The sequence below is a fragment of the Amaranthus tricolor genome, chromosome 1, assembly GCF_026212465.1.
Source record: "Amaranthus tricolor cultivar Red isolate AtriRed21 chromosome 1, ASM2621246v1, whole genome shotgun sequence".
Taxonomy (NCBI): Eukaryota; Viridiplantae; Streptophyta; class Magnoliopsida; order Caryophyllales; family Amaranthaceae; genus Amaranthus; species Amaranthus tricolor.
In genome coordinates this window covers 2,814,689-2,886,777 of record NC_080047.1, presented here as the reverse complement: position 1 = coordinate 2,886,777, position 72,089 = coordinate 2,814,689, and the positions used below count along the sequence as shown (strand labels likewise).

The window sequence follows — 72,089 nt, the reverse complement described above, 5'->3', positions numbered from 1 at the left end:
ATTCCCAAATTTTATCAATACTTGTTAACAAACACCATGTTTCTCAATCATTTTTTCGAATATTAACTAATATTATAGTATAACACATATTTTGAAATTTCGGCTATCAACTTACATTTATTGTTAAAATGATAAGATATAAAACATATTTAGGAAAACCTTTTAGACGTTCTAAGATTAATATTATCCATTATATATATTACCTATTATTAATGCTTGTAAAATAATTAATTTAACTAAAAATTTAAACTAATGGTTAAAACTCATAATATTACTTATACTATATCACAACCCTTTGATCAAATAAGAGCTTATTAAACTAGAAATGTAAATTCGTCGTAAGATTTGCTTATACATAAAAGACTTGAAATGACATAATTAACAAAAAGATAAATGAGAATCAAACTCATAACTAGTCTTCTACTATTATGTCTAAAGAATTAACTAATGTTTAAGCCAGAGAAAGTCTTTTATGGACTTGTTCCACATTATTTTAGGGTGCACTAATTTTAAAAAACATTAAAAATAGCAAGTATTTGCATTTGACAAGTACAACTAAATATTAATTTAATACTCGCTATTATTAGGAGGACCCTAAGCTAATGGGTAAAATCCTATAATACGTTATGTAATTAATGAATAGTACTCAAACAATAACTAATCTTAATGTAAACGGAAGAGGGAGAAAGATGATGCTTTTTTAAATGAGAAAATAGAAGAGGATCTCCAATAAATCAAATCAGAAAGAAAATAAGAGAATGAACTGTAAATCTGCAATAGTACATTCTATACCCACCCAGCTATCAATACAGAAAAAAGTGAATGAAAAAAAGATAAACAGAGGGTAAAATATAGTTGGATCCCATTAATTATACTAATATTTATACTCTTAATGAATTACTTCACTGTAAAAGAACACTTGCTTTCTACATTGTTTAAGAAAGAAAAATGCAGGGAAAAGGTTGTTTCGTCAAGAAAAAGCCATTACTTTTTATGTTACGCACGCCTTACTTAATTTATGTTAAATCAGCATAAAGAATCATACAAACAATTGACTTACTCTATTCCTCCCCGTACTAATGCTCCTAAGATTTTTGGATAAAATTCCGTGGCAAAGCAAATTAAATTAAAAAATAAGACAAAAATAAATTGAATAATATTTAAAAGAGCGTGAGTTAAAAAAAATAAAAATATAACAAATTTAATTACACTAATAAAAAATTTAAAAAATTTAGTGAGAGATGTTGAGTATTTACTCTTTATTATTCTTATATTTGATACTCCCTCCCGTTCAATTTACTTATCCTATTTGGTTTGGGTATAAATATTAAGAATATGAGGAGACCATCTAAAATAGTAGACTAATGTGTAATATTGAGTGTTTTTAATATTAAAAATTGAAGGGGATCACCTAAAATAGTAGACTCATATATAATATTAGATATTTTTAATATTAAGAAAATAAGAAAACCACCTATAAATATAGGTCTTAAAATAAAAATAAGACAAATAAAGTTAAATTACCTAAATAAAAAAATGGTACAACTAAAAATATCGGTACGAAATAAACGCAGAAAAGCAAAAGACATGGAATTTTCTTACAACTTTACCTACATGTATTGGTCATTGTATCTATGACATTGTCTATTGTTGTGTCATTTTCATCGATTGGCTAATGTTTGTATAACCGGAATTGACACATTTGACATTATATGGTTGTTCTAGTACAAAACTTATTATGTTAGACTACTAATCATTAGCTTAACTTTTTGATCGATTATATTAAAAAATAAAGCAAATAATTATTTATGTTTTTTTGAATTTGTTACAGCGCGTATATAAAATAAAATCCAAAATAAAAATAATATATATTTAAACTGAGATAAAAATACTCAATTATCTAAAATAAAAATATATATTATCATTAATAAATTTACATATCAAAGATAAATTTAAGTTTGACCAATAGATATTAATTTAGGATGTTGAAAGACAAAAATATTGGGTAGATGAGAGTTTGTCTTACACAGTAACAGCATGTCCTCCAAATGTGTAAAGAATGTTTGTTGCCCCCGTGAAATATAAAACTAACTTGGTCGGCCCTGAGTGCTTCACACCTTCAACCTAATCACATTTTTAATCACATCAACTATTAATCACCATCTAATTAAAATAGCTAAATTATTGGGTAATTACTACCGAGTAAAAACACCCACTTCATCCACCAAGATTAATATTTAATATAACTTATAGTTATAAATTATACTCCCTCCGATCCTTTAATTTAGTCTCATTTCCTTGGGCACGTATATTAAGGATTGTGTGGGGTCCATGTAAAAGGTGGTAGTTGGGTATTTTTAAGTAAGGGTATTTAAGGGTTTACGGGGGTAAATTCGTAATTACGTGTGTGAACGAAGGGTATTTAAGTAAAAAAGGATTGCCAAAAATAGAAATGAGACTAATTCAAAGGTTTTGCCAAATAAGGAAATGGGACTAAATTAAAAGATCGGAGGAAAACTATCTAAATATAATCATAAAAATTTACAAAAATGTATAATAAAAAATATATATTAAAATGAATTAAACACAAATTCTATATATCTTTTAAAAACGTTAGTTAAATTTCTCTATCTTTAAAGTAAAATATTCTAAATGAGAAAAATATTATAAAACGAAGCGAAATCATTTTAAAACCCTAGTGGTTGTACTTGGAATTTACACATGTTTAGAGACTAAAACCGACATAAAAGTAAGAGCTAATTAAACTTATTAATTAATTAATTCAAGACTGTGATTAAGTGTGACATGTGATAGTACATCGGTTTTAGCCCTTGCATGGGTATTCCATGCACTTATTTTTCGGTGTAATTTCATCATTTCACCCCAAATTCACCAATTATCTCTTAAGTTAGGTATCCCATGCACTTATAATATTAAATCAATTTCAGAATCAATTTGATCATATTAATCCTAAATTTCAAAAATATCTTAGTATATATGGGATACTAATATATAATATAAAAGTGTCAATAAACCATAATAAAAAAAGCAAGAATTTTTAAATAAATTTATAAAATTAGAAAAATAACTTTATAATTTATTCTCAATAATTTATAATGAACTTGATGCATAAAAACGTTTATCTAAATTTTTTTTATAAATATTCAAAAGTTAATTTTAGGACGGAAAGCATAAATAGATGAGATGTGGTAGGGCTAATTTTAGTGCCTGAAAATTTGGGTATTGATGTTTCTTTGGGAATAATTAAACTGCCGATTAGCAAACTATTAGTTGCCTTCTTCAAAAAGCATTAATATGTTGTTAGTGCTACTAATGAAGCTCCTAATCAATGCAATTACTTTAAGACAAAGCACATGATTGGTCGGGTTACATATTTGTAACATCATTAGTTATGAAAAAGATCACATGTAAGGTTGCCTTAAGCTAGCTTTTCTAAGCTTATGGATTTTCTATTACTTTTAGTAAAGAATTAAAAGAATAAACATACCATTTTACTTTATAATACAACATAGATTATGAGTGCAACTAGCTAGATACCATATTGTAGCATAATAGATGGGAAAAGTATCATGATTACTATTAAATACTTGATTAAAGATCAAAATCGATCTTTTATGGGGAAGACTCATAATTATTTTTTTAAATAAGGCCTATAATTTAAAATGTCAGAAACGACACTGATATCAGTTTGTGCACAAATATTCCCAGGGGCTTGAGGTTAACGACTAGGAAAACCTCCCGTAATCTTAAAGGCACTCGAACATGTGAACTCTAGGATATAATTCAAGTAAAGCTCAACTAGAAGTGAAGCTAACCTTCAGGGTTTAATTTTGAATTATTAACATTGAGATACCGATAATGTTTATCATCAAAGATTAAGAATATAAAATAGCGTTTTTTGATTACAAGGATAAGGTTGCGTCATACCTGACCATGAAGAATGGAGGCAATGGTAAGATACCAAGCAGTATAAGTAGTCATAACTAAGCCAAGAAATGACCAAATTCTGTAATTGTGAAATGAAGGAATAAAGACAGTGGTAGCACAACATGCTCCAAAAATATAGGTCCAAGTTCTCTTGTCCAGATTATCATTTATATAGTATATATTGCTGCAAATAGTATTCAAATCAATATATATAATTAGAAAAATAAACTAAATAAATTAAATCAACACCTACTTCATGACAGAAATCATGACTAGATTAATAGTAATTATACTGTTTTAGATAGTAATTAGTACATTAATTATTTTAGCTAGATTCCATTAGGGAGGTAAAATCCAATATACTACATAGACTTTTTAGAGTACTAGATAGATTAGATACCTTGCACAAGCAATGAGTTGAATGACTGATCCAAACAGAAGAAATGTGCAATTAAATGCCAATCCAACATTTCTCCAATGTTTTCCTAGTAACCCATCTAGCACCTCAAACCACTGCATTAATTAATCACATTAAAACATTAAACACATCATCATTTTAATATAATATTTCCTCCCACTACAACATAACTTGCTCTTAGTGGGATATATTTAGCGACATATAATTTAAATGTCGCTACTTCAAATTTTTAATAGTATGTATAGAGGATTTAGTTACATTTATTAGACCTTTAACAGCATAATAAAAAATCATGCTAAAATTTTTTGCAACATAGGATCTAGTGACATTTCTCATGAATGTCACTATAGATAATAGTAACAATTACATATGTCAAGACCAAATAAAGTGCCGCTAAATCACTTTATAGTGGAATTTAAGATAAAACCAATAATTATTACACCAAAAATACAAATCAGTGTCGTTTTTTAAATTCCACTAAATTTAATATCGCGAAAAGTCAAAATTTGTTATAGAGTCCGTTTAAAATACTCTCACCCGATTGAGACATGTTTTGTCGAAGATGTTACTACGAGTACCAAGTAGAGTATTATAGAACAAACCTCGGTTATACATTAATAAAAAATTTCTAACAGTTTTGATAAAAGTGTAACAAACAAATGGAAATGATGAAAAAAGTGATAGATTAAATTAATTAAGAATTTAGGAAAATTGGTAATGATAAAATTACCTGAATGACATGATTCCTAAAATCAACCTTTTCTCTTTCCTTTCTAGTTCTATACTCGACATAGAGTATGCTAATTAGATAAGCAGTCCAACTTCCTAGTATACCATAGAAGAGTTGGAATATGATTCCTGATAACATCCCCAGCTGTGAGAATGAATATGGTAGTGTCAACAGCACTTGTGCAACCTGCTCATTACACCCAAAATACATAGGTTGATTGCTTAGCGATAGAGTATAAAATCAATCTTAAAATCTCAATCTTCGGCATAAACTTTTTTGTAAATGGTAATAATACGTCAAAGAAACCATTACAACCATAAACTTTAGAGTTTAGTTAGGGATGGTTAATTTATTGACTTCCAAATACAATTTTTGTGCTAATAATGAATATTTTGAAAGTGTCAAGAAACAAACTTAACCAAAAGATTAAATTGATGATGAAAATCCCACGAATATATATATACTTTCTCTATTCTGAAATATTTGCTGCATTACAATTATTAACATTATTTATCGTTCAAACTTAATTTATGCAATACGTCTAATGTGTAAGAACAAATATACTTCCTTTGTTATGAAATCTTGTTTAAATCGACTAATAACATACTTTTATAATATTAATTTTTTATAATTTTATATGTGCATAGTTCAATATATTAATAATCAAATAACACATTAAATTGCATAAAAAGTTAAACGTAATGAAACAGAGGAATTCCCTTCACATTAGAACTCTTTGGACTAGAATACTAAATGTAACATATAACCTTCTCATATTTGACTCTAAACATTCACTTAAAAAACACATAGATTTAAACATGTAATCTTCACCTACCACTACAATGAGCTCTAATACTACCATATCAAGTGATATATTCAAATAAAAACTTAGCTTATAGATATATAGTGGGGAAAAATTACCTGATTGGAGGCACAACTAAACCAAGCATCATAAGTAGAGCCACCATGCCAAAGAAGATTAGAGAGAGCAGTTTTGAAGGTAGTAGGCTTAGATTCATCTTTCTCCATTTCCATGTAGTTGCCTATTATCACATTCTCAACTTCTTTCTCCTTGTCCGAATTAACACCCATTTTCTATATATGTTTACACTTTACTTTTTGTTGTGTAAAATTATTGTCTCTCTTTTCTCCCCAAATTTGTTGTAATTCCCCCCTTTAATCTTCCCCTTGTAACTTGTGGGTTTGTAGAATAAAGAGAGAATGCTGGGGATGTGTTTGGTTATTAAGATGAAAGTTGTGTGGAGTTAAGGATCTTTTGTTTATAATGTAAGGTATTTATACAAGACATTCGCCTTATTAAAAGGTGTAAGTTTTGTCTTTGCTAAAACATTTTGGGAATCTTTTATTAAATTAAAAGAAAAAGAAAAACACTTCAAATTATTAATTTTTTTATTAATAAAGATTTATCTTTTTTTTTTTGAGGATTAATAAAGAATTATCTAATTCATACTTCTATTGGTAGTTCTCTTTTTAAGTTTGCTATAATTTTTATTTTTGTGTCTTCTCAATTTTCATGGATCAAAATACTTTGTTCATTGTGATTAGGTCTGTAAAACATATCAGGTCGTAATGTGTTCGGATTCGAGGTCATAAACAACTTGTGACATACTTGTCACATTATATTATTCGTCTTTAAAGTTTATTTCATATATTCAAGTTAATATGCGAGAAAAAAAAATTATATAGTCAAGTGATATTTTATTTTAATCGTTTAATTACATATTTTTATAGTATTAACCTTATATAATATTTTATAAAATGTTTTTTATAATTTTTAGTCAAGTATGATTCAAGATATAAATAATTAAATAATACATTATTGAATTGTACAAAAAGTGAAATATAACATATACTCTATGATTGAAAGAAATTTATTTACTATCTATATAACTTAAGTCTTATCTCTTATTCTTCCGACATCTATTTTATATAATATATCTACCCAATTTCTTAAGCAGTAAACTGAAAATCTTTCAACAAAAAAGTAGTAAACTTAAGAAGAAATAAAATAAATTGTAGACATCAATTTAAATATACAAATCAATATATATACGCAAACTTGTTACTTGTAAACACGTTTATTTTACAATTGATAGTATAATATTTTGTTATTTAGTATAAGATACAAATTTATTTAGTTAAACACTCACTAAACAATTACACATCCAAATTCCAATTATGTTGAATTTAAAAAAGTGCTGTTAGCTTTGACTAGTACTACGGTCTTCGAGCTTGGTCGAATGATTTTAATTTTACTAATTTATTAACATATATAATTTCTTTAATTATTTTTGGATTGGATTTTCTATAATACTTTTTGTCTCATAGCATAAAATTTAAAAACATAATCATAGAGTGTAATGCCAAAATTTGGTTGATTAATTAAGCGTGAGTTGTTTTCCGCACGAGCGGGTCTCCCGCTTCCCGAAATTATGATTATGCTTCTCAATTTGCTTAAATTAAACATGTATATCTACCGTTATTATTGTACCCTCAAGTCTTTTTTTCTTTTATTATTTAAAAATTAATATTGTTCCCCCAAATTTCTAATGAAAATTGTACCCTCAAATTTGATTTTAAGGTAAATAAATGGTAATTGAGTCAGTTGCACCTCTTTATGTATTGACTAAAAATATGAATAGTTGGAGACGTTACATTTATATATTAAATTATTAATAATTTGTTTAATTGCCTTTTTTGCCCAAGTGTTTAGTTGTTTTACCCGTTCTCTTTTGTATATTTTTATACTCAATGTATTATTTTATTGTTTTAGCTCTAGTTTTGGCTAATGTTTTTTTCAGATAATTTACTCTTTAGATAACAATGTCACTCAAAATTCTCTCTATGCAAGCCTCTTTCGAGTGGGAACAAATATTTACCCTTCTCTCGCTCAAAAGAGAGAGATTAGATTAATAATGATGATAATATCACACTAAAATTTATAATTATAAAATAAAACAAATTCACTGAAAAATGAGTCGATGCTTAATTCATTAGTTTATTTGTGCTTGCTCTATAGAAATAAAAATTTGATATAAAGGGAAAAACAATTTAACATAGTATAGAATCAAAAGAAATCATAAGATCACAATGATCAACTCTAATTAAATTAATTTCTTAATGTTTAAATGAGACAAGATGATACGTTATAATGACATCATTAGATAGAATTAAAAATAACTAATTTAGAAAAGGTAAAAATTAAAAAAATAATTAAAAAGGATAATGATGAAGACCATAATAAAATGATAATAGTGGAAGCAAAGGGAACAATTTGACCAGTTGAAAAGGGTGCGGAAGAATTAGGGGAGACAAAAAATAATTTGAAAGAAGAAGAGAAAAGGAATGGAGTGAAGATGGAAAAATAATAAGAAAGGTAGACCAAATTATTGCACCAAAACGGGCGTGGTCGCTTTTTAGCTACATCAAACTTGCTTTTCTCACATGTCTTTTATGGGCTTTCACTGCCCTTTCCCATCACGGCCCAATACCCTTTATCACAATCATCTTCTATTATTCCTTCAACAGAAAAACAACTGTATATATTTAAATATAAATTCTTGTATGATATGGTTTTAGTATGATATGTGTTTTATATATGGGTTAAATAATTTAATAATATAAATTAGCATTATATAGACTTTTTATTTTAATATTGTCTTACATAAATACGGTCTCTCACAAAAGTAGCTTATATTCAAATAAATCTATATAAATTTAGTTTTTATTTTTGATTTTTCCACGCTTCTATTAAGGTAATAATCTCAGCACTTTCTTTAATTTTCATAGACATGTCTTCTCTTATTTATTGACTTTTAATCCTACCAACACAATATAGTGGTCTATATCAATTTCTTAATACTTATGTCAATTGTAAGTTGTCTTTATCTCTTTTCATTTTGTACCACGACCCATGGGCGATGGAATGAAATTTAAGGAGTTAAATTGAGTGCGTCAGTTATAGTCAATTTGCAAGAAAATAAGAGCGAGAAAATAGAGGGTAAAGATGTATTGTAATAAAATCTTATCTATTTTTTTTCTAAAAAAAAGTAATAAAATCTTATCTTGAAATATTTATGTTGTAAATTTATTGGAATTGACTAAAATAAAAATGAGTCAAATTGAGAGATACTGAGAAAGTAAGTGATAAGATTAAGAATTTTGTTGGATTGGTTTCTTAACATTTTATCTAAAGCCAATATGAATCTCAACCATCCTTTTTTTAAAGTGGAAAAATTCTCGCCAAGCACGAAGAGAACTTGTGTTGCATCCACATTCCGATTCTAAAAGCTCTTGTGTGAGAGACGCATTATTAGAGTATATAACAGTTTCAACCTTCAACTTAAGCTTTTTTGAGTTAATTTTTTCACAATTATTAATTTGTATAATATAGGATATTTATTTTGAAAATATATAATATTATTTTTTATATTTATTTTGAAAATATATAATATTATTTTTTAAAACAACTATCAATTCCATTCTTAATTATGTTGTTTGAATATTATTCATTTTCGTTGACCATACTTCTTGTATTAGAATGGAATCGGACCACCTTGCAAATTGCAAGAAGCTAAGGGTGAGAGAATTGCATCCACTTCATTATCTTGTACGAGAATGAGGAAACAATTCCATAAAATTAATAATTTTAAAAATTAAATAAAAAATTGGATGGATTAGATCGATGTGATATCATGGTCCCAAGTCCCAACTGATAATTCTATTCCGCTGTCTTTGAATTGTTATTTTCTAAGGAATCATCAAATCAATAAATCTGTATTTCATTTTATTGTTTTTTTATTTAAAAAAAAATCATACTGCACAAAGTGGATTCCTCTTCGTTAAAAGCATGTTTAATTTAATTGCTCATAAGTCAATAAGTTTAGTTTAGTTTAGCGTTCTTTATCTTAGTTTGTATATAATTTTTACTCTAATATTTTACTATTCTTTCGATTCAATTAAGAGAAAGTTTTGTATAGACTTGCATCAATCTTAAAAGTTTGAAAATAATCATTTAAAAATATATACTATTTAAAGATGGTGTACACTAAAATAGTGAGAATTAAATCCATATGAGAAATTTATTTCACTTTATTATATTGATATTTATTATTATATCAAGTATATTCCTAGAGAAAAAATTATAGATTTTACTTCATCTTATTTCCTTTTTTTATTGTTATTTTTTTTATTTACAAGGAATTTGTTTATTTATGTTTGTAGTAATATATACACGACCTTTTAGTTTCGTTGCAATATCTATTTGACTATTTCCTAAGAATTGTATTTTTAAGTAGTTGTTTGATTGACATTTTTTGCCAAATATGGAAAACAATTTATACAAGAGAATATATAGAAGGCCAATAAGATTAATAAATAACAACCAATTAATACTTAGTCATACTTGTTATAGTTGCGATTTCAAATTCAAAACCACTATAAATTATAACTCTATTGTTTTTTTTAATTTGCTACATAATATTTTTAAAAAATTCACATTAAAAAGTTATAGGGTAACAAATAATATAATAAATATTATTAATTATTATGGAGATATAGCTTGAAAAATATGAAATTATACGAGCTAAGTATTAGAAAAGCTTCTTTGGAGAATAAATAAAGTGAAGAAAATTACAAAAAGAATATAACACACTGCATACTGAAGTGGCAACAATTAAAGTGATGGAAGCAATCAGTGTTTGGCTCTTCTCACTAATTGCAAAAAAGAAAAAACAGTAGTGAAATTTAAGATACAACAATTGTCCAAAAAAGATGCTACATTTCTAACATTTCATATAGTTTAAGGCTCTTGTTTGGTTACTTCACTAAATTCTGTATCCCTTCAAATAAAAGTACTTTTAAGCATTTTGTACATTGACCATCTTGATAAATATTCACTTCCAAACAAGGAAGAATCTTGAAATTTCTTTGACCATTAATTATTTGAAAGAAAACTAACTTGAAGGATTTGAAAACAAAAAAAAAAAAAAAAAAAAAAAAAAAAAAAAAACTATTTTAATGTGATTTTAACTAGGAATGGTCATTTATATGTACATCACATGCATACACATGCTCCATGCCTTAGGAAGCAATATATGCATATCGCATATTTAATGTCTCTAAAAAATGTAAGCTAATTAAGCTTAGATTTTGTGATTTAAATATATTTTTTAACTTTTAAATTTATAACTTTAAAATTAAGTTTACATCAAATGAAGTTGAATCAGTATATTGGATATTCATAAATGATTAATTCAAAAGTTTTTCAATTAAATAGACTCAACAATCTAACCAGCAAATACGATTATAAACATCTCTAAATGCCATCCTTTGATTTGTGTTCAAAAATCAACGAAATTAAAAGTTTGAACTTATGAGTGTAGCTTCAAAATATGTTATACACTCTAACATTGTAACAATTAAATAAAACGGGACAAATTAAAATTTACTTTTGATGGTTGCAGACCAATTTTTGAATGACTCTTTCAGTCTCATTCAATGTATATCAATTTTCTTTTTGGAATGTCTTACTCATTTACCATTATTTTATTTGAAAATGGACATTATATTTTTTAATCTCAATCACACATTTAAACTCTTTTTTAATATCATCTACATAATAATCTATTTCTTCATTTAATATCACATTTTTACAACTTCTCATACTTTCCTTAAAAATACTATATTTATCTTTGATTCAATTCTATAAAAGGGAGTATTTTTGAAAAAAATAAAAATTGTGCTTGCAGAATACTGTTAATACTGAAAATGGGACCCGGACCTCAAACATTCTGAAATGCTGGTCATCGATCCTTAGACTATACTCCATATATGTCATGCTTAGCACTTAGCAGTAAGCTAGCAGAGTCTCAGCACACAACAGTCAGGAGTACTGTTTCAAATAGGAGGATGGTCTTCGAAGTGTAAGAGACCTCAACAATTTCCAACGGAAAAGCCGAACATAAACACAGGAATATTATGGAAATTGTGGCAACTTATCTAAAATCATACCGTCGCACATGATATAAGGGATACCTCATTCTTAATGAATATATCTTAATCTAGTGATCAATGCAATGACAAACGCAAGAAAGAAAAACATATTAAAAAAAAACATAGATATTTATCTTGACTCGCTAACAGTAGAGAAGAATACAAAATCCAAAATCGGTATGTAATATGAGTTTATTTAGGACCCCTACAAATAATAAGACTCTAGAATAAAGCAAAATCTAATTAGATTAAAATCGATTCTACCCAAATTTAAATAGATACAGAAAGCCATAATGTGAACACATAAAGATATAAATATTATCACAATTAAATTGAGTAAATCAAAAAAGTTTATATATAATTTAATAATTAATACATTGCAGATGTTAAAACTTGTTATTTAATTGTCAAAATTTGTATAAATGAATTTGCCAGATGTCCAAAAGCTTAGTAGCAAATAATCATATGTTGCAATTGACATTATATATATATCGACAAATATCATTGATTATGTTTCATGCATTGCGCTGAAAAATAAGCATGCCATGGAGGCGCCCACAGTTAATTCCATTGTTATTTTTTGGTCACAAATGAATTGATAAAAGCAGTTTGTAGTGTATCACGCTAAAGTTGCTCATAATGATCTACCAACACGTAAATCATGCAATGCAAGCACATATTAAGAGAAAGAACTGAACAATCTTTTTAGATGTTTGATCAATAGTCGATGAGAATCAATAACTAATTATATAATACTCTCTAATCATACTTAAAAAATTGCAGCAATAACAATTGATATAAATATTAACGAAAAAGACAATTGACTATAAAGGCATAAATTAAAATAGAAATATTACAAAGTTAGACAATTGACCAGTTTAATTAGCTTAATTTCAATGAAATTGTTAGAGTAAGAGCCGAATCAATCATTCATGAATGTGATGTTGACACCTAATAGTTTAATCCATGACATGCATTATTGAGGGAGATGATGAGGGCTAAGGGATTGGGGTTGCTTAATCATGGTGCCACAAAGAAGCGAAGAAAGGCGTACGATATGGCTGCTTGAACAAGCAGCATATGACAAACTCCGATAGCTTGAACGAGCAAAGAGGCCGCTCGTGTGAGCAGGTTTGGTCAGTTAGCATTTGACAATTCTTTCTCATTCCTAGTGCATGTTTTATTATCAAAGATTACTATTTTGATTTATCGATCTATATAAAAAACTTGCAAATTAGAAAATACATTTATCGTCGTGGCTTGTGGGAAAGTACTAGCAAGGAGCTAGAAAATGTTGTTGAACCGCCAGTCCCTTGCATGCAAGAAGCGAAGAAGAAACTAGTCTTTATATAGATGGTGACTGATTGATGAAAATCAAACTTATATCACAAACACCAAAAGCAAAGCCTTTAACTAGTAGGCCAACCTACAATTCTCCATATTTATATTTCTAATTATCTATCTATATATATCGTCCGACCACTAAATACTTTTGACTTACTTTTATTTCTCATATAATTAAATAATTAACTTGAGATTTAGAATATGATGAGGGTATGCTGACTAATAATCCATTTTGCAACTCCCTTAATTAGGATTACTCGTATGATGTTCCAACAACTTTAAAGCATAGATTTAATGTGAAACATTGTGTTCATATTCTAGTCATAATGATTGATGTCAAATTATGGCAAACAATTAATGAAGAAACATTTGGACTTTGGCAACATTTGACTTGTAAAATGATGATGAAGCTACTAAATATGTGGGTCATTTTTTTCTGTTTTTAAAAATATTTTTTGCTATTTTTTCATTCTCAGCTTTTTACTTGTTTTGATCATAATTTACTTCATGAATTGATGGGTGTCAGTTCCATTAACATTTGCCTACATTTGTTGGTGGCAACATTATGAGTACTCCTAAGTTTTTTGCTATGAACAATTCATCATATTTTATATTCTCTTTATGGGTTTCCATGTTGGTTGAATTTATTTTAGATCAAAACCACAATTTGTATTTTTAATTTTAGAATTGCATATCTGTAGTGTACTCTAAATAGATCCCATACACTATCATGATTTATTTATGAATGGCCACTTGAAAATAATCTTGTTGTATATATATTTTATATTTCTACTATACTTTTTGAAATACATGGTAAACAAGGATAACTTTTATTGAGATCTATCTTTAAACTAGTAAGTCTAAAGATATTTTATTAGATTCTCAAATAAAATGATAATATGGTGATATCATGTTTATTGGACTGACACAATATATAATTATAATGTTAAACTGATCATTTAAGACCTTAAAATGATCACTTATAATCTTAATAACGCCTTATATAACATTAAACTGATCATTTCAATTTTAAAGTTTACATTTACAACCTTAAAGTGATCAATTAGACTAACAACACTAATATATGAGATTGTCTCATAGTGCGAAAGTCTCATACAAAATTAAGATGATTTTATTATGAAACACATCCCATATATAGATTAAGTAGGACAACTAATATGAATTTCAAAAATATAAACTTATAAGATTAATGAAATTTGGATAGGGATTGACCTAAATCATGAACTGATATACGTCAAAAAAATTTAACCACTAATTTTGCGGTGCATGCAACAAAAAGTTGGACTGAATGATAAAATTTGTTATGGACTCGTTGTCATATGATTGTACTAACGTTAATTCAATAAACATAATAGTACCAGACGATAGTCGTATCAGTAATGGGCGTTTGGTCTAGTGGTATGATTCTCGCTTTGGGTGCGAGAGGTCCCGAGTTCGATTCTCGGAACGCCCCTTTTTTTTTTGTTAAGTTGATTTAGCTTGTTTGGTTTGTCGGCTTCCGAGTTTCTAAGCCCAAAGTCCTATAAATATAATCAGACATCCCATAGGCATTATACATGGGAGATTGATTTTTACTAATTATTTAATGAGTAGGTTTTACTATGATACGATTTCAATTGAATCAACTCAAACTATTTAAAAAATATATTTTTTTCTATACAAGTGTTAATTTATATGTCATTGTTTTTTTATGTTTTTTTTACTAACGAGCTTTCTGTATGAACCCATTTTACTGTTAGATGGTCTCATATAAGACTATCTGAAAAGCTTATTTGCTCTTATTATAGGGCAACTATTACTATTGCTCCACTATTGTTATTAATTTAAAGTCTATAGGTTTGAAATGAGTTTATAAATCAAATTTAGGTCTAAAATAAAATATTCCCTCTAACCCAGCTTATTTATCGCATATTTTGTTACAGTATCTATTGATTAATATTAATTTTTATAATTTGAAAATATGATAAATTAGAAATATTAAAGCTTAAATAAGTACAATAGTATGCATGTCAATCCAAACGAAACACATAAGAAAGGACAGAGGAAGTAGAACATAGGTCGAATTTGGAACGAATTTAACTATGGGCAGTCTGTGTTGGGCTAAGGTCCAGAAAAATATAACTTCAAAGTAGAACCAATTATTTTTTTTCAGCCCGTCTGTATAAGACCATCTCACGGTGAGACGACCTTATTATAAGAAGCTCATAATTTAAATGTTTTTATTATTAGACTAAACCCAAGTATGAGGCATGTCTTATGGTGAGACCATCTTATAAAAAATTTATGTATTTTTTTTTTTTAAAAATTATGACTTGACCCAAATCTATTTGGTCTTACAAAACAAGATATTACGCTTGAAAGGAGTCTAACAAAATCCTAAACAAACTGATATAATTTTATTTTGGGCTTAGACATGAGTAGGCATGTGCAACCGGCTGGATCCTTATCGGGGCTTCTGATTCAACCTTTTATTTTAAAAGTTGTATATGAAGGAGGGTTGAAAAGGGATTGGACTTAAAATTTAACTTATAAAAATTTATAGGTAAGGGTTGGATAAGGGTTTAAAAAGTATTGTAAAATGGGCCCCTGATCCAAACATTTCCTTTTCAAACTTTCCATGGTAAGGGTGGAGCTGGGTGAAGCTGCCATTGATACCTATGAAATTTGGGAAATTTTTTTTCCAATTTCAAAACCAGGGTGAAGATGCCATTGATAAGGACGTTGTGTAGCTGCTTGAGGTTGAAGAAGAAAGCTAAGGCGGCTGATTAGACTTGCGTTTTTTATTTAATTACCTTTGCATTAATACTGGTAACTGGACATGCTTTATTTATAAACTACTTTAATTGATGAAGAGTTGAAAACCACTAATTTGTCTAGCCTAACTTTTCAGAATTTTCTAATTAGTAGTTTTGGTTATTTAGTCCTAATATCTACTTTAAATAAACTATTTTGTCCTAATATCAATATCAATATCAATTTAGTGTCTGATATTTAGTGTTCACTAGTTGCTACTTGCATTGTCCAACATTTGTGTGATATTAAATTAAAAAAATTTAAGGTATAAGATAGACAGGTTTGGATCGGGTTGGGCCGGGTGTTATGGACCCAACCCATTTAAAGCTTGTTTTCAATTTTTGTAATGCTCGGCCCGACTTGGCACGTTGCACAGGCCTAGACATGAGCTTAATTATAATATAAATTCTCGTACAAGACCAACTTACCGTGAAATATATTCATACATTGTTATGTGACGGACCTATATAATCAATTAATTTTTATAGTTGATTAGTTAAAAATTATAAATGGTCACTTGAAGATTATAAATTTACTTTTTAAGATTTCTGTCTTAGATGATTACTTATAATCTTAAAGTGATTAATTAAAAAATAAGCTAATTATATAGGCTTAACACATGATGAGATGGTCACATATATAATTTGGTGAATTAGTTTGGATTGGAAAATAATTTAAAAGAAGATGAAAATGAAAAATTACGTCTGAACCTGGCCCTTGAGTTGATCAAGAATTTATGGACGGCCCATTTAATATACTGGATTGTTCGCCAATCTGTTTAGGAATATAACCAAAAAGATCAATCGGCCCAATTGTAGAAACAGGGATATTTTTTGTTAATCTAGTCTCTTGAGAGACCGTCTCTTTGAGAGATATATCTCAAGTCCAGCTCTTTAAAGATTAATACTTACATATTGTATTCTCAATGCCTACTTACATTATTCTTAATGCTTACTTGCCGTATCTTTAATGCTTACTTTCAATATCTTAAATGTTTACGTATATCATTCTTAATATCTACATATAATATTTTAAAAAATATATAATAAGCCGGTTCAATTTGAACCATCTGTTCTTTTGTAAGAAATGTGTGGGGCATACAGTTTCTACCCTGGGAAAAGATGGCAATAAAACCATGACAAAATGAGTAAAAAGCTTAAAAGCAAGTCTCAAGATCGAGGAAAGCAACCCGGCAAATTCAACAAAGTGAAGCCCTTTTTTCAACGCTTTGACCTTTTGTCTCATAAAATGGAGGGCTAGAAACCGATGAGAATTAAATTCAAAGTCTTATTAGAAAAGATTTAAGTATTTATTTTTCAATTGAAATATGATTTAATTTCGTCTCATAAATTAATCAGTAGAATGAGGCTTAATTGTTGGATTGTGTGGCTAATAGTTGTTGGTAAGTTTGAACATTTAAGAGGTATTAGTTGATAAACTAGTTGTTTAAGTTAGATGTTTAATTGAATTATTATAACATTATTTGGTAAATTTTAAATTATTTTTTGTTCGTTGTTTATTGTAGAAAAAATAGTTAAAAAAATCAAAACTCGATTAAAAAACTACTTTGCTTTTGAATTTGGCTTTAAGAAAATTTTTTCAATTGATTTTAAAGTCATATATTAAATATACTTTTTGACGTTTTGACAAATTAAAAATCAAGAAAATATAGCAAATAATAAAAGCTAGTTGTCAAACAATCTTTATGTTTTGCAGACAATAATTTCAATATATATTGAATTTAGCAATCTTATTCATTTATACTCCTTCCGTCAATTATAGTTCTAATTGTGATTTTGGAATTTTTCACCATTTTGCTTTAATTTGTATATATTTTTTAATCTATAGAATGAAACATGATAATATGAGATCTTGTTTGATTCGTCATAATATGTACTTTTTAATATTAATTTTTTTTTTATAATTTTTAGTTATGAATAATTAGAGATATTAAAGATTAAATTGTAAATTGATAAACATTAAAAGTAAACCTAATCAGTTTAGTTATAGAATTTTATTCTAAAAAAATTCCTAAGAAGTTACGTTTTAAATTTATTGTAAATTATATTTAATTGCATTGGATGGGTTTTTATATAATTGACTTTCAGTATATTATGTTTTCCACTAAAAAAAAATATTATGAAGTTGGGAAGAATACTAACCTAATGGGTAAATTACCCACCTAAGGGAATATTGAAAATATAAAAATTATATGTATTCATGGACTACATATTAAAATATATATGTATAATATAAATATTTATTAATTAATGATCTATTACCACCTTATATGGGTGAATTACCTAATGATTAGATGATTAGATGTAGGTAAGCTGAAGTTATTTGGTGCGGATGGTGCCTTGTGTTAATAATTAATGAACGAGAACAATCAAGAACATAAAATATCAAAGTAAGTAACATGAAATTATGTTGTATGTTCAAGTGGAGAAAGAATAAGGATCTTTAAAAGTTTTTTTATTCTTAATCCTCTTTATTTTCTTTTTGTTATGTGGTGCATAACAATTTATACTTCCACCGTTTCGGATTATTCACAATGTTTCGGATTATTCGCAATATTAATATGAAGAATATTACATTATTTATTCATCATTTTTAGTTTGTGATTAGTGTTTAATCTATAATAAGTTTTACATATTCAAGTGGAATCTCGTTTGATTCGTCTCAATACAAAGATTATTAATATCCAATTTTTATAATTTTTTATTATATATAAATTGAGATATTTAAAAATTAAATTAGTGTATTAAACTGCATGAAAAAGCAAACATTACAAGTAAATTGAAATAGAGGTAGTAGTTTGTCTAAAAGTTAATATCCTCTTTGTTCTAAAATTTGCTACAAAAATTAAATTTGAGTAAATAAAAAAAAATAAAAGCGAGTAACTTATATGTAAAGGTAAAGGACACTTTCAGTATCCCACACAAAGCAGCGTGTCCGGGTGGGTTTTTTTTCTGAAACGGACAAATCATAGTTGTTTCTCCTCAATGAGAGAGCAAAGAGGATGCGCTTTTTGAGTTATTTATGTGTCTTATTCATCCTAACTGTCTGATTTCTTTATTTACTCAAGTTATCCTAAATGTCTCATTTCTATTTTGGTTATGTTAATTTTACCAATTTAGCCTTATTCAACTTAATTTTTTTACACATTTACATCTACTAACCCCACTTTAACCCTATTAAAATTTAAAAACACTCTAGTTTTTTTTTTCATATGTGTTCCCATTTAACCACCTAAAAAATGGTGAAAAGTCAAATGGAACACATTAGGTGAATAGTAGAGAGGATATTATAATAACTTAAATATGTAATTAAATATTTAAAATAATACGAAATATAAAAAAAATGTATTAAATCTAATAAGACATACCAAAATAATAAAGTAACTCTAACAATTTACAATAGTTATAATAATATGGGTCCTGCTTCAGTTGTTTGTTAATTCAGTCGTTTCACAAGAAAATTTTTACGAGGAGCACTTAGGCTAAACATAATTATTGGTCGATCTTATTTTTAAAATTAAATGATGCATGATACTCATCCTTCTATTCTATCAAACTTGGTACAATTTCAATTTAGTCCGTTTTTTTTTAATGAAATTTGAAAAATTTTATTTTCACTAATGTTTTCTAAATTGGTTTCACATGAGACAGATTTTATACATAAGCTTAATACAATTTGTTAAATTATAGATTCTTTATTTCATGATCGTCTCACTAAATACAGTGTTCATAAGAAATTATTTTATTTTTGTCTTTATTTTTTAATTTTATCTTTTTAATCTATATATTTTTTTTCTAACTTTCCATAATATACACTTTAATATTAACCCTTAAAAAAATACGCAATTGTACATGTTGTAAACACCATGGAGCATATGGAGAGAAATATCGAGGTGTTTGTTTACTTGATTGTTTTGTTGTATATTAATTCAATTCTTTTGTTTGATCAGTTGATATTTTAATGTTTAGATTAAAAATACAATACAAAATTAAAATGATTAATTAATAATTTTAAAATCAAACACGATAAATACCGAATTGGTTGGAATATAACTCTTGGCAAATACAAAGAGACACAGCAAGAGAGGGAGTATAAGTTTGTTACTCCCTTTGTACTTATGAGAAAGTACTATATAAGTATTATATAACTCGTAATTATGAGAGCTTTTTGAGTTATATGATACAAATTCAAAATAAGAGACAACGGTGTATTTTTAAGGTGCGGTAAAAAGTGAATCTTTATTGTCTAGTTATATGAGATAAATATGTGAATGTTATAATAAATTAATAAGGCAAACGTGTAAATGAACGTTAATAAAACACTATATTGAGACCACAAACAGAATTGTAACATTTATAGTAGGACGAATTAAAAAAATCATAGCAATTCTGGAAGTGTGGAGTAGGATTTTTCTACGCTCATGCAATGATTTGGCATTTTGAGTTTTTTTAGCTCAAAAAATGAAACAAATCAGTATTTTTCACACAATATCCTATCTTATTAGACAATTTCTTTTAAGTTTCTTTATATGAATGCTAGTTGTAAGCAAGATAATCACTATTTTTCACGCATTTATATAGATTTGCAAATTAAACACTGACATTTTCAATGGGAAATAAGATTTTAAGTTTCTTTTACATAATTTAAAAAGAAAATTTATTTATATTATCTTTTAATAAAAATTTTCAGATTATAAAAATAATGATGTTTTTATTAAAATTTTTGAACGTCATATCATTATCTACCTACTTTTTAATAAGTAGGAGTAGCTTTTAAATATGTCAAAAAAATATGCTAAGCTGATTGTAAAATTTTAATCATTTAAAATAATACTCCCTCATATTCAACTTATGTGTCTCATTTCCTTTTATAGTTAAGTCACCTTAATTGTCCCATTTTTATTTTTGGTATGGGTTTTTGACTTTTATACCCTTAGTAGTTTTATCCTATTTTCAATTATACCTTCTATTACCCATACTAATTTTTCTCCCTTATATTAAAAACTCATAATACCACTCTCTTTTCTACCCTTAGGGTCCCACTTTTGACTCTCCTTAAAATCTGTGAAAAGTCAAATGAGACTCTTAAGCTGAATAGAAAGGAGTATAATTTATTAAATTAAATTGTCTTGTAATTTGACAAGGGACCAATAAGGTTATTATTGTATGATTATTGATCTGGTATAATGTCCTTCATTTTTTAGAGGAAGTTTTAGTAAATAAATAACAGTGATTTATAAAGTTTTTAAATCACTTTATATGATCGAATTTAATAAGGTGAGAGTTTTGTAATTTTAATTTACCTTTTTTATTTTGTTTATTTTTACTATTATTTTTTTTTTACAGATTAATTATGATTTTTCTATGGCACGTCTAAAATTACCCAACTCATGCATTATCACTGCTTGTTTTTCATCTTGTCTGTTGCAGAGGGTTACGAAATTTGGCACACAAATTTGGTACAACGGTCAAATTTGACAAAATTATTACAAAACGCGCACAATCAGTCTATTAAAGTGAGTATTATAATTATAAAGTGATTAATTGTGGGCTTGTGGCAATTAACTAATATATGTGCTCGTCTTATAGTGAGATGGTCTCATATAAGTTGAGTTGAAATTTAAAAAGCTATTTGCTAAATATCATTAATTCATCTTTTTTATTCTAATCTTACAAATAGGTTGAAATGTTTTGATTATTATACTATAAACAAATATTTGATGTGAATATAATATTGAATATTAATCTAAATAAATTTATGATGCAGAATGTTTTGTTTAATATTAAAATATTAAACAAATATTACTTAGATTATTTATTTGATATTTATTTGTTTAACACTGATGATTTTTGACAGCATAAAATAAATTAATATGGTTATTGTTTATTAAAATATTTCTTGGAATTTGTTGGATATTTTTATTCAATGAATCTTTCTTCTAAGTGTGTATAATACTATATTATAAAACCATTATCTTTTTTCTAGTGCTTGTGACATATGTTAATGAAAGAAAGTAAATGCATTTAGTATATATATATATAGAAGATCGAAGATAGAAGATAGAAGATAGATAGAACTATGAATAATATTCTTTTAAAAAAGTGATATATTTTAAAACGAGTAATTTTTGAATTGCAGCCTTAAAGTTTAACACTTTAGTGAATTACAATTTTAATGTTTTTTGTACGAATTACATCACCAAAGTATCAAACTAATTAATAGGTTCAGGCCAAAAACACTGGACTCCGCTCACTTAACTTAAAACTCCAACCACCATAATGGTCGCAATTTTGTGTTTTAGCTTGAACATGTAAAAATTTGACACTTTAATGGCTGTAATTTACAAAAAATAAATCTTAAGACTGTAATTCGCAAAAGTGCTAAATTTTAAGACTTTAATTCGCATATTATTCTTAAAAAAATATTAAAAATAATCTCAACTATTTCTCATTTCTTAAAGTAAAATCTAAATATTAGATTAATCAAAATATATTAAACCAATGGTACTATCTATCCATTTTGCACTAAATGATTTTTGATCCATTTGACTTGTCGTTACATTGTTAAAATATCAAATCTTTCTCATCCAACCTTTCTAACCAGAACTAATCTTGTAATTAATGCTGTGTAATTATTAATTGTTGAAAATATTGATTATGAGCTTCAGATAAATTATAGTAGAGAGATAAAATGAAAATAATATTCTAACATTCAAAACGAGGGAGGATTACACATAAAAAAAAAAAGAATCATGTAGGTAAATTGTAAATTTGTGACCCCTTTATAAAATGTATTAGACAAATAGTTATTTTAATCTAGAAATGTCTCTCAAAGCAAAAAGATAATTAATTATGTGTATTTTTTTTTGTGAAGTTCCTATTTGATAACAATCAATAGTAAAAATTAAAATAAAAATTAATAATTATTAAATTTAAAATATAAATTAGTAGATTTTTTTTTATGTTACTGAATCCTATATTATGAAAAATTAATTTTATTTTATTATAGTGTATATCCACATTTTAAATCAAAGTTGAAAAGTCAAGAAACTCCATTTATCATGCACCTATAAATCTTGGATCACAATATCACATACGAAAATGGAAGGCCATGGTGTGTGCAGTGTGTTAAGTACGTGCATACATAAATTCAAGTGGTGCCAAGATTCACATGCATGATGCATGTGAGATGTGACCACAACTTCGTCATTCTCCTATTATTGTTTGTACTAAGTACAAACTACAAAGTCTACTAGTACTAAACCTCTATTTTCACGTGAGTCTTTATTATCACAATTTATTCACAAATAAAAATTGAACATTAATGACTTAATTACTATTAATCCTAGAGTCCTAGGATTACTAATAATGGCCCATTATAGGTTGGAAAAAAAAAACACAAATAATGGTCCATTATTTCTACAATTTATTTAGTGATATTGCATGTGCATTATCCATATATATATATATATATATATATATATATATATATATATATATATATATATATATATATATATGCAAAATATAGTACATTTCACACAAATTTACACAACAAATCAATTTTATTACTACTGCTCTTTAGTACCAAGAGCCAAATTGACCATTTGTTGTTTTAGAATGGTTGTTGTGGAATATGTATTGTTAAGATTTTTGTAAAAAAAAGTTCAATGAAATTTGAAAACAGTAGATAAACGATATCTTTATTATATGATATTTACTCTATCTAAATTGCATTGAAGGAGGTAAGAGTATATATTGTTTATTTTCTTTTCTCATTAAAACCCTATTTTTGAAAAGTATTGGGCAGATGACTATAACTATAAATTATTAAGATATATTTCTTATTATATCTTTATAATATTAGCTAGCATTAAAATTTAAGAAAATTTAAATCTTTGTTAGAGCATCTCATTTAGCACTGAGCAAGACAAATAATTAATTTTATATTACTTTGCATAACAACACATTTACTACCTATACACATAATTCTATAGAATTAAGTTCTGAACATGTTCAATATGTTCAACCTTACAGAGCCCTCAAAAAATTAGGGGCCTCAAAATTAAATTACTTAATATATATTAGGTGTTTAAAGATACCAAATTGCTAGAAAATATATCATATTTAAAATTATACTGAGTCTTCATAAAATTTCTCAATTTTTACTCCGTCCGTACATATAGACCAGAAATTAATTAGTCCAATATCAAAACTACCGAAACATCTAAGATGACCTAACAATTTATAAGCATACAATGATAAATTAACAGCACACTAAATTCCATGCGTTAATCCAGTCCTTCTATACGCACTCTTAATTTTATTTTATAGAGCTAATCCTTTCCTCAAGAATTTTGAAATTTAGATTAAATTTCAAAAATTATTCATATCTTAATGTGATATGTATATAATTATGCTTTACAAGTGAAATTTCCAATTGTATATTTCATTTATATAGTAGAGTAACAAAATTTATGGGTATGAGTTATCGTTGTTTTTCCTTCTCCAGACTCTGACCTTAGTTTTCTATGAGCGAGATATACTGGATATGATGATGATGAGTAACAAAATTTACATTAGTTAATTTTATGTATTAATTAATGGAATTCTAAACAATTTTAATAATTAGGGTTAATAAATTCAAAAAACACAGGTGAACATAGCACTCTTTTTATTTTCAAATGTTATTACCATTCACTTTTTTATAGATTTCAATGCAAACTTTAAAATCAAATAATTTTAATTGTGAGTTAAGTATATTATTATAATAAGGGAATAGTATATTATTATAATAAGGTATCTTAATTTAAAGAATAAACCTATTGATGAGTTAGGTTTTTTAAATAAAATATTCCAGAGTTGAAATATTTAATAACAAAATTTCAACTTTAATTTTATGAATCACTTAATCAAATGACAAAAACTTTTCGGTAGACGAAACAGTTCGTTGAGCTAACTAATAAATGTAGCAGTAGTACATTTTGTGACTTGTGACTAGCGAGTGCCAAGTAGCCTATACAATTAGTACCCCTTCTATTTATTCTATTTAAGTTATTAGTTTTATTTAACTTTTAATAATATCATTAACCACTCTTAATTTATATTTTATTTTTAATTTATAAATTATAATATAATCAAGTGACATCTTACTTAATTCGTTTCAATACAAAATCTTTAATATCAACTTTCACAATTTTTAATTAAACACAATTAGAGATACTTTAAAAATTACTAGAATTATTTCATCGTTAAATGTGTTCGGTCAAATGGGACTATTAGAATGAAAAGAAGGGAGCAATAATTAGTGCAAATTTTAAATTACCGCAAGTGCACGATGTATGTGCAGCAATACGGGTCGAACTTATAAGTTAAGACAATAAGGGAAGCGAGTTAACTAATTTGTTCGATTTATAACTATGAGATACGGACAAACAATATAATCGGTTTGACAATCTAACACTACTATGAACAAAAATCAAAATGATGTAAATGAAACTAATAAATAAAGCTAAGACAATAATTAATATGAAAACGATGATAATAAAGCAAATCTAGGATGTCGAGAATCATCTAATTCTAAAATGGAAGTCAATTACTCTCATAATTGTATGGAATTGAGTCTTTGGCACGATTAAACATGATCTAATAAATCTCAAGCTTTCGCTCTATTGATCAATATCGGTTTAAGACCTTACTAGTAATAATCCTCAAACTTTCGTTTTATTAGTTAAACTAATAAGAATTTAACTTAAATATACCTCAATTCTAAATTAATCATAATCTCAAACTTCTGTTTTATTAAAAAGGTTAATAAAGATGTTTAAACTAAGGTTCATTAAGCATGGGTTTAATCATAGATCCAAATTTTGCACAATTAATCGATAAAATATCATTTCATGCTTCGAATTAGGGTTAATCCCTTAATCCTAGAAGAGAAATCTACTCACTAAACATAATAACTAACATGAAATTAATAATAAGCAAAACCCTAATTTAGATAATGAATTAAAGACAATTTAATGATTAATTAAAGGACAAGATAGAGAAACTTACAAATTGGAACATAAACAAACCATAGATTGCATAAATAATTAAAAGATGCGATGAAAAAACATAAAAAAACTAAGCTTAATAAACTAAAAACTAAAATCTAGAGCATTAGGGCATTTAAGGCACTAAAAACACAAAAAAAAAATGATATTAGCTATGCCTATTTATATTCTAAGATTAGATGGGGAACAATCTCCCCAAAAATAACTGATTTCTAATAATAAAATAAAACTAAAATAGTGAAAGAAAACTGTCAGATGTGGATATCAGCAGTTGGAGACGAGTCGTAGCTTTCAGGTGACGACTCGTCGCTTTGCTTCTGACTGGCGAACTTTAAACAACCTCCATTTCTTGATCGGTTGACAGAATTGGACATATAATATACCGTTGGAAAGCTCTTGAAGCCTACTTTCCAATGCCGCATACGTTGCATTAATGCAATCTTTTTATCAAAAGTCATGACCAAAAGAGTGAGCATTTATCAAACTTTCACCTCAAAACTTTTGTATTTTAAACACTTTTCAACTCTTTTGCCTATCTTCATTGTAAAATATCTTCAAACGAGCAATAATCTCCTGAGTAAACACCTAATCATTAAAATCATAAGAATTATGCTTAAAATGATTAAAATCGTTCAAAATCAACATGAATAACCAAAATGGGTAGAGTCGCATAAATCTTTAAAAAAAGCACGTAATTACTAACAATAATCAACACTAAGGAGTTTAAAATGATATAAAGAAGTGCAAATAATTGCACTTATCAATTGCACATATTGTTCTCTAATACTCTCTTAGAATCAGACCAATTGTTCTATTTAAATTTTTGATACTATTAATCGATTACTCTTAATTTGTATTTTATTTTTAATCTATTTGTAAAAATATAATCAAGTGAAATCTTATTTGATTCATCTCAATGTAAATTTTATCAATAATATTTTTTTTACGATTTCTAATTATACATAATTGGAGATATTTTTAATTAATTTATTGCATTAGATAAGATGTAAAATTCAAACAATTAATGTGAAAAAATTCCTAATAAATCACCGTGATTTGCAAATTACCACAAAAAGCCAAAACAAATATCAATAAAGTAAACAAAACAAAAAAGATAAATTAAAATCCTAAAAGCTCTCATTCTATCTAAATCTTCCACATAAAGGTAATTTATCAATATTATAAATTATCGTTATTTACTTATATTCCCTTAATTAATGTTTATCGGAGAAAGTTAAAGTCTAGTATGCACTTTAAGACTTGTGCAGCATAATATAAGTAAAATTGGTTGCTGAAAAGATGCATTCTAGTCTCCAGAATATGGATAAGTAATGTGGTTTGGAATGATGCAAAAATTTGAGGGTAGCAAGAAGCCAAGAACTAAAATACAAGGCACATATGGACAAGGACAATATATGAATTATGTGGTCACTCAGTTGAAGAAGGTGCCCAAATGGGTTGGGAATTGGGAGTATGCGCACCATTTGCTAGTGTTTCGGGTTTAAACATTATATTAATCACCCAACAATCTGTACAGTTACCCACAAAAAGTCATTATACAACTCTACCTTCTTGGCCGATGCAACCACAATCACCATAAAATCATACTCCCTACTCATACTTTTTCTAAAGAAAGTTGGTCAATAATAAATTTATTTATTTATTATTATTTTTATTTGGGATAATAAAGAAAATCTCTACATGCAATAAAATAAAATTAATGTTTGTTGTTGATTGTGAAAATAAAACTTTATCATAAGGGTGAAACAAAATACTTTCAATCACTAAGATGGATGAATTCTTAAAAATATTTTTATTTGATCATTATCTATCAAAAACAAAAACTTGATCGTTTTTATACAATTAAGGTTTTTAAAATTGACCATAACCAGAATTAAATTAAATTGAATTATATTAGGAGAATAAATAGTAAGATATTTAAATTAAATGGAACAAACATTTAAATGATAAAATAAAGTGTAACTTAAAACTATCAATAATTGGTTTCAACTTGTATTATGTTTAATTTAATTCATCTTTATTTGATTCAATTAATTTTTGAAGTCCTTTTAGTATGATAATATAATAGAACCCTAATTGACCTAAAAAAACCATTTTATTTTAATTCAATTCTGAAAATAAGTTTAGTACAAGTACACAAGTATACAACTTAAAAACCATCAAATTCAATTTACTCTTTCTTTTATTTGTATATTTGTTGCTTTATGTTTAGATCATTTTACATACTCTTTTATCCTAGTGAAAACTTCAATTAAATATAACAATTTTAATAGAAAAAAGAAAATTACCTAGAATAATCTAATTTTTTAATGATTTTTCTATAATAATCCCACATATTGATTAACTATGAATCATTCCAACTTTAAAGGTATTTTCCTAAAATAAACCTGATAACCCGATGACTTGTTATAGCATTTTTAAAATAAATTAAAATAAAATGTCGAAAAAAATTTCTCATTTTTATATGTAAAATTTTCAAAAATTTTATCCAATTTTTACATTAATTTTTAGTTTATTTTTTTGGTGAATTACCTACTATAACAGGTCATTGGATTACCCAAGCTTACTTTAGATAAACACCACCTAAAATCAAAATTATTCATGATCAATTAATTAGTGAGATTTTTGATTTTTCTTACAAAAAATTAACATCAGCATATCACAAAATTGTTAAAGTAGATGATGAGTGATAAACTGATAATACTATTAAAAAAAAAATTCAAGAAACAATAATTAATAGCAAATCAGAATTAAAGGAATAAAGTTAGACAAAACATAACACTGTAATATTATAATAATTTCCAGGTGTGGGCAACTCTGTTCCTTTTTTTTTTTTTTTTTTTTTGTTTTTTTGAAGAATGGGCAACTCTTTTCTAATTGCACTAACATTACCCCCAATTTTCAGCAAAACTTCCCACTTTCTCACTATCATTCCCCACTCTATCCCTCTTTTCCCCTGTTTTCTCTCTTCACTCTCATTGCACACTATCACTATAACACACCAAAAACAGAGCAACTCATACATTCAGAAGCTCAAACTAATATACTCATGGATCAACTAAATCACATCAAGTCCATCTTCTTCCTCAACTTTTCTCTTCTAACTGGTACTATTTCTGCTTTTATCTCTATTTTTGGCCATTTTATTATCTGGGTTTATAACTATTTCTACTTATTTCTCCCCAATCCTCTGTTTTTCCACTTACAAATGTCAACTTTCCACCATCTACATTGTCAAAATTCAATCTTTAACATTATTGTAGCTATATTTTTACTGGGTTTTTATATTTTCTTCTGTTTTTCTTTCATATGAGCTAAAAATAAAATCTTTATTATAATTTTACTTCAGTAAACTTGCTTTTTTCCCCTTCTTTTCCTTCTAAGGCAGCAATGAGCTCTAATTATGTTAACGTCCACCTTTTTATCCCTTCAAATGAAGTGAATATATGTTCTTGTTTTTTTTTTTTTTTTTTTTTTTTTTTTTTTTTTTTTTTTTTTTTTACCTAATTTAACATTATAAACTCTTTTTTATTTTTTTTATTTTTTATGTCCTTCAAATGAACTAATTATACTAAATTTGCATGTAAAATTTCAGTTGCATCCGGTGCAACATTCACATTCGTCAACAAATGTGACAATACAGTATGGCCTGGAATCTTAGCCAATGCGGGCAGTCCGAAGCTCCAAACAACCGGATTCGAACTCCCATCCGCAACTTCTAGGACCTTCCAAGCGCCATCCGGTTGGTCCGGTCGTTTTTGGGGTAGAACCGGTTGTAATTTTGGTGACTCCGGTCTAGGATACTGCACAACTGGAGACTGTGGCTCAGGCACCGTAGAATGTGACGGCGCCGGAGCAGAGCCGCCGGCTACATTAGCCGAGTTCACACTTGGTACAGGTGGCCAAGATTTCTATGACGTCAGTTTAGTTGATGGGTATAATTTGCCCATGTTGGTTGAAGTGAGTGGTGGGTCGGGTTTATGTGCTTCAACCGGGTGTATAGTTGATTTGAACCGGGTTTGCCCGACTGAGCTTAAAGCGGGTAATGGTGACGCGTGTAAGAGCGCGTGTGAAGCTTTTGGAAGTCCGGAATATTGTTGTAGCGGCGCGTATGGTTCACCGACCACGTGTCGGCCGACGGTTTACTCTCAGATGTTTAAGTCGGCTTGCCCTAGATCTTATAGTTATGCTTACGATGATGCTACTAGCACTTTTACTTGCAGTGGTGCTGATTATACTATCACTTTCTGCCCTTCTACTCCAAGGTATACATTTTCACATTTTTTATGCTTTGCTTTTGTGCTGTTTATTGATTAATTTCTCTATTTGATACTAACATATCATTTAAGCTCGAGCTTTTGGTTGAATCTTGCTAAGGTAGAAATTTGCCTACGACTCAGAGTTAGAAAGGATCCAATACCTCAATTAATGTTGTCATGTACGACGTAAAATACTACTTGTAAAATTGTAACTTTACTTTTGCCGAACAACTATTAAAAACGAAATCGACTCTCTTTAGAAAGGGTCTATTTTTCGGTTTATCTAGCGCCCATAAAGATAAGATTAGGAGCGATCCTGGACAAGAGATATAATGGGGTTAAAATCTCATGTATAGTGTACCCCTCATAATGAAAAGCTTAAGCTTTTGGTTGAAGCCATGTCCTCAATAAGTATTGTTACTTGGATCTGGGTATTTATTAAGGTATGGGTATGTGTCCTACGTGTTGGTTTAGTTATAGTTTTCAGATTAAGATGTGCTGTGAATCCTAAGCTTACATGAACTAATCTAGTCACTTTATAGTTACCATGCTTGTACATATAACATTGTATCACTCCAATGTCGTCTAGTGATACTCACTTGAGCATGTAGGCAAGATTTGGAAACATCTAATTTATTATGCCGTCTTTACTAAAGAATGTTGTTTCTAATCGATCCTTAACTAGTAAATATTGAGTGTAATGAAGTGAGGGTTAGCTATGCTAGTAATGTTTCTTCTTGGACTCGGGTATTTGCATTAGATACGGTTGTGTGTCCAAGCTGACCCGAAACTTATTTGAACTTGTAATCGGATGCAGATCTAGATAGTAATGGCCTTACACTACCTCAATTAGAGGAACAAATTCACAGTTTTACGGGTTCTTTATTTAGAGTGTAATCCAAGTACAGATTCCGGAAGATAGGCAGATAGCACAATAAAAAATCTAGTTTCTCCTATTTACAGACATTTATGTGGTGCTTAGTGTAGGGATTTAAAGTAGTAAGGCTAATTGATCATGATATGAGTGCATTTTTCTTTGGCTGTTATTCTAAGCTGGCACAGAATAAGACTAATAATTGTAATAGGCCAGCATGATTGAGCAGGACAAAGACAAATGAGTCAAGTTGTGCTGGATTAGTCCATTTGTGTACATAATTTGTTATATTCCTTCAATTATTTAGTATCGGATTTGGGTCTGAAATTATCTTGGTTTCGATGGTGGTTTGAGTCTTTGCATCAATTTCGCTTCTGTTACCGTGTTGGGTCAAACACTGTTGCTGTGGGTTGTGTTGTGGGTTACTTTTAGCAGAAATATGATGAATTTCCTTTAGTATGGGACCAAGCCAGAAAATTACTTCTATTTAAGGGGCCAAAGAATATCATTATTAACTCAAAAAGAAAAAAATTGGATAAAAGTTTTATTTTTTAAACTTAAGTAGGGCAATGGGGGTGTTAAATTAGGCTGAATTTATTGTGAATGCAAGCATATTAACCGGAAAATAAGAGATGCACACACTTCATAAATCAAGGAGATATATATATCTAAAATCATATGGCAAATGGGAAAAATGGCTCTAATAACTTATAAAGTGCGCACACCATCTTTAATTTATCGACGTGGGATACCCACCATCCCGACAAGGTGGAACCCTACCTATACTGGTGAGAATTGAATCTATGACACAAAGGTTGAAAGTGAAAGTGAAAGCACTATATTATCCAATGATTCTCATAAGGGAGATGATTTTGTTTGGCAATTATTTATTTGACATTTTATATGGTTGATCTTAGTCCATTATAAACAAGGAATCACGTTGCAAAAGTAAAATTTTTTAACAGAAAATACTTTAATGCAATGTGTAAACTCTGACATTTTTCAATTAATGCAAATATGCTGTGCAAGTGTAACTCAATGAGTGTATTGTATTTGTCAACAGTCAAAAATCAACCAGAGATACACCTACCCCAGTTACAACCCCAGTGACAGCAACACAACCAGATTTATCCGGGTCGAATCCAATGGGTTCAACAGCAAGTGGATTTGGAGGAGATATGACATACGGGTCAGCATCCGAATCTGATCCCGGGATGTTAACTGGAACTGGAACCGGAACCGGAAGGGAAACCACAGCTATGTTATCTGATGGATCATGGCTAGCTGGCTTAGCCATGGGTGGCTCACCTTCTCTAGAACCCACATTTGTAGTAATCCTCATTTCAGCAATTTTCTCTCTTTTAGTTATAAGCCTTTTGTAGTGAATCAAGGGTATTCAGTTCAATGAGTAATTTCTTTAGTATTTTTCAGTCTGGCATTTTGTCGAACATTTGGTAGGCAAAGCTTAAAAGGGGTGTTCTTTGTCCAGAATTCATCAGAAAAGCTGAAGATTCACTCAATATCCCCCATATTAGCATATATTATGTAGTTTATGTAAGCATATTTAAGTTTGTTTTTTTAAAGTGGAATTAGGGCTTTTTTTAGGGTTTTTATTATGAATTTGTACAGAAAAAGGTTGTGAAGGTTGTAGGGGAGAAGAGAAAAAAGATGGGCATTGCGGGTATTGCAAGATTGCAAATGTTTTTCTGCCAGCTATGGAATTTATGAATTTGCCTTTGACATTCAACATACTCATCAATTTTTGAGTTGCTTTTGTCTTAAACTTCTGTCATATGCTTTAATCTTTAAAGTTTTTGGTGTTAATGATCATCACAAGTTCACAACTATATTTACTCTGTTCTTTGGTGGCTTTTAGCCTTTATTTGTGGCTTAAATTGAGCTCGCCAACTTGCTAATATAATAATGAGTATTCTTTTACTATACAAATTTTCTTTTAGTACAGTGTAGGCCGAGGGTTAGGAAAAATTAAAAGGAATAGTAAAATAGTCGGATTGATCGAAAGAACCAATTACTGATTTTAAACTAAAGTGAAGTGTTAAGATTGTCTTAGGTAAATTGGGTTTTTTAGATTTCGAAAAGTAAAAAGGTTCATCACATATGAGTATATGATTGAGCATCTAGCTTATGTCGGACAGACTAGCGTCGATTTGGCTCGTATTCAAACTCGAGCTTGTGTCGTCACAAACCCTTAAAAATAGAATTAAAATTACATCAACTTTATGTCATATTAACCTCAATAACAAAAATTAGTTGTATACGTGGCCTATTGATACTTTGTTACATTGTTTCTCAAGAGCTCTTACATTAAAAAATTATGATAGTAAAAATTTTTTATTGCAAATTAACACAATATTTAGAATATTAACCATTTATTGATTAATTTAAAAAAAAAATTATTGATTCATAAATTGTTGTAAAATAGTATTACTTGTCGTTAATAAACACATGAACATTGAAAAGGGTTAAAAATGTACACATATAAATCAAATCAATCAAAATCAGTCGTAATTTTCTCACAAAAATAGTTATTTCTCATTATAAAGATCATACTTCCTCCGTTCCACTATACTTGTTACATTTGATTTTTACGCAATTTAATGTATTATTTTGATCATTTATATATTGAATTATACAAATCTGAAAATTATAAAAAGTTAGTATTATGAAAGTATGCGATTAGACGATTCAAACAAGACCCCACTTGACTATATTTTTTCTTACACATTAGCCGTAATATATAAAATAAGTTTGAATGATAAGTAGTGTCAATAATAGAAATATAGCGAGTATTTCAGAACGGTAGAAGTATAATTAAGCATTAACCATTGATTTTGCGTAATGTGGTTTGCCTTTAAGCCAATGGCCTACAAAACAGCAGCAATAACTGCAAGCAACTTTAGACCTTAGTCTTCTTCTCCTGGCTTCTCCTACGCCACCTACGGCCTACCTACTGCATTATATCTACCGGTGTAGCCGTCTCGCATGTTAAATATATATATTCAAGTGGCTGGTTGGAAGATTTAAGAAGGTTATGAAGGAGTTTTTTGATTAAAAATTCTATTATATTAAATTATGTAAAATTTATCACTTATGAATAATAGCCAAGTCGATTCTGTATACATGCCGAAATTAGTGTTTGGTTTATCTCATACTATTGTCCCAAATTAGCCCTAATGTGGCACTAATGCCATTGGTTAATGCCACTGGACGTAAAGATTAAACAATTCGACCATGTATTATTTGGATTAAGATATTGACATTCTTGTAACTTATTAAGAACGATCTATTTATTTTAATAGGGATATAAATCGTTGTCTATATACAAACTGATCATGCAATTTGTAAAACAGGTTAGCTTGCCCTAATTCTCATTTTATCAATCTGTCACATCAATAAATTTATCTCTTAATTTATTCGTATTATTTATTTACTTTTTTTTTTTAAATGTGCATGTTGATCATGTTCTTACATTTTCTCGACTAAATTTTAATTTAATAGAAAATGATTGATGTAGCGTAGAGAAAATATATTGAATAATTGCCACTACACGTCTGTGGACACCTTAACTATGTGTGAATACCAAATTGAAAGGCAAAGAATCTCAATTGTCAAAAAGCTAATATTGTCCTTGGACAAAAGAAACTATATATAATCATTCAATAGTGATAATCTTAAATACTACTAGTGTTGAATAGTTGTATTCTGTTTTCATGAATAATAAAACCACCAATAACAAGGTGATAATTAGTCCTTTCTCGAGCCATTAACAATTAAGCATATTTTGCTCCCAAGTCCCCATTATAATGTGGACTTCAAATGTTAGCAATTAATATTTGGATCTGTTTTAAAAATAGTTGTTGATCGGAGTTTCTAATTAGTTATTGACTAATTTAATTAGCTGAAAATAGTTGTTGATACGTCAATTGTTTAAGAGTCTAAGCATGTTGTAATGAAAGTGTTTGATAAATTTAATGTAAGTTATTGACTGCTAATTAGAGAAACTTTCATTAAAAGGCCAAAAGCCAATGGAAAAGACTATTTCAAATAATTTTTTTGATTTTAGCTTAAAAGTCAGTTTTTCAGTTGATTTGATAGTCGTTTACCAAACATTTTTTTAGTTGTTTGACCAATCAAAAAACTAAAAACCAATGAAAATGCTAGTTGCCAAATACCATATTCTGTGTAATTTAATTTTCCTTTATATTTGAGTTAGGATTGTCTTATGGTAAGGAGCCTACAAAATTGTGTATACTTTAGTATTAAAATATTAAAAAGTAAGAGAGAAAATATAAAGTTATTTTCAATGGACAAAATAAAAAGATAAGGCAAATTAACTACGACAAAGAGGTATTTTATATGTCCCTCTGAAATGACACCATTTAACTAAAAAAATCTCACATAACTAAATAAAATAATTCTATTTTAGAGGGATAGAAAGAGTACATCTCTCTACAAAAAAGTTAGCATTAATTCTTAAATGAGACGGTCTCACGGTGAGACCATTTCTATTGAACTGGCTCAATATAGCATTTTTGTCTTAAAATGATCATCTATAACGTTAAAGTGATCATTTATAATTTTAATATAATCATTTTTTATTGTTTTAAAGTAATTACTCATAACCTTAAAACGATTACTTATCACATTTAGGTAATCAATTAAAAAAATGGGCTATTATATAAACCCGTCTCATATGATCTCATACAAGACTAGCCGAAAAGTTCGCAAATCTAGTGACGGATGGTGTAGCATTGTAGTGTAAAGTGAAAGTTGCGTATAGTCATATTTGGGCCTGCATAAGTATTTTGAGATAAATATGGAATAGGTTGGGCTTAAACATATAAAATTGGCAAACAAGACTCAAACGAGGCCGGATATTGGCCCATCTTGGAATAATCATGGATAAATATGGATATCCGGCCTTGTAAATACTCCAAGATATGGCCCGGCTTAACCTTACAATGGCCTTTTGAATTCGCATTGCTAAATCATAAATTCTTGTGAGAGACGGTCTATTTAAGAGACCATCTCTAATTAGGATGATCCATAAAGGAATATGTAGAGTAAAGGTAAGAATTAAGCTTTGATGGACTACATCTGAGAGACGTCTCTTAGAGAAACGGTCTCTCAATAAATCGACTGCTGCTAAAAATGTTCTTAAGATAGTCCAAATTCAATTATAATTCTCTTTTCTCAATTAATAATTTGGGAGGAAATAAGCAAATGACACTGGCTTTTCTAAATAATGCACTTACATTATTCAAATGATTTTTTGTCTAATACTATAAAATAAGTAATTTATTAAAATTTGTCAAATAACCAATTTAAGCAAAAGATACGCTCATAATTAAGTCTATAACCAAAATCTTAAGTTAATTGACGGTTTAAGCCACAATATGTTACATACTCAGCTATGCCCTTTACAAGACAACCCTTTGAGGTGGCACAAGTCTCTCATACTCAAAGCTAATAATTTCACTTCTAATGAACAATATATGAAATTTTAATCCGTGATCTAAGCTTATGATAACATGTCAAGAAATTAAACTAATTTAACCAAAAACTTAAACTAATGGTATAAATATTATTATATATTCAAAAGTTAAAAAAACATGCTGGTCAAATATCCAACATATACCACATCTTTACTCATATTTGTATTAGATGAGCTAAGAACAATTTTCGTCCACTAAAAGCTTTGCCTTGTATACAAGGCCTTTATCAACAAAATTGAGAAAATATCTTTATTGACAAAGTTAATTTCTCTTAAAAATGTTGATACAACTCTAATCATAATATTTCTCTAAATAAAAGCAAACATTTCCAAGCTATCTCTCACGCACTCAAGAAACATAAATTAAAATATACCAAGTCACAACTACATAAAAATTTCCAAATCCATGTATTCAAGATTTATAGTACATACACATAATAAGACATAAAATTTTCCAAATCTAAAATCCGTGAACACTGGGCTAATAACCATAACCGTAACACATAATTAGACATGGACAATTGTTTTTTTTTTTTTTTTTTTTGCAAGAGCAACAAAAAAATTTAAACATTGCTGTCAATAAGTTCACCATTAAGCAACTCTCTATAAGCAGCAACAGGCCAAATAAATCCTCTAAAAAGAAGTCTTGAAGCCAAAGGAACATCAATAATAATCTCCTTTTGTGTTGGTTTCTTTTCATCTCTAATTGCAATCAAATAACTCCTTCCAACCCACCCAATCCAACCAGCAATATACAAAAACAATATCCCAGGTGTAATAAACTCACCCCAATGTCTCTGATCACCACTTACAATCAAATGTGGAAGCCCATCTGACCCGCATAAAAGTCCGTACTTTCCATAGTTATCAAATCTTCTTTTTGTCTTCTCCATTGTAGCTTTGATTGCTAGAGCTGGTGCACTGTCTGGATCATACTTTTTTAGTGCTGATTCAAGCTTTTTCAATGATTGTTTTTCACGTTTTGCAAATTGTTTTGATTCTTTGCATGGTGTTAGCCCTGCAATGTCTGCCATGGCGGCGTCTGGTGCGACCGTCCATGACGAAAGAAGGACGCTAGAGAGCGCCAAGGCGGCTGCGCCTGCCTTGGCAATCTCGAGTGTCTTAGGGAAAGATTTCCCATTTTCTTGGTTGTTGGTATTACATGCTATGAATGATGCATGTTTTGGGTGTGAAGATTGGAGGAGTTTTGGTTTGGTTGTTAATGGTTTGTAAAGATTGGTTGGGATTGTCAAAGACATTGTAATGGTGGAGAAATGGGAAAGATTTGGAAGAGATGAATGATGATGGGATGAAAGGAGAGATGGGTTTTAGATTGTCATAGGGAAAGAGGGTTGAAGTTAGTGGTGTATGGATGATTTTGTAAGGATAAGATGGAATGAGAAAAGAGTTGAGTTGTATGGTTTTAATTGGTGTACTCATATTTGGATGTGGGTCATGTTAGATTTTATGATATGGTAGAAGTATTTGGGTGTGATTTTGGGTAGTTTTTGAGATTGTGGATAACACAAGTTTGTGAGTTGTGACTTAGACTAGCCTAGAGTTGAGTTGTAGGGTATCGTGAAGAGGTTTTAGTAAGAGCAATTTTTTTTGAGATTTTAAAAAATTTGAAATTAGCTTTGGTCGAAAATAATTTTAAAAAATAAGCTTTTAGCAAAATCGCACTCATATATATAAATAATGTGAATGTTTGGGCTCGCAAGATCAAAATCGTTATATGAACTGCAATTTTAATCAAAGTCAAACTTTACCTTAAACCAAAATCAAACATAAACTAAATTTTTCAAAATGATCTTTTAATTTTTTTTTTCCTCAATGCCTTATCATATATAATTCCCTGCATTTTAATAATCTACATATACCATGGAAATGTTCAAAATACTTTTATTTTGAATAACAACCCTATACAACAAAATTTATCAACATGTTATTAATGTTCTCTTATAAGTTTATCAATAACAACCTCAAATTAATATAATTTTTGAAATTATAGTCATAATTTTTTTTACAAATTACAACCTTAAAAAATCCCCTATAAGAAACAACACTAATATTCTGTCAACAATTAGGGTTGAAGTAATGGTCATATATAGGAGCTTACAATAACAACAATAATATCATATTCTTAGTCTTAATAGATTAAACTTTGTATCATTAGAAGCTCACAACAACAATGACAGAGTTTTAAACCCAAAAGATTAGAGTCTGTGCCATTAGGAGCTCACAATTGAATGTAAATATGCTTAGTTTCATCACTTTGGCTGAGTGAGAATGTGGAATTAGCAGCTTGATTTCGATGCACAACATGAAGATTGTAGTCTCCTAAGAAACCAGAGAAGGTGTAGGACCCATATTCATCAGTATATCCTTGTGCTATCCCTGTTTGCCATTCCTTAAGAAGGCTGTCTACAACATCACCAGCTGGTAGATTTCTCAGATTGTTATCTGTTAGGCACATTCTATAACATCCATTTGGGTTTAGGGCTGTCCATAATATTATCCCTTTCACTGATGGATGGGAGAATACTTCTCTCAATACTATTTCCAAATATGTAGCCTGATCATCAAAACATCAAAATGAGTGATTAGTTCGATAAGTGACTTTTAAACTTGCTCGCTTTTAAGCAAAAATAAGATTTTATTCTAAATAGCTTTATTACTAGCTTTTTGCATATTGGCAACTTTTCTCTAACAAACAGCCAATAATCAAACCAACAATCAATTATTGAAATTTGGAAATATTTTACTTGTGAAGTAAAGATCCCACATCATTATAATAGTATGTTTTGGACTTGCATATAATCTTTGGTTGCTATCATCTTACTACCATTTATTTTTACAAAAGAGTGAATCTCATCAAATATATATGCAAGTCAATATTCATTGCATATTGGTTTGTGGGCCCAAGCCCATGGGCGCCCCGTGGGTGTATTTACACAAGTGGGCCCAAGCCCATAGGTGTGTTTACACGAGTGGCTCACAAGATGATTATGTGATGAATTGTCCCGATCTAACACTAACAACTACTCCTAATATTTGACAAACATTTTCATAACAGTCGGCTTATTATCTAATACTTTTAGACTTTAGTTAGTTAAATCAGCTAACAATTCAAGATAATAGTCATTTGCTAAACAGATCCAATGTGGCAAAATTAAGAGGGACGAAGTGAGTACCTGTGTATGTTTGTCAAGGGTGTCCTTGATATCAACCTCAGTAAGCCAAATAGGAAGACCAAGTGTAGCCAATCTATCTAAAGTAGCCCTTATAAGTGCAGGATTTGGAACTGTAAAATGCCCCTCCAATCCTATCCCATCCATTTCAATCCCACCTTCTTGAAGATCCCTTAACTTTGCAATGTAAGAATCAGCAGTTGAATTCACATCATCACAAGTCTCAACTACATTGAACTCATTCATAAATAGGGTCGCCAACGGGTCAGCCCGATGGGCTGTTTTGAAGAAGTCCAATGAGGCATTAAGGCCCATCCTATCTTCATAAAACCTGTAATGTAGCATCTCATTGCTGACATCCCAATGAATGAACTCTCCCTTGTACTTGATCAATAGACTCTGGATTCGGGTTTTGACCGCTTTTTCTAGGTTCGGACCTGTTAGGTTCTGGACCCATGATGGGTTGTAACTTGGATCCTCCCAAAATATGTTGTGCCCTCTTGCAATTAATTTGTGTGCTCTTACAAATTCTAGCATTTTGTCAGGAATAGTGTAGTTGACTTGCCCTTGTTTAGGCTCTGTTGCATACCATTTCAGCTCATTCTCAAAAACTACAGCATTGAATCTTTCCACAAACCATTTCTGCACCATTTCAAATAACATATCAACTAAATGACCTTGACGGCGAATTAAATACTATTTTTCGGATCTTTTAGTAGCTACACTTCTAATTTTTACGCTATCTTCAAAGTGCTATATTAACATTAAGGGGGCGTTTGGTTCGCACAAGGGAATCGGAATGGAATGAGGAAAGGGAATGAAGGAGAAAGGAATGGATTCCCCTAATTTAGCCTAGTCGTTTGGTTGTGTTCAGGAAACGGAATCAATCCCTTTGTGACTGTTTGGTTCAAGTTGGATTAATTGATTCCCTTTCAACAGAGATTAGGAACAACCCAGAAAAGGAACAAAACAATGGCGAAGAACTTCAATTCACTCGAACAACAAAACGATGTTCATCAATGGCGGTACAGAAATCTATGTAGAACAACCCAGAAATCCAATTCATCCTACAAATCCAATTCATCAAAAATCAAAAACGCAACAGAAATGAAATTACAACAAGAATCAAAAACGCAGGCTTTCATCAATGGTGGTACAACACAGATTCAACAAGAACACGAAGAAGAATGGAGGCAGCAAAATCGAGATTGAGAAGAAGAGAAGAGAAGTTGAGGAAGATGAACGAGGCGTGAACAGGTGAACGTGAAATCAGTCGCCACCCCTCACTGATGTTCACTGAGCGAATCAGTTCGTTGTTCGCCTATTCGCACTTCGCAAAGCCACTGCTGGCTGCTACTGCTGCTTCCGTGAACAGGTGAACGTGAAATCAAGACCACCAGACCCATCAACGCCGACGGCCCACCACCAAATCAACCCACCTTCAATTCAAGTTTTGTTTTTATTTCAAGTTTCAAATCTCTTTATCTGTTCCTTGTCTCATCGTCGTAGCCTCAACCGAGCAGCCGCCGCCAGCACCGGCCAAATCAACCCAGCCGTCGCAGTTCAGGAAGGATGGAGGCGCGAGGAAGGAGAAATATGGTGAGGAAGGAGGCGCGAGTGAGAAAGGGAAGGCAGCAGCTGTGGGGAAGGGAATGGAATGGGAAAGTGGAGGGGGAGGGAGGGAATGAGGATTACCTCATTTTAGGTAATCCAAAACCTTAATATGGGGAAAGGGAATGATTCTAACTGCGAACCAAACAACATCAAAGGGAATGGGGTATTTCCATTCCCTTTCCCTTTCCTTAATACCCCCAACCAAACGCCCCCTAAATATCTTTAAATCTGCATAATGAAAAAAAAATAAATTCTGCTATAATAAAAATATGAAATAAGACGAACTAAGTGTATCTAATAATTAAAAATGAGAATATTTTACGTAAAGCAATTATACCTGGTAGGCAAAATTGGCAAGAATGTTTTGTGATATAGCTGAACCAAATGGAAAATCTTTTGAGACTTGCTGCAAAGTGATGCTTGCTCCTTGCAATCGATTCCCAAATTTATCGGACACATGAATTATCACAGCTCGTTTTCTTACCTGAATGAAAGAATATCCTTGGTACAAATAAATTGTACAAACAATTTCAGAGTTGACATATGTCATTTCAAGGATGACATATTTTCTTAAGGTGTATTTTCGCTTAAAAAACACACTTTAACATAAATGTGTTAAACTTAAAATTTTCAATTTTATTTTTTAAGTGAAACATGCTCATATCTTTAACAATATATGTCACCCCTGAAACAACATATGTCACCATTTCTAACTTAAAGTGTTTTTATTTGATCCTCTTCATTATATATATATATATATATATAGACGAGTTTTTGTTATCAAGGTTTAATTTTAAACAAAATCTGAATTTCGTTGTTATTAATAACAATTATAAGGTTGAGTACATCAACTCCAACCTCGCCTTGATAGAGATTATTCAATTAGTAGCATGAGATGATGGAATATTGTTGATGTATATTGCATACTAATATTATTAATATGATCATTGATAGAAGTGTTGGAAGACAAATGAAAAATTACTCACAGAATTAATCTTGGATTGCTGGATGCCTTTCCATTCATCAGAGGTAAATGACTGGAGAGAAGCACTTGCTACTTGTATATCAACTTGTTGTCCATCTATATTCTGTCACCAACAGTCAAAGAAATTCAACAAATAACAACTACATTTCATTACCAGTTACTTCAATGTCATCATGTGGCTCCAACCCGGGTAAGGTTTGGGATCAAATATTTGCAACCTTACCCTTGTTATACACTTGTTAGTGATGATTAAGAGGTTGTTTTTGATTGACTCTTAGTAAACATCGTCTACAACTTCACTATAACCGAAAACCAAAAACTATATAAATTTTGAGGAGAACAAAGTGTACCTGAAAATAAAGTACTGATAACCTAGAGGGTGATTGAAGGGTGAATCCACCCTTTAAAAACGACCAACATCCACTTTTAGCAATCACATTTCCTGTGCAGTTATAACTTTCTTTCCCTGATTTCAAGCTGGCCGTTATTAGTGCTGAATCTGCTCCCTTTATTTTCACCCATACTGTGTTAATATCATTTAAACGTGCATGTTAATTAGATGTAAATAAGACCACACATTCTTTAGCTTTATTATAAGTTATATACACACAACATATAGGGTTAGGAGCAGGGCCGTCCTTGTAAGGGGGCAAGAGGGATCCGTTCCTGGGGCCCATCCAAAAAATTAGAGAAACAATGCTTTGATATTTAATGTTTTGCCCCGGGCTTCTCAAATCTCAAGGCTGCCCTGATTAGGAGACGTCATGCATTCGTTCATTTGAATTAGGCTCATGTCATAAGAACACATGTTTGTCACTATTTTTAGTACCATAACCGTTCCCTTTACCCGAGTTTGGGACCAACAATGAAGGCAGGAAGATACCGAAAAGGCGAAAACTTAACTGGAGAAGGAGTATATACTGGCACTAGGCAGATTGTGTAGAATAAAAGCAGGATAATGTGCAAGAAATTTGGAGCCAGTAAATGGTTTCCCTGTAACATTCTGTAGTACATGAGCTTTGAGGATTCCTCCATTATAAAGAGCTTTCTCGGGCTCATCTTTACACTGCACTTGCCCATTAATTACAAGTCAAAATGTGTATGTGTTTGTGATCAGTCATCAGCCCACATTAAGTACGAATACATCCCAACTAACTAACAAAATAGCAGAATTACCTCAGAATAAGCAGTATGATCATACAGAAGACCACCTGAAAACAAACAAGTTAAACATCAGGAAGAATATGCACAAGGAACAGAGCCATGATAGAGCGAAAAGTTATGTGAGAAAGAGAATTAACCATAGGATGGAACAATGGTGGTTCCCAGAAGGAACCAGAACATCAGCATAGTCATGGAGTAACACAGGTTTTTCATGATAGTTTGTTTGGATGAAACTTGCTCCCACCAAATTAAATTTTAAATAGGTGTTTGAATCATATAAATTAGAAAGTAATTTGGATATGTTAGGTTGGGCCGAATTGACTGTGAATGTTAGAAAATAATAAAGCAGATAAGGAGTGCGCCCACATTATAAGTCAAAGAGATACCATCTGATAATCATATGACAATAGGAGGAAAGGCTTCAATGACTTATAAAGTTGACATTTTGGAATCTTCGACGCGGGAGAAACCATCCCTATAGCGTGTGGGAGTAATCAGATGGGGTCCCAATTAATCATAATTGCCAGCACTAATACCACGTTCAGTTAAGTTGGACTTGAGGTAAACACTTTATAAGTCAAGGCGAAATCATTCCAGAAGGCCAAAAGCCCAAAATCATATGACGATGGCAGAAACAACTCTAATAACTTATTAAGTGTGCAATTTATCTTTAATTTATTAATATTAAACAAACCATCCAAATCTCTGTTATCAAATTATATAAGCACGTACAAGTTGAGATTTTTTGTCCCATGTTTTCAGTGAATGGGAATTTTGTCATCTTTAGGCCTTTGAAGATTTTATATATTTGCCATGTACAATTTATCAACCGTCCAAGCACATCTTCCAAGTTCCAACCGTGAGGGATTGTAGATTTCATGCCATATTTTGGCACATAGTTGGAACTTGGAACACTAACAGATGCATAACGTCTTGTTTTATGTACTTTCTAAGTTTCAAACAATCATTTAACAAACTAGACATGTATTTGAATATTAATATTTCTTGTCATATGTTTATTACTAAAATCTATTAAATAAATAGATGTTTGAAATATATCAATAGACACACGTAGGAAACTACAAACGTCCAATGTGATACTAATTTTGAACCATATTAGTATATGATTATATTGAGTTTTGAAAGTTGAGGTAACGTATATTTCAAAGTTTGAATTTTATTATGAAAAGTTTATGCCAAGAATATATAGGGATCTTACTTGGTTTTGAAATTTCTTGTATGGTTTGCATATAAATAATAAATCAATAGTCTGATATTAAAGTAATTATGCCCTTATTAAGAAAACATATATATATATATTACTCATATAAAAACGATAAAAAATTCTATATACTAGATAGATAATCTTAGTTGTATAATACTATTTTTTTACTAAATAAAATAAGAAACAACCTATAAATGGTAAAATTTACATAAACTTATAATTGATAAGACTTAACATACTTATTGATTCAAAGTCGATTTGAGTCAAATTCAATTACTATTAGAACATTGCAGATTATAGCTAGTTAACACTTAACATACTTATTGGATAAGACTTTTATTTGGCTCGATTGAAAATCAAATTGAATAAGATTCATTTTCGAGTTTGATTTATTATTTAAATTTGTTGATTATTGGTTTAAATAACGTTTATTATTGAGCACAGTTGGAAATTGGTTTAGTGTTCATACTAAAAAATATTGTTATCACTTTATGTAATAGATTGTTAACTAATAATAAATTGCTTTTCAAATCAAGTATTATAATACTTTGATGTAATTTTTTAATCAAATTTCAAATCATTTATTTTTTTAAAAAATATAGCTAGAAACTAAAAATAAAAAGAAAAAAACTCAAAATATGAGCACTAGTACAATTTATGTTATACATAATAATTAAAAAAAATTGAAATAGCCTAATTTCAATTAAAAGTTAGAGTTGAATATTAAAATATTTAGTTTCATGACCTTCAGTTAAAGAAAAGGTGAAATTAGTGGTTCTATTTTGAGATTGAACCGTTATGGTATACTCTCCTAAATATCCGTGGAAGCTAAATGAACCAAGCTCATCAGTAATTCCCTCAACTTTCCCAGTTTTCCATTCTTGTAACAACCTGTCTATTGTTTCTCCAGCAGGAAGGTTGCGAATATTGGAATCTGTAAGGCACATTTGGTAACATCCTTCTGGGTGTAGGGCTGTCCATAACATTAAACCCTTTACAGATGGGTGTGAGAATCCTTCTCGCAACACTTGTTCCAGGTAAACTGCCTGCGCATAGATAGCAAAATTTGGCTCATTTTGAGAATTTTTTAGGATGCCCGTTGATTAGCATATCTAAAGCGGTCTACCGCATAGGGCCTCATTATTAGAGGGGTTTTAAAAATATATTATTATACTTATTTGATTTATTGGTTCAATTACAGCGAATACATACATGCTATTTTACACGAGAGTTAACCAAATAATGAAAAGTTAAATATTATTAGTGTAATCAACAGAGAGATTTAATTATATAGTAGTATTTTGATTTTTTTTCCTTTAAATTGTGAGGGTGTACAACATAAATTTGGCACAGGGGCCCTAAAATTTACGAGATGGCCCTGGTGGTGCACACGTTCTAATTTGTGAATTATAGCCTTAAAGTTTAGCTCTTTTGTGAATTAGAGTCTTATTGTTCATTTTTTGCTAATTGCAACCACCAAATATCAATGTTTATAACATTCAGGCCAAATCACATAATGTAACAATTTTGGTGGTCGAAATTTTAGGTTATGTAGTTGGAATTCTGTAATGCTACCTGAATGTTGTAAATTTTGATACTTTAATGACTATAATTCGCAAAAACAAATAAATATTTAGCCTGTAATTCACAAAAGTCTCAAACTGTAAGACTGTAATTTGCAAATTAATCTTAATAAAATTAAATTCAATTACCTGTGTTTGTTTGTCAATGGTATGAGAAATATCAACTTCAGTGAGCCAAATAGGAAGTCCAAGAGTACCCAATTTATCTAGGACTGCCCTAATAAAAGGAGGATTAGGAACACTAAAATGCCCTTCTAATCCAATTCCACCCATTGTAACACCTCCTCTTTTAAGCTCCCTTAATCTTCTAACATAATTATCAACCGTTGAACTATCATCATTACAAGTCTCAACCACATTAAACTCATTCATAAAAAGGGTTGCTAATGGGTCAGCTTCATGGGCCGTTTTGAAGAAGCCCAATGTAGCATTGGGGCCAAGTCGTTTCTCATAAAAATCAAAATGAAGCATCTCATTGCTAACATCCCAATGAATGAACTCTTCTTTGAACCTACTCATAAGGCCCAATATTCTAGAATTTACGGCCCGTTTAAGTTCGGATCCAAGGAGATTTCGGACCCATGAAGGTGTATAGTCCAGATCCTCCCAGAAAATGTTGTGGCCTCTTGTAGTTATTTGGTTTGCTCTAACAAATTGTAGCATTTGATCAGCCAGAGTGTAGTTGGTTTTTCCTGCTTCTGGTTCTGTTACATACCATTTTAGTTCATTCTCAAACACTGCTGCATTAAACCTTTTCAAGAACCAACTCTGTTATGGTAAAAATTATAATTAGGATTTCCTTTTGATATTATTGTTAATATGATACAAGAACTACATTGCATTTAGGTGCAAGTAAACCTGTCCTAACGGAACGAACAGACAAACCGATTTTGTGTGGGGTCGTTTTCAATTTAGTCAATTTTAGTTTAGATGCTTCCGGGTCAAGTAATTTTTGAGTGGGTCGTATTAAATTCCACTCATATACTTATATTCGAGTCGACTAATATAGTCCATGAGTTTTGTTAAATCATATTATTGTTTAAAATGTTTTCTTATAAAAAAATTTCATTATACTATTCAATTGTACGACTTCAACAAAGATATATAATATATTGATTTAAAATAACAAAACTGACTTTGAATAAATTGAGTCACGACTAAGAATGATGATATTAAACCTGTAAAATAAAAGAATATAGAAAAAGAAAGGTCAAAATAGTTGGAATCGGATTATGATCAAAATTTTACGAATACTTTTAAGTTACATGTCCAAATTTTCAAGTTATGACCTATTAATTTCTAATCTGGCTTTAAGTCAATTTATAATTAAATTAAAAATTAATAGGTTTAGGTGCAAGGTGTCCTAAACACTTGGGTCTATGGGGTAGTCCTCCTAGCTAGTCTTTAGTTAGTTGCTCTCATCCCTACTCCATCTCATTCAATTTATTACATTTTGTAGGAATTTTACAAATATTTAGCTACTTGACTGGAAATGATGAGTATAATTATTATTAAAAATGATTTTTTTTTTCAATTGAATTGAATTTAATTCATGATCATTGATTTGTATTGACAAATAAAATTTATTTTCCCAATTTCACTTATATATTGCCATGTTCATGTTAACCAAATTAGATTTTTTGTTAATTAAATACTAATTGAAACAATTAGTAACATCTTTTGTTCTTACAAATACAAGGATATCTAATCAAATGACCTTTAAATTCGTCCTGATGAGAGTTATGCAAGAAATTTTTTCGACATAGGATAATAAAATATTTTTAAAGTTAAAATTTATTCATTTATACTTTCTCCGTTTCATTATACTTGTTACATGTGATTTTTTACGTAATCTAATGCGTTATTTATATTATAAAAGTATGTATTCGACAACTCAAACAAAATGTTACTTAACTATATTTTTCCATGACATTAGTTGTAATATATAAAATAAATTTGAACGAGAATAGTGTCAATAACGAGAATATAACGGATATTTCAGAATTGAGGAAGTATAACCTGATATGGAAGGTTTCCAAGGATGGTAGACGCAATTGCGGATCCGATTGGGAAATCATTGGAGATTTGTTGAATGTTTATTGAAGCTCCACCCAACCTTTCTCCTTGCAAATTTGACACATGAACTGTCACAAAACGCTTGCGTTCCTCCATTAATGCAAAAAATAGTAGTGTTACATATTAGAAAGCAATAAAAAACGCTATTTATTATTAATAACTTAATTGGTCTAATTATATTTTTTTCAATATACGTCAGTAATTTAACAATTTAAGGTTATATTTGATACTTTTAAGGTCAAAATTAGAAATGTGCATTCGTATCATCGGGTTAATTTCGGTTTAAGTGTTTCGGATCGGTCAATATAGGGTCTTGTGTCCATATTGATTTTTACATAATTGTAAATTAATATTTTAGTCGGGTTAAATCAGGTTAGGTTATTAGGTCGGCTAAATTCAATGGTCATCGGGTCTGTTTTGAATACCTCTAGTCAAAGTTGATTTCTTTTATAAGTTATAATTGATCATTCAATTGATCACTTTTTAGGTCTGAATTGATCATTTTAACGTCGATACTGAAGAGTTTTAAATAATTAATCCATTTAAGGTTATAAATTTATAAGTAGAAATTGATCGCTTTAATATAAAAATGATCACTTTTAGGTCAAAATTGAAATTTCTTATATATAATTGATTATCTTAAGGTATAAATTAATCATCCTAACGTCGAAATTAAAGACTTTAAAATAATTGATCTAATTATAAATTTCTAAGTAAAAATTGATCACTTTAAGCTAACAAAATTGATCACTTTTACCTAGGTTAAAATTAAAAATTTTAAATTTTAATTGATCTAATTAAGGTTTAATTTAATTTGAAATTGACCACTTTAATATTAATTTAAGGTTTAATATTAGCAAAATTAAATATTTATTTTTTTTATTTTTAACTTTTGGACCAACCTAATTATATCGTCTGAATCTGATGTAGTCTCTCCCAAGTTTTTGTGCAAAAAAATTATAGGTTTGTTTCTGGTGGGCTCATGTATAATAGAGCCCATTTAGGAGGGGTTAAAATTTTGATGAGACTTCTTTTCAAAACCATTTATTAGTATGAGAAGTAGCCTAGTCAATATTTCAATAAATTATTGTTGTGAGATTATATATTGTTGACATTTCTTCAACATCTCTTAGTTGCATAAATTATTTTTTGAGAGATTGTCTTTTAAAAAAAGGATTTTAAATAAATTCATAGTATGTATGAGATGGGCTATTTCCCCATCTCATACAATAATTTGTAATTATCTAGTCATTAATAAAAGCTTACTCTATTAATTACAGCTTGTTGATTTAATTTCCATTGCTCTTCACTAAAAGGCTGTAGAGATGCACTTGTTACTGATATATTGCTGGAGTTTCCCGTGTAATCCTGTAACGTGGATCACATGACAATCTTCAATAATTATTAAAGAGTTTCGACATATTTTATATTTCCTCTAGTCTTTTTTACTCACAATGTTTGTATAGTTTTCACAATTTGTTCACTTCTTAGATGAACGGGTGTTTGGTTTATGTCTTTAAGTTTATTTTTATTTGTTGATTTTGGTTTTTGGCTTTTGCCTTATTGATTAGTTAAATATTCAAAAAATATTTGGTGAATAATTTTTGAGCCAGTTTAAAAGCTGTCTTTTAAGCTAAAATAAAAAAGTTACTCTAATTAGCTTTTTTTTTTAACTTTGGCTTTTTGATACATTTTTTCTTTAATAAACAGCCAACAATTAATACCTAAAGTTACCAAACATCTCTATAAGTAATTGACTTTTTCAGTCAGCTTAAAAGTCAACAAAAACAATCAATATCTTCAGTTGGTCAAACAAGCCAATTAAAAAGCCAATAACCAACAACCAATTGTCAAACACCCTTGAAATTTTAGAGAAATATCGTGAGTAAAAAGAATTAAAAAATATAATTATTAGTGTATAATAAAGAAACAAGATTGCCTTGAAAAATAGAAGTGAAACATCTGAAGGCGAATCCAAGACAAATCCTCCTTTAATGAAAGACCAGCATCCTTGTTTAGCAATGACACTTCCAATACAACTGAATGTTGCATGTTGTGATTCTAGGCTTGCCCTAATTAAAGATGAATCAACCCCCTCTATCTTTATCCAAGCTGTACGTTCATCCATTTAATATACAAACAATTCAAAGAAAAAACACATTTTGCTCAAATTGTCAATATAGCTAATTATACAAAAATGGTTAGAACTAAATTGAGTTGTTGCAATTAGACTTGTTTATTATAGGGGCGGAGTAAAAATACACCATAAACTTTAAGACCATATCATTTTAATTTTTTTTTATAATTAAAACTAAAGCAATAGCAATATAATTGATGTCAATTAATATTTGAGACTCCTTAATTTAGGGGCCTATACAGTTGGCACTTGGCACCTTGCACATTTAAAACCATCACTGCTGAGTTGTTTAATCGTTCGGATAAGGATCGTGTCGAGTTCAAATTAACATGAGTCATGTTTAAGTCAAGCTTTTTCAAAAATAAATGAGCTCAAAGGAGTTAGGTCTGCGTGACCCGTTTCAACACATTTCTTGTTTATAATTTTGTTTTTTTGAATTTTTATTGAAATAAGCATATCAGATTGAGTATAATGTCCTATCATTTTTATTTGTTTTTCTTAATTATAATTTAACTATTAACTATTATAAATCAGTATTAATGATGTATTATAGCTCAAGCAAAAAAGAATAAAATTAAAGACTCGTTCAAGACTTATATAGAACCCTTTTTGCCCACTCTTTTCATGTAAATATACGACCCCAGTGAAAGCCAGATTCATCAAAGCTCGGCCCGTTTAAAACTAGCATTTGTGAGAGATGGTCTTTCACGGAAAAACACATTAGATATATGGCTTAAATAGCTTAATTATTACAATTTAAAGAAAAAATAAAAATATAAGCTTCTTGTTTTAAAATCGTCTCTTTGAAAGACAGTCTCTCATAAGAATAGTTGTTAAGGGTTAGATTCGAGGCCCAAATAAGTTCTTTGACAACAACTGGTTTCCTGAGAGACCGTTTCTTTGAGAGACGTCTCACAGGCCCAACCCGTTTACTGTATCCTAAATGTCTACTTGCATTATCCTCAATGCCTACTTACAATATTCTTAATGTCTACCGAGAAACTTAGTTTACTAGCCTACTTACCATATTCTTAATGCCTACTTACAATATACTTAATGCTCACGAAGTATAAGTACTTACAATATTCTAAATGCCTACTTACAATATTCTTACACTACAACAAATTAACTTTTTGCGCCATTGCGACATTGGATTTAGTGGCATTAAAAAAATACATTTGTTAGAAATGTCACTAGATCCTATAAACAAAAAGCTTTAGTGTGATTTCTATTATGCTGCTAAAGGGTCTAATAAATGTTACTAAATCATATATATATATATATATATATATCTGACTAAAAGCAAATTATGTTGGAGTGTTAATTTCTATCGAAAAACTTACTCTATATTTTTCTTTTAAGATCAGTCTAATTAAAGAGTGTCTTTTAAAGAAATCTTCTCTCACAAGAATTTATGATTTGACAAACACTATAACAAATTCATACATTAAATGAACTCAAAATTTCAAATGTTGCACTAAAAGAAAGTGGTTATTTATGACCATCAATATTTAAAAAAGAAGGTGTACGGGTAGTTGATAAAATGCGATACAGTTCAAGTTTATTAACTGGAAAATAACCTGAGAAGGTGTAGAATGCATTGGAGAGATTATGCAGCATAAAAGTTGGGGAAGATGCATTGCTAATGCAAGATCCCTTGCAAGCTTGTAGGATTCCTCCATTGTATAGTGGGTCCTCAGGATATGCTTTACACTATATTTGCATGCCATCAAACAATAAACTAATTAACAAAAAATATTGTTAATAATATATATACTATCATATAAAAAGCTAAAAATGTAAATATTAAACATAAAATTATATTAATTGATGTGTAATATTATATATAATTTTTAGAGCTAGGTGAAATTAGGTTCTCACTGTTTCATTGTAAATGTTATACCGGCCCCTCTATTCATTTTACTTATGTCATTCATTTTTGTCGTTATTTATTAGTTTTTTTTAATTTGTATTTTATTCTTAATTTATAAGTTAAAATATAGTTAAGTAGGGTCTTTTTTTATTCATTTTAATACAAGGATTATTAATATCAACTTTTCATAAAATAAAACGTTCTCATGTAAAAAGTCAAACTATTGCAATTTCAATAATAGATAAGAGTAATGTATACCTCTGTATAAGCAGAAGAATCATAAAGAGGCCCATCTGCCACAAAAGCAAGCATTAGTGTAAGAAGAAGCTCAATTTGATTCGTGCCGAAAAAAAATTATTGAAGAAATTAGGAAAATCAATTACCATAACTATTTGCAAAGAGAAGCAAACCAAAAACACATAGAAAAATCAAAGTTAAATCCATTAAAATGGGTACAAAAAAGACTAAAGAAAATTTTTGTTTAGGGTATGAAATTCAGAAGTTCATCATCATCAAGACTTAACTTTATAGGGAAGAAATAATCAAAGGTTGTATTTTTTGGAGTGGAATGTAAGTGGGGGAGGAAAGAGTTCACATGAGAACAGTGAGCAGTAGAGGCCAAGGGATGCAGGCATGAAGTTTTATATTTGAGTTTGTCCTTTTTTATTATTTTTTGGGCTAATTTAAAATATTAATGGTCCATTTGGTTATTGTTAGAGTGCATAACATAGCTTAAGCCGATGGTTGAGGCTCCATGATACATTATACACTCTAACACGCCCTCTCACATCAGAGCCCTTTGGGCTAGAATTGTAGATGCAACACAGACTCTCTTCATACATGACGCTTAATATTTCACTTTAAACGAGGGTTGGTTGAAATTTGAACCAGTGACCTCTTGTCACACTGGCTTCTAATACCATGTCAAAGAATCAACTCAACCAAAAACTTAAACTGATGGTTGAGGATCTAGGATATATTATACGCTCTAACAGTTATTGATACTGTAATGAAACTTTCATAATAAATAAATTTTTTTTTAATAATTTCCCATTAATTACCTTACATTAATATACTTACAAATATACTTACATTAATATACTTCATTAAAATAAATTTTATGAAGAAAATGAAATTATTGAGAGAAAACAAGTATAATTATTAAACTTGTCAAAATATATTTTATTAAAATTACACTAATTTTTCAATGTAATTTTTATTATTTAATGCCGATTACTAAATGTAATTTTTATCATTTAATACCGATTACTAAATGTAATTTTTATTATTTAATACTAACTACTAAAAAGTTGCTAAGGAATGAAGGAGTACGGAATGGAGCTTTATATATACGGGATGCCCGTGCTTTGTTGATTCACAATCACATGTGTAGATCAAGAGCATGAGTTGCTTAGTTGGAGGACAATGAGACTTTTATAAGCTTGCGTAAACACAAGGACTAATCTTTTGCCTTTCATGTCAAGAGGATGTTTATATAGGACTAGTTTTTCGAAAATGTATGACTTAGATGGGCCCCATATGTTTTTAGTGTCGTGGAACTCATATTTTTGTGTGGAATGTGGATTGATTAATAAATTAAAATATGTTCAAGTGGAAATCTTAATTGATTTATCTCAATGCAAAGATCATTAATATTTAATTTTCATAATTTTTTATCATACATAATTTAAGATATTAAAAATTAAATTAATATATTAAATTGCGTTATCTCTCAAAGCTTTTTCATCTATACATTAGTCATGAGATATCTATACAACCAACATGTTTTATTTCCTTCGTCATATCGTACTTAAGCAGGGTTGGTAGATAACTTAAATTTTTTGGTAATTGAAGACAAATTTAAGATGACAAATTGACAACTTAAACAGCCATTAACTTCATTTCTAGCTTGATCATATAACCCAATTAATTTGATTTTTAATTCGTGGGTTTAAATTTTCCTTAATTTTATTTTTAGTTATAATTTATATTTTTTAAATTCTCACCATACACATTTACTTTATTTTTTCATTGATACATAATTTTTTCTCATTTCTCCATAAAAATCTCATTTTTACCCACTTTTCTTAGTACATGCACCAATTAATAATAGACTATAGAGTAAATTTTGTGGGAGTAACTATTATTGGAAATGACTAGCCATTATATTGATTATAGCATCTCTTTTTTGTCCGTTGGAATTTGGATATCAAATTTAGCGGTAATTTATTAACTATTTTTTCTAATCTATGCAACATGTGTATAGGTTTAATTTATAAAGTAGGTATTTATTAAAGTATTATTTGTAATATTCTCTAAAATTGGCAATTGTAATAAAAATTTTAAATAATATATCAATTTAATTTCAATAAATTTATCTATATTATAGTATAAACTTGTACCCCAGATGCATAGATTTAAAAAAATTAAACTATTAATAGAAACAATAACATTCATTTTATAAAAAAGTAATTGAATGTCTTAGAACAATGATATCAATATTATTATGTGCATCTATTACAATTGAAATACTTATTTTTAGATAAGTTTTCACTAGTAGAGTATATATCGTCTATAATTATAAATGATGAGCTACTTTATTTATATTTTTTTTCCTATATTATTTCTTTATTTATTGAGATTAGGATGTAATTTTTGATATTTCATAAATTGTTATGTATATTATCTTTTACTAATAGATATCTAATTCTATAAAGTTGGCAAAATTTTTTACTAAATTAGAAAGTGTAAAATTGGATTTGAAAACTAAAGTACATTTGACTCATGAATTATGATAAGCTAAATCAAATCTAAAAGTTACATGCAAAAAATTTTAATTGTGCCAATACAACTTCAAGTCTTTGATATCACAAGTCAAAATCAATTTTAAAAATTATAAATAATTATTTTAATAATTAAATATAAATAAGTCGATTTAATAAAAATAATCTTATCATACAATCTTATATAAAAATTTACAATTTTATAATACTTCTATTTCAGAAATAGGAATATGAATATCCACGGCCCAATAGTAGGCAGTTGAGGGTCACACTTTCCAATAGGCCCGCGTTTTGAGAAGCTTTGACTGCAAGCACTCTTTAGTCTTTTTACATGCGAGAGCCAACAGAATTTGCCTAGACCTTCACCTGCCTACTCTTTTCAAAATTTTGGAAATCCAGCTGTTTATTTTGTAGTAAACCTTCCATTGAAAAAAACACTTCTACTTTATTACAATATAATCGCTTATTCACCTTAGGAGTCTCATTTGACTTTTTACGGATTTTAAGGAGAATTAAAAATGGGACCCTAAGGATAGAAAAGAGAGTGGTATTATGGGTTTTTAATGTAAGAGAGGAAAATTAGTATGGGTAATGGAGGGTATAATTGAAAATAGGATAAAGCTACTAAGGGCATAAAAGTCCAAAACCCATATCAAAAATAGAATTGGACAATTAAGATGACTTGACCATAAAAGGAAATGAGACACATAAGCTGAATAGAAGGGTGTAATATTTTGACCTGTATATTAAAATGATTTGAATATAAATGTTAAAATGACTCGATAAATCATGTGTTCGAACTTCTAATTTATATGAAATTATACAAAATATATGTTATCAATGAATAATTGAAAAAAATTTCTTTATTATTTTTATCATTAATTTATATGAAATGATACAGAATATATGTTGTGTATATTCGACCCTCTAAACTCTCAATTAGATGAGAATTATTTAATGATATTGATCATTAAAGTAATAAAATATTATTGATTTTGGAGTGTTCATATATACATTTTCTTGAATTTGAACCTTACTTTATGTTATGACATAAATATTTGATGTAAGCCACATGATTGAGTACAATTCTTAATGCTTAGTCCTTGTACCTACCCATTTAATATATTGCAAGCCAAAAAACGAGTGTGTAGTCTGTAGCTTAATGTAACAATTGGGGGAGTGTGGATCAACCTTGAACAATTTTCCTGAGTGAAGGTAAGAACAATTTAAGTGCAAAAATAAACCATTTTAATTTACGAGAAACTCCCAAGTTTATGTAAGTAATAAAAGTTTTATGGGTAAAACTCAAACCTCGTTATATAAAGAGTTTTAAGGACAAACAGAAGCAACTCTCACAAAGAGGAAACACATTGCTATGCCCCAAGTTCTAAAACTAAAATCTAATGTGATCATTGCACCAAACTTGGCCTACTTTATATATTTAATCTGTTCTGTTAAATTTGTTTTTTTTTTAATTCTCATCTAAACATTTTAATTTATTTTTTTACCTCTCTTCTACATATTTATCGCACTTTTTTTTTTATTAAATATCACTCTATTCACTTTTCTTTAATTTCTACGCCTATATTTTTAGGATAAAAATTGGTGGGATAAAAAGAGGATTGTGTCCTCAAATGATAGTTAACTAATTATGTTATAGGAGAAGGAAACTTGTTGGAATTCAACTGAATATAGTACAAAAACCAGCTTAAGTAAAATATTACAGCATCAAAGAGAACTATGCTAAAATTTGAGGATAAGAAAATTCTGCTTTCACATTCTAAATTCAACTCATCGTCATCTTTTTTGCCGCATATTTTTTTATGGGTTTAGTTTGTCATTTTCAATCTCTTACTAAGTTTTGATAATAGTTTCTATGAGCGTAAAGTGCGAGATGTATCAAGAATGATATATGATAATGATTTACCATCATTGTATCACTTTTTTTCTTGGATTTTGTTTTTTGTATTTGGGAATAAATATTGCTACAGTTAAAAGATCACTCATAGGCTCATATAAGATTCCCCCTCTCCCCTCTTCTTCCCTGTCTTTCTAGCTAACTAACATAGTACAACACTAAAAATTGCACAAAATTAAACGTAAAATTGTCTTTATTTTCTACATATACACAACATTTTACCTTGTAGAATCAAAAGAATTATAAATCTCAGACAAAAATACCCTAGGAAACGAGTGATCATCTTCCGTTCACACCAGGCTTCTATCTTTTACTAGCAGCGATCTTTGCGTAAAGGTCCTTGGTTCTGGTAGCCATCAAAACATCCAAAGCACACCCGACAAGGCAAGCACCGCTCATGATGAAGAAACAGAGTCTATAACAGTGAGTTCCATAGCACTCGTTCCCTCCACTAGGAGTGACGGTAGCTTCAGCGTCATAGAGTAAACCTGCAAGGAGTCCAGAGAAAAGGAACGAGCCAAGTGGTAAGTTGAGGATAAGAATGTTGTATATGAGACCATAATATTTGAGGCCGAATAATTCAGAGGCTGTTGGGACTGTGATTGCTAGACGAACACCGTAGCACAAGCCAACGATGATAGATCCAAGGTATAAACTTCCAGGGAGACCCATAGCCATGATGACAAATCCGACAGCCAACAAGATTTGTGAAGCTGCATTGAAGAGTGGTCTAGGCGTTGCGGCTTTCCTGCAGGATCAAAGAATTACATTCAGGAGATAAACAATATGTTCTTATCGCAATGACTCAACAAAGGCGAACCCTAGAATCAAAAGCAATCTCAATCATACAGTAGAACGTCAAATAAATTAATGTCAAGGAACAAACTCAACCAAAAGTTTAAGCTGATGATTAAGGTCCCACGATATGTTATATACTCCTCACACGAGAGCCCATTGGGCTAGAAGTGTGGATGCGCATAGGCTTTGAATATTCCACTTTAAATGAGGAGTGGTTGAAATTTAAACCCGTGACTTCTTGCCATGTTGGCTTCTGATACCATGTCAAGGAAACAACTCAACCAAAACCTTAAGCTGATGGTCGAAACTCCAGGATATTTTATATACTCTAACAATTACAACAGTCGAATCACAATGATACATGCATTCCATCAGAGTAGGGAAAAGAGGAACAGTTGATAGCTTCAGTCTTGGACAAACTTGTCGTAAAGATAACAGACAGATTGCTACATAAGGTTAATGATAAGGTCCACAAGATGTCCTACAATATCAGTCTTCCATTGATGGATCAGCTACGGTCATTATTGAACTGCAAATTGCCATTCATTTGTGGTCCAAAGTGAAGAAAGCTGTACAATTTCTAAGATAAATATCCTTCTAATGACTTTGGAAAACACACTTGGTATGAACTAGAGTGTGCAACGGGCTGGGGGCTGGCCCGACCCTGTATTAGACGGGCTTTTGATAGGTCGGATCTTAAACGGGCTGGACTTTTGAAGGGTTAACTTTCACTATATACGGAGCGGGCTAAAAACAGGCTGTTGACCGGCCCTAAACGGGCCTTCCTATTTTTATTAGTATAATACTATTGTGCACCAATTCTTTTGAAACAATGCTTCAGTGTGTTTGATTTGGCTTCTTCTCAGATTTGCACAAACTTCTATTAAATTGGTCTTTCTAAATAAGAAAAATGTTAACAAAATTCCCAGTAAACAAGCTAATTATTGTGTTTAGTGAAGTTTGTGCAAGAAATTATTGTTTATGATCACAATATGAGTTTGGAGTCCTAATATTTTTTCTAAAAAGCCGGTCGTATCGGATCGGATCATGCTTTAAAAGCCCAGACCATATGCAGCCCCTATTATTCAATTGAGGCATGTATCCGCCCCGGCCTGTATCCAACCCGTTAAACACCCCTAGTATGAACCCGAATTAAAAAATTGAAATTTATTAAACTTAAGGAAGGCGAATCGATATCACAAACTATGTGTCTGCATAAACCAAGTCAACTATTTAAGTATCAAACACAGGCTTTGATCCCAAGTAAACCAAGGGGTGTTCAAAACCCGGTACCGGGTCGACCCAGATCCGGAAATCCGGGTACCTAAAAGTGTGACCCGGTCCGACCGGGTTAAACCGGATATCCGAAATCCAGATACCGGTTTTGTTTATTTAAAAATTGTGTTTTTTTTCCTTATTTCTTTTAACATTTTTTTATATAAAATTCAAATTCTAAGTTGTTTACGTAATAGATTTACCTAATTTAGAATTTTAGTGGATATAAGTTGTTTACATGATAAATTTACTTAATTTAGAATTTTATTTTTTTAAAATTGGAGCTAAATTAGGCAAAATATTTATGTAATTTATTTTAGCAATTTCATACTAACTTAGAATTTGTTAGATATAATTGAATGAAAAAGTGATGTATTTGATAAATAATTTTAAAAATTCAATATTTAAATTTTTTCTTAAAAAATGTATTCGATAAATTTAATCACGATAATATATACTTACATATTCTATGAAGTAATATTTTTGTATATTCTATAATAATAAATCCGTGCATTGTATTGTACGGGTTTTTATACTAGTAATAAGATAAAACTAAGTAACGCAATATCTTTACTAACTAGTTATTACTTTGGTGATCCTAATTAAATTCTAATTATCAAGGATAATTTTAGTAAATTTACTTTGCCAATACCACATTAAGAATAAATCAAATTCTTGAGCTGATCATCGTATAAAATATTTTATGAAACATGCTATCAATCTAATAATTACTGAAAACACTTATTTTGAAATACGCCGTTTAAAATATTATTTAAGGACAATAATAGAATATAATTTAACACATTACTTTGAATTTTAACACATTTAATTTTTTTAGGGTATAATGATTATAATATATTAATTATATCAGATATATTAAGAATAAAAATTAAAAAAAAAAACACAAAACCGGATACTGAGTACCCGATTTTACTAAAATTGATATCCGGATCCGACCCGAATACTGAAATCTGTACAAGAAGCAGTTTTTTAAAATAGTTTGGACTGACTCAATTAAGGCCGTCTCACGGTGAAATAGTCTTAATAAAGAATTACTAAAACATCAAGCTTATATATTAGTCAACCTCTCTTTAATTCTTCGACGTGGGATGATACATGAATTAATTTTTCAACAAGTAAAATCAATATCATATACTTCTATGTCAGCCTATTTCATGGAAAGAAAGTCCCATTGCACTTCTCCACCCACAGAAAATTTAATATTCTACGACAGTTTTCAAGCACTAATTGTTACCAAAATTACATTTTTAAAAAGTTTACAACCCTCGTTCAATGGTAGTCGTACATGAAAAGGACAGCATGATAAAGAATGATTTTACAGCAAATAGACAATTCATTATTCATTATTGATTATGAGATTTATATATAATCAAAGCATGACCCAGGCCTAATATTTTCCCATTAACATACCCCAAATCAAAGGTTGATGAATCTATGATATAAATTATAAAATTATACTACCTTTTTATGGCTTTTCCTCAAGTAAAGTTGCAGCACCAAAAGTTGAAAATTTCTAAAATTATAGAAACCAAAATCAAATCCATTTTAGTAACTTTTGACTTTTTTGAGTTGCAATTGAACGTGATTAGTAATACTTTACGAATGACATCCAAATCGACGCCCAAATATTTATTTGTCTGAACTAGTCTACTACTCTTAGTGTGCTATTCGTATAATCAATAGTAATATTCATTTAGTCTTGTTTATTGCTAGTGTATTGACACCCAAATCAGATATTCTAATCCATCATAACCCAAATCAAATTTACGCCACGATTCAAACATAATACGGAAAAAAAAAAAAAAAGTAATCACATGAGAAACCGAGAGAATACTTACTTGATACAATACTCGGAAACTGTCCCGGAGATGATCCTCCCAAAAAATCCCATTATGCTGAGTAACGACACAAAGATTGACACATCTGAGTACCCAAGAGCAGAACCCATCTGACCCATATTGTTCATAACAGCCATACCAGTTCCAACTCCACACAAAAAAGACACAAATAGAACCCAAAAATCAACTGTCTTTAAAGCCTCAACAATAGTGTGCTCTTCACCAAGAACAGGTTGCGATTTCTTGATCTCCCCATTTACTTCCACAACCTCCTTGTTAGCCATGGCATCGCCATTCACTTCTTGACTTGGTTGCGATACTGGCACACCTTCCGGAGCTAGTAAGGGCGCAGTACATTCCCCGTTCTGATCCTCGATATCATCCTTAGTTTTTGAATCCAACCATGCTTGAAACGCAATAAACGCTGGTATAACCAACGGGAAAGCAAGCAATGCTAATAGAACAACGGAAAAGACTACATCATAAGCATGTCCGAGTGATCCAATCAGATCGTGTGTTAAAAGGTAAACGGCAACAACAACCGCCACAATGTTAAACATATTGAAGTAATTTGATTCTTTAGAGATGTCCGATTCAGAAGTCGAGGGAGGAACCTCCCGGAGAAAGATCATCGCGGTTAGACAAACCAAAAAAGGGACAATGGAGAGCATCATGAGGAACTTGGCAGGGCTATCAGCAAAGAGTGCACTACAAACATCAGTGAATATAGCAGTGCTTAAACCCACATAACCCTTTAGAATCCCTGAAACTGGTCCCCTGTTTTTTCGGAAGTTTCGAATACATGTGACTAAGATGGCTGTATTCATCCAAGTGGTACTGTTCCCTCCCATACACATAAATATACACATCTGCAGCATATGAAGAATCAACCAAAAATCATCATCAACTAGAATCTTAAAGGTCACAAATCACAATAACACTACCTTTAAATCCCATAAGTATTAAATAGATCTAAAGCATCTCAACCCCACCAAAAAAAACATCTTTTGAATAACTACTAATCGAAGAGAATATCTTAATTTCCAATTCAAGCTATCCTAGAATAATGAACTATATTGATTATTGTTACTCACCAAAAATCAATTTCAATCCATCGAACTTTTTGACTATATCGAAACATCATCAAAAATTAATTTCTTATGGATAAAAAAACAAAATTGATGACTAAAAATCTTACATTTTCTCACAAGTACATGAAACCACATTAAGAAACAAAACAAAAACAGTTGAAGTGATATATTCAACAAAGGAAGGATCTTTGAAAATTCCAACCCATCAATATAAAAACAACAAATAGATAGTATATATCATAATCAATCAAAATAACAAATAAATCCAAAAACCCAAAAGTTCAAAATGCTAAATACATGAAAATTTCAATCAAATACCATTTTGATCAGTAAAAATCATGCATTATCCCAAAGTGCAGACAATTACACTAACAATTACTACTAATTTAAGCAAATCAATAAATTTAACTTGTGAAGAAAGCCAACATATATCATAATTTACAAAAATAGCAAGTAAAAATTAACCCATTATACAAAAAAAAAATAAAAAAATTAAAACATCCATGAAACCCATTATACAAAACCTAATAAAGTAAGAGAGAAAAGAACTTACAGCCCAATATGGAAGAGGATTAATAGTTTTGCTAACAACAAGCCATTGAACACCATAACCAAGAAAACCTTCAAGAGAGCCGATAAGAAGAAGAAGCCAAGTAGGGAAAGTATCAGAAGCAAGACCAGCAAGAAGTCCAAAAGCTTTACCAACATCTTTAGCAACTGATAAATTGTTTAATTGAACTTGGGTTAAATTCATTAAAGTTTTGAGTGCATCAGAGTAATTGGAAAATGTGTAGTTGTTGCCGGAAATGGCTTGTACCCATACGGCTGTGACGAAACCTAACCACTTTAAAGCGGTTGTCATTGATGGCTGTTCAGAAGAAAACCCCATTGTTGTTAATGGAGTTTAGTTGAAGAATAAAATGAAGAAAAATAATAATGGGTCTAATAACTTTAAGGAACTGCAGTGGCGGAAGAAAGGGAGAAAAAGCGTCAAGGTTAAAACGCAAAAGGCTTCAACTTAAGATTTGTTTTTGCAATTGTTGTCAAGTACTCACGCTATTTAAAGTCCTAGGCGAAAGATTTGGCGGCCCCTATCTATATAAAAAAATAAAAAAAAATAAAAAAAGGAAAACTTGCTAACGCATCCGCGTTGGTTATAAATAAATAAGTATGTAAAATTATATAAAAACTAAATTAGAATATAATTAAATTTTGTACTATTATATAAATAATAATTGCGTCAAAGTTTATTATATATTTTTTTCTAATTTGTATTTTCAGATATAATATTATTCATTTACAAAAATGTCTCAACTATTTGTTAGGAATTGCTTTAAAGAATGTGTATGTCTTCATTTCAAAAAAAAAAAAAAAAAAGAATGTGTATGTCTTCTTATTTTGTTTATTATTGATTATACGTAAATTAGATTCATTTAAATTATTAATGTCAAAAATTATTATATATTTTTTCTAATTCATATTTTCAAATATATTATTATTTATTTTAGAAACATCTCAAATATTTGTTAGCTATTGCTTTAAAGCATCGGTGTGTAAACTTATTTTGTTTCTTATTATTATTTTGTGTTATAATTCATTAGAATTTAATTTAATTACTCAATTATGAACTTAGTCAAAGCAAAATAATTATTTGAATAAAAAAGTACTTCTTTAAAATTTACAGGTAATCTGATATAGAGTCTACTTCTATAATTCTTTTTGGATGAATATGACAAACAATAAGTAATTGAAAAAAAAAATATACTTTCTTCATAATATTTATTGATAACAATTAGTAGATGTCCCGGAATTGTTATCATCTATATATTATCATTCTATAAGCCTATTAAGTTTGGTTTAGTATTTATACATACTTAAATTTAATAAGGATTTGAATAACTTATAAAGTAACACGTTATTTTAATATATTGATATAGGATAAACTATCCAAATAAATATATTACCCTTTTGAAATGTAATGTGAATGTTTACCTCAGTCTTAACATTTTTAGATATTTTCTTAAAATTATTGATATAGGATAAACTATCCAAATAAATTTAAGAAAATTATTAAAAAAAATGTTTGTCCCTTTTGACTCTATCATGGTAACATTTATTTAGTTAATTTATTTATTTAAATTATTAATGTCATATTATCTTAATGCCCTTTGATCCTTTTGGTTGACTTTGACTTTTGGTCAAAGGTCTTTTTCTGATATCCCTAACTTCCTTGATTGACCCATGAATTAGTAACCTCCAAATACCCTAACTTCCCCCTGGAAGGTAACTTCCAAAATGACCTAACTTCCCTTTAGCAACTACCCCTCATTCCTCATTTCATGGTTCCCCATCCTTTGTGTTGATAACCCCCCATCACTATGCATGGTAACCAACCATCTCCCAGAACTAACTTCCTCTCTATCATTATAAATAAAGACAGCCAGCATCAAAGGAAGGATCATCTAATAATAGCCTTTCTGAAATCCTTGTTCTTAATCCCGTTCACTAGACCTCCGAAAATACAAAGCAACTTCCATCCTCACACTCACATTTCTGCATTCTTCATCTCATTCATTCATTAATTTTTGATTTCCGTTCTAACTTGAGCGTCGGAGGGGTTTTCCGGGAGATCACCCCGGGCAAGGCTAACATGTTGTGTTGCAGGAATTCAGGTCTCTTTCATTTCGCAAATTGCTACTCTCAACAACACTTCCATCTCCAGTATTTCAAATGTTTCGCATTTTCTGATTTCATTATCGAAACAGACTCGATTTAATATATTTTGCTTAATCCGTCATCCAACAAACCTGAAACCACCAAGGTGACTTTCATGAGTCCTCAAAATGAATGCAATAATATCTTCAAAACTAAAAATACATTACAAGAATTACAAAGATTTCTCTATAATAAATAATATAGCAAAAGAAGTAAATTTATGTTCGGCACTCATATGATGCTTAGAACTTAAAATGAAAAATAATAGACATACATACAATATACTCCTTCTGAGTCATTCCGTCCAACTGATTTTACATATTTCTAATTTTAGACAATGATCTATCATTTTCTTTTAATTTTATGTACATAATTTATTCTCTCTTTTCATTTATTATTACTTCCTTCGTTCTTTTTTATTTGTCCATTTTATCTTTTGCACGTATTTTTTAGCAAAATTTAAGTCACTCTAAGTACGCATTATAAACAATTATAAAAATTATATACTAAAAACTTTACATTAAGACAAATCTAACAAGCATTCGCATGAATATATTTTATCTTCAATATATACATTAAAAATCTAATTTAAATTTCTCTCTCTTAAAGTGAACAAACTTAAAATGAACAAACAAAAAAAAAATAGCGGAAATATCATTTACTTTTTTCATAAAAATCACAATTTTTCTTTGCTCCAAATTGATCAGAAGAGGAGTATAAATCTTTAAAGGTTGTTTAAGTTCTTGTATGTCATACATTTTATAATTATTATTCCTATTGCTTATATTTGTTAGAGTATCTTATCCTAAGGCTTAAACCAATACTTAAATTTTTATTTAATTTGATTTCTTGACATATATAATATACTAGTATAAAAATTCGTGCAATGCACGAAATTTTTTATATAATCAGTTATATATAAATATAATTTGCTTTCAATAAAATTTTTAAAAAGTACAATTGTAATAATCAAATTAACTAAACCAGTTGTTTTTAATATAAAGTAAAATCTAATAAATGTATAGCACATTATATATTTTTAACTTTATTAATATCATTTTATAATTATTATTCCTGTTGCTTATATTTGTTAGAGTATCTTATCCTAAGGCTTACAGCAATACTTAAATTTTTATTTAATTTGATTTCTTGACATATATGATATACTAGTATAAAAACTCGTGCAATTCACGTAATTTTTTATATGATCAGTTATATATAAATATAATTTGCTTTCAAAAAATCCTTAAAAAGTACAATTATAATAATCAAATTAACTAAACCACTTGTTTTTAATATAAAGTAATATCATTTTATAATTATTATTCCTGTTGCTTATATTTGTTAGAGTATCTTATCCTAAGGCTTACAGCAATACTTAAATTTTTATTTAATTTGATTTCTTGACATATATGATATACTAGTATAAAAACTCGTGCAATTCACGTAATTTTTTATATGATCAGTTATATATAAATATAATTTGCTTTCAAAAAATCCTTAAAAAGTACAATTGTAATAATCAAATTAACTAAACCACTTGTTTTTAATATAAAGTAATATCATTTTATAATTATTATTCCTGTTGCTTATATTTGTTAGAGTATCTTATCCTAAGGCTTACAGCAATACTTAAATTTTTATTTAATTTGATTTCTTGACATATATGATATACTAGTATAAAAACTCGTGCAATTCACGTAATTTTTTATATGATCAGTTATATATAAATATAATTTGCTTTCAAAAAATCCTTAAAAAGTACAATTGTAATAATCAAATTAACTAAACCACTTGTTTTTAATATAAAGTAAAATTTAATAAATGTATAGCACATTATATATTTTTAACTTTATTAATATCATTAGATGCAACAAAAATTTCTAGCTTATTAGTTATATGAAAATATTCAAATTATTTAGTTTTTAAAGATAAAATTTAAAGTATGTAAAAATTCATTTCAAAAGAAAAGGTATGAAAAAATTTGAATTAATAATTTATCTAATATACTCAATCTTAACCAGAATCATTCAATTTCTTCATTTTTCAAAAATTGTAAATTACTCTATTAATCTAGTTAATTTTTAGAAGGGCTAAATATAAACATGTTAATTAATTTTATTTTCATCAACCAATTAAGTTATACCATCTAACAAGGCTACATGAGGCTGACATGTGAAAATAATCTAATCTTTTTATTAAATTGTATTATTAGAAGTCAATGTGTAAGAGAGTCTAACACATCAGACTCTCATGTGAGTGAGAGCATTAGAGTATATATAAAAGTTTTTTTTTTTGAATTAATTCTTTAACAATATTTTTTTCCCTCTCTCATCAATATTCAACATTATATTTCATAACTCATGAAATTCAATAAAAAGAATTTGAAAGCTCCCTCCAATTCAAAAAAAAAAAAAAGAACTTTGGAAGCTTAGCTCCCTTGGATACAGAAAAGTTCAAAAAGACCATGTTTTAATTGCATGGTATTAAATTTGCCACATTTATTTATTTTTTATCATAATCCATATTGGCTCTTTTTATAATTATTATTCATATAATTAACTTATTTTTTCATATCATCTCAATATTTTTTTATTTTTTTATATATTTTGATCGCCTCATTCGTATGTAGGATTATTTTTTTGAGACGATAAAACTATTAAATTAATAAAGACCTTGCAAGTGGAGGAGCGTAGATCCATAGACTACGCGAAGCACATAATAAAACTTAGAATGGCTTAGCTAGTTTTAGTGTGTCTTGGACTATCTGAACTCTGAAGGCTAAGGCAGCTTCTTGGTTACCGTCATTGTAGCTTTCAACGCACATTTTTGCCAATTCTTCCAAGAATAAACCATGCAGTCTTAAATCTTTCATATTTATCGCCGTTCCTTTTCATTTTATCGCCACCCCCTCTTTCTAAGAAATTACGAATTTATCCTTGAATTTAAAAAAATTACTTTACCGCCCCCTTAAAATTTCTTATTTATACTAATAATAATAATAATAATAATAATAATATTTTAATAAATAAATTAAATATAATAATTAAAACAAAAAAAAATTTAATAATAATAATAATAATAACAATCACAATAATAATAATAATAACAATCACAATAATAATAATAATAATAATAATAATAATAACAATAATAATAATATAAATAAAATTAATAATTTTTTTTTTTAAAATACCCAGTCGGATGAAAAACTGCGACTGAACCGCGGTTGGGTCGCGGTTTTTCCTGCGACTGGGTATTTTTTTTAATTATTATTAATTTTATTTATATTATTATTATTATTATTATTATTATTATTATTATTATTGTGATTGTTATTATTATTATTATTAAATTTTTATTTTTTTTTAATTATTACATTTAATTTATTTTTTTAAATAATAAGAAATTTTTTAAATTCTTTTTTAAATATTATTATTATTATTATTATTATTAGTATAAATAAGAAATTTTAAATTCAATAGTAAAATTGTAATTTTTTAAAGTCAATGGGCAAATTCGTAATTTTATTTAAAAGGAGTGACAATAAAATAAAAAAAGTGGGCATATTTAAAGTTTGGGTTTCTTAAACCACGTATCAGACAATACATCACTTATCAATTCACGTCATTCATTTTTGATTTTATGTCTAATGACGACCCACTCTTTGGTCTCCTCTCCTTAATCAGACAAATTCTCCTTATTTGGACATGTGACAAATACAATACTCTTTATTTATAGCAACTACCACTTGTCCTTTGGACATTAGCAAATTCTGGAAAAAAAAAGTAATATCTATTTAAGTAAAATAATTTACGATCTCTGGTCTCACATGTGGAATGCAAAATAAGAGATATATTAATCAACTAATCTATATTGAGTATATTTACATGTAATATTTGATTTTATTATGAATTTAAGAGATATCAACTGACATCAGTAACATCACGTTAGATTTGCCACTCGTATTGGACATTCTCAATAAAGATATAAATTTGTTACTCTAATTTGTCGGACTCATTTTTGATCATTTATGTTTTTGAATGTTGGTCTATCATTTTTTTTAATTACATCTATGTGTTTTAATTTTTTTTAATCTCATCCGCATAATTTATTTTGTCTCTATTTATTACTAATTGTTATGACGAAAAAATGTTAGACTAAGTAGAAATAATAGAGATTTTTTTAAAAAAAATAATAGAGATCTGATAAGTGCAATTATTTGCACTTATTTATGTTAATTTTATGCTTCTTATGTGATGTTTTAGTGGGTTTTAGGCAGTGTTGTTAAGGATAATTGATATTTTTGTCTCATGTGCTTGATAATGTATTTTATGTAATTTTTGAGGCAAAATCAAAGTTTTATTAGGTCCCGGGGGTGATAAGAGGGTGAAGGCCTGGAGAAATGGCCTAAGACCCCTAAAGGAAGTGAAGAGATCAAGCAAAACAAGCCTCAAGGGAAAGAAACGAGTCGTAGCTAAGTCATGCCAAAAAGCCACGACTCATCGCTCAACATTACAGTCCATAAACAAAAGCGACGAGTCGTCCCACAAAATGCCACGACTCGTCACACATCTACTGATCGCAGCATAATAGTCCAGAGCCAAAGCAACGAGTCGTCCCACATATGCCACGACTCGTCGCATACTTTCCAGAGGCTGAGCGACGACTCGTCCCCAATATTGCCACGACTCGTCGCCAACTCACTGAAGTCACATACCCCAAGCAATAGTAAAGTGATGACTCGTTGCTCCTGATGTCACGAGTCGTCGCCAGTACGTCAGATGTTTTGTTCAGCGTTCGATGGTTACTTTTTGGAGCCACTATAAATAGTGGTAGTTATTTATTTTTTAGTATAAAACAGTTTTAGTTTTTAGTCTTTATCTTCAGAATTCCTTTTGTTCTTTGAGCTCTTTGTTGCAAAACTTCATTGTTACATTAAATTCCTTCGCAATTGACATTTTCGTTCTTCTCAATTAGTAAGTTTTCTTTGTTTATTGTTTTATTATCTATCTTTGTGCATTAAAATCACTCATCATTTTTTATGTTTGATGTTTCAATTAAGTCATCATTTGTCATGAATTGCACGTTTATTATCATGTCTAGTGAGTAGTTTTCCTATCTAGGGTTAGGGTATAAACCCTAATTCGAAGCATGGGATGATATTTTATCGATTAATTGTGTGAAATTTGAGTCTATGATTAAACTTATGCTTAATGAATCTTAGTTTAAATATCTTTATTAGCCTTTTCAATAAAACAGAAGTTTGAGACTAAGATTAATTTAGGATTGAGATATATTTAAGTTAAATTCCTACTAGTTTAGCCAATAAAACGGAAGTTTGAGGATTAATACTAGTAAGGTCTTAAACCGATATTGATCAATAGGGCGGAAGCTTGAGATTAATTAGATCACGTTTAATTATGCCAATGACTCAAATTCATACGATTATGAGAGTAATTGATTTCCATGTTAGAATTAGGTGATTCCCGACGCTCTAGAACTTGTCATATTATTATTATTATTATTATTATTATTATTATATTAATCATTGTCTTAGCTTTAATTATTAGTTTTATTTTATTGTAGTATTAATTTCTCAACTTTGTTGATTCGTGTCTTGTAGTCATAAGACAAACAAATTAGTTAACTCGCCTCCTTATGTTTGATCCGTAGCTACACATACACCTTGCGCTTGCGGTTATTAAAATTTGCACCTATCAAGATCATACCTAGAGATTTAATGTTGTTCACAAATAATGTACCAAAGGAGAAAACAAATTTTATTAATATACGTGAAGGAAAAACAATACAAAATAATAAGGTTAAAGGATGTTTATATAAGACCCCTAAAAATCCTAACGACCCGTTTGGTTGATGGTAATGAAGTAATGGGAATGAAATGTTGTAATGGCAATAGTAATGAAGGAATGGATATGAGAATTAGTAATGAAGATTCTTTTGTTTGGTGTGCATGACTAAAGAATGGTAATGGAAGATAATATTCCATTGATTGCATTTGGTTGTTAGTAATAAAAAATGGTAATGACACTTAGTTTCATTATTGTATATTTGTATCTAAAAACATTATTGTATCTAAATTATTCTATCTAATGATTCTTTTTTTAATAATAATATTTTTTTGGATAATTACATACATTACCTTTTTTTTCTTCATTATTTTTTTTTCAGCTCGAAACAACATTACTTTATTTTATTACCATAGTAATACTTCATTACCATTACAGCCTAATACCAGGTTGTTTGATGGTAATAAAAATGGCCCTTTTTGGTAATTTCATTACCTTATTTTATTACCATCCATTATCATTGAAGGCATCCAAACAACCAAATTTTTTATTACTTAATTTTATTACCATTACCGCCCTCTAATACCATGTACCAAACGGGCCGTAAATATAATAACAGAATACTCTAATTATTTTAAAATAGTATTTGCGCTCAATAAAATCCAACTATCTTTGAAGTATTTTATTGATAATTTTAACAGAATAAAGATATTCCTCTTTTTGAAAAGGAATATTCCAAATTTCAATTAAAAATCCTTATACTGAAATATCTCACCTGCTACTACTTTCTAAGATTTATTTTTTCATACAATATATAGTTCCTTCCTTCCTACCTATGACAATGCATTCAAAATTTTTTGAGTGAAATTTAATAAAAAAAAATAAAATTATGTTGGATAATAAGACAAACAATAACTGAATGATTAAAATGAGTAGTTAAGATGAAGAAAGATAACAAAATTATGAATGAGATTAAAATA

At 29.2% G+C, this 72,089-nt stretch overlaps 6 protein-coding genes and 1 non-coding gene across 8 annotated transcripts in view; 2 read left to right on the top strand and 5 right to left on the bottom strand.

Annotated features, from left to right (window-relative positions):
* Nucleotides 1-6,385, bottom strand: part of LOC130798902 (auxin transporter-like protein 2) — an 8,663-nt gene extending 2,278 nt beyond the window's left edge. The window contains exons 1-5 of the mRNA XM_057661999.1: nucleotides 6,018-6,385; nucleotides 5,097-5,282; nucleotides 4,349-4,461; nucleotides 3,949-4,132; nucleotides 2,027-2,124 (exon numbers count right to left, since the gene is read on the bottom strand). Of these exons, the coding sequence (XP_057517982.1) occupies nucleotides 2,027-2,124; nucleotides 3,949-4,132; nucleotides 4,349-4,461; nucleotides 5,097-5,282; nucleotides 6,018-6,188 (752 nt within the window). The 5' untranslated portion in view covers nucleotides 6,189-6,385. The remainder of the gene's footprint in view (nucleotides 1-2,026; nucleotides 2,125-3,948; nucleotides 4,133-4,348; nucleotides 4,462-5,096; nucleotides 5,283-6,017) is intronic.
* Nucleotides 6,386-14,856: 8,471 nt separating this feature from the next.
* TRNAP-UGG (transfer RNA proline (anticodon UGG)) lies at nucleotides 14,857-14,928 on the top strand. The gene has a single exon. It is a non-coding gene; the product is annotated as a tRNA-Pro (tRNA).
* Nucleotides 14,929-29,229: 14,301 nt separating this feature from the next.
* Nucleotides 29,230-33,280, top strand: LOC130798897 (thaumatin-like protein 1). The gene is made up of 3 exons (XM_057661995.1): nucleotides 29,230-29,471; nucleotides 29,960-30,629; nucleotides 32,561-33,280. Exons 1-3 carry the CDS (start codon nucleotides 29,414-29,416, stop codon nucleotides 32,877-32,879), a joined length of 1,047 nt encoding a protein of 348 aa, XP_057517978.1. The 5' UTR covers nucleotides 29,230-29,413; the 3' UTR covers nucleotides 32,880-33,280.
* Nucleotides 33,281-37,397: 4,117 nt separating this feature from the next.
* On the bottom strand, nucleotides 37,398-38,649 carry LOC130798890 (photosystem I reaction center subunit III, chloroplastic-like). Its single transcript, XM_057661988.1, has one exon. It carries the CDS (start codon nucleotides 38,269-38,271, stop codon nucleotides 37,576-37,578), a length of 696 nt encoding a protein of 231 aa, XP_057517971.1. The 5' UTR covers nucleotides 38,272-38,649; the 3' UTR covers nucleotides 37,398-37,575.
* A 594-nt stretch (nucleotides 38,650-39,243) lies between these two features.
* LOC130814242 (endo-1,4-beta-xylanase 5-like) lies at nucleotides 39,244-44,158 on the bottom strand. The gene is made up of 8 exons (XM_057680362.1): nucleotides 44,104-44,158; nucleotides 43,979-44,013; nucleotides 43,706-43,868; nucleotides 43,153-43,325; nucleotides 42,804-42,905; nucleotides 42,155-42,301; nucleotides 40,207-40,845; nucleotides 39,244-39,587 (listed from the first exon to the last, which is right to left on the bottom strand). The coding sequence occupies exons 1-8, from the start codon at nucleotides 44,156-44,158 to the stop codon at nucleotides 39,252-39,254; spliced, it is 1,650 nt and encodes a 549-aa protein (XP_057536345.1). The 3' UTR covers nucleotides 39,244-39,251.
* A 1,590-nt stretch (nucleotides 44,159-45,748) lies between these two features.
* LOC130798881 (endo-1,4-beta-xylanase 1-like) lies at nucleotides 45,749-53,483 on the bottom strand. 2 transcript variants are annotated; one of them, XM_057661980.1, is made up of 8 exons: nucleotides 53,244-53,483; nucleotides 53,119-53,153; nucleotides 52,568-52,700; nucleotides 50,790-50,962; nucleotides 50,117-50,218; nucleotides 48,794-48,940; nucleotides 46,904-47,542; nucleotides 45,749-46,237 (listed from the first exon to the last, which is right to left on the bottom strand). In XM_057661980.1, the coding sequence occupies exons 1-8, from the start codon at nucleotides 53,302-53,304 to the stop codon at nucleotides 45,902-45,904; spliced, it is 1,626 nt and encodes a 541-aa protein (XP_057517963.1). In that variant the 5' UTR covers nucleotides 53,305-53,483; the 3' UTR covers nucleotides 45,749-45,901. The 2 variants fall into 2 exon arrangements, with proteins under 2 accessions (XP_057517963.1, XP_057517966.1); XM_057661983.1 differs by lacking the exon at nucleotides 50,790-50,962.
* Nucleotides 53,484-57,542: 4,059 nt separating this feature from the next.
* On the bottom strand, nucleotides 57,543-63,633 carry LOC130798878 (protein NUCLEAR FUSION DEFECTIVE 4-like). The gene is made up of 3 exons (XM_057661975.1): nucleotides 63,138-63,633; nucleotides 61,494-62,362; nucleotides 57,543-58,309 (listed from the first exon to the last, which is right to left on the bottom strand). The coding sequence occupies exons 1-3, from the start codon at nucleotides 63,471-63,473 to the stop codon at nucleotides 57,865-57,867; spliced, it is 1,650 nt and encodes a 549-aa protein (XP_057517958.1). The 5' UTR covers nucleotides 63,474-63,633; the 3' UTR covers nucleotides 57,543-57,864.
* Between the last annotated feature and the right edge of the window lie 8,456 nt (nucleotides 63,634-72,089).

Excerpts from the sequence above, each read along its gene's own strand:
- LOC130798897 (XM_057661995.1), top strand. The coding sequence starts at position 29,414 with ATGGATCAACTAAATCACATCAAGTCCATCTTCTTCCTCAACTTTTCT. Across the intron at positions 29,472-29,959 it reads CAACTTTTCTCTTCTAACTG|TTGCATCCGGTGCAACATTC; the intron begins GTACTATTTCTG and ends GTAAAATTTCAG. Across the intron at positions 30,630-32,560 it reads TTCTGCCCTTCTACTCCAAG|TCAAAAATCAACCAGAGATA; the intron begins GTATACATTTTC and ends ATTTGTCAACAG.
- LOC130798890 (XM_057661988.1), bottom strand. The coding sequence starts at position 38,271 with ATGTCTTTGACAATCCCAACCAATCTTTACAAACCATTAACAACCAAA.
- LOC130814242 (XM_057680362.1), bottom strand. The coding sequence starts at position 44,158 with ATGACTATGCTGATGTTCTGGTTCCTTCTGGGAACCACCATTGTTCCA. Across the intron at positions 42,906-43,152 it reads TATCAGTACTTTATTTTCAG|AATATAGATGGACAACAAGT; the intron begins GTACACTTTGTT and ends TGTTGGTGACAG. Across the intron at positions 40,846-42,154 it reads TTGCCAATTTTGCCTACCAG|AAATGGTTTGTGGAAAGATT; the intron begins GTATAATTGCTT and ends GAAATGGTGCAG.
- LOC130798881 (XM_057661980.1), bottom strand. The coding sequence starts at position 53,304 with ATGGATTTAACTTTGATTTTTCTATGTGTTTTTGGTTTGCTTCTCTTT. Across the intron at positions 52,701-53,118 it reads ATTCTTCTGCTTATACAGAG|TGTAAAGCATATCCTGAGGA; the intron begins GTATACATTACT and ends ATGCAAATATAG. Across the intron at positions 46,238-46,903 it reads CCATTGACAAACAAACACAG|GCAGTTTACCTGGAACAAGT; the intron begins GTAATTGAATTT and ends ATCTATGCGCAG.
- LOC130798878 (XM_057661975.1), bottom strand. The coding sequence starts at position 63,473 with ATGGGGTTTTCTTCTGAACAGCCATCAATGACAACCGCTTTAAAGTGG. Across the intron at positions 62,363-63,137 it reads ATCCTCTTCCATATTGGGCT|ATGTGTATATTTATGTGTAT; the intron begins GTAAGTTCTTTT and ends CATATGCTGCAG. Across the intron at positions 58,310-61,493 it reads GTTTCCGAGTATTGTATCAA|GAAAGCCGCAACGCCTAGAC; the intron begins GTAAGTATTCTC and ends TTGATCCTGCAG.